At 38.6% G+C, this 72,089-nt stretch overlaps 1 pseudogene; it reads right to left on the bottom strand.

Annotated features, from left to right (window-relative positions):
* Positions 1-41,087: 41,087 nt before the first annotated feature.
* LOC125110084 (uncharacterized) lies at positions 41,088-41,254 on the bottom strand (annotated as a pseudogene).
* Between the last annotated feature and the right edge of the window lie 30,835 nt (positions 41,255-72,089).

The following is a 72,089-nucleotide window of genomic DNA, read 5'->3' as shown; positions in this document are numbered from 1 at the left end:
TAGGCAGAGAGGCAGGCAGAGAGAGAGGAAGGGAAGCGGGCTTCCCGCTGAGCAGTGAGCCCGATGCGGGACTCGATCCCAGGACCCTGGGATCATGACCTGAGCCGAAGGCAGCGGCTTAACCCACTGAGCCACCCAGGCACCCCTTAAAACTTTTTTAAATTAAAGGCAAAGAAATAGAGTGAAAATGGAAAGTGGAAAAAACTTCTCACCACGTATTTAAGCATTACTTACCATCTAAGCCTTCATCATAGAAACGAGTATTGTCCCAGGCTTTGAGAATCACAGACCTAAAGAAAGAAAGAAAAGTGTTATGAGATTCTTCTTATTTTCCTGAATGGGAGGGACAGGGAATGGAAGGAAGCAAACAGTAAGAGAAGAGGAGAAGGGAAGGGAGGGGGAAAGACTATAGTCCTGTTCTCCTTCAAGGTCACATATCTGACAGCCCTTTAGTATCCTGTGAAGTATGGGAGAATTAATTCAATTTAAAAAGAATCATTATAAATCAGTTATCAAGGAGCTTGATTAATATTTGTTGAATGAATTAATGATTTTCCAAAGACTTTACCACATAAATGCTGTCAGTTCTCCAATATATTGAGTTTTCCACAATGATACTAAGCAAAAGCAATTCTTATATTCCCAGGGAAAAATCTTACCTGTAGGCTTTCTCATTTTTTTCTTCCTATTTTGTGAACAGTTTTTTACTTTGTCTCCATGGCACCAAATATTGCTTTAGATATGTAATTTTTGAGAATGTGTTTATCCAATGTTAGGCTTGCTCTAGAGCTGGCAGTCATCACTCTTGCTCTAAGGTGGATCCAGGTGGACTTATCTCCCCTAGCCTTGGGTCTGTGTTCTATTTAATAATCTCCTTTCTCTTAGGCACCTGTGGTGATCCAGGGAACCCACCTGGAAATATATTTTCCTGTTTCTCTTTCCTAAATGACTGTACCATTGTAAACATGCTAACTGGATTTCCCACACCATGGCATGCTTATATGTGTGTGTGTGTGTGTGCGCACACGCGCGCGCACGAGAGAGAGAGAGAGAGAGAGAGAGAGAGAAAGAGAGAGAGAAAGTATATTCTCTCTCACTGTGTGTGTGAGAGAGAGAATGTACATTCAGCATTGGGTGACAGGAATGACCTACAGTGATTAAACAAGTAAAAAGTTTTTGTTTTTGCTTTTGTTTTTGTTTTCCCTGTAAAAAGTATTCAGGGAATAGGCTTTATCTGTCTTCATTTACTTTTCCATTCAGCCATTTTTAGGATGTGGTTTCCAATTTGATCATTATTGCCTCAAGGTTTCAGAAAGGCTGCTTCACCTCCAGCACTGCTTCTGCATTCCTGCCAGGAAGAAGAAGATTCAAGGAAACATCTGTAAGGCAGCTAAGTCTCTTTACCATTAAAGGAGATTTCTCAGAAATTTCACTTATCTCTCTTGACCAAAACTGTGTTATCTGACCACCTTTAATGTAAGGAAAGCTGGGAAACTTTTTTTTTTTTTTCCCCCAGTTGTTCCTATTTATTTTGAACCCGGACACGTTGCTGCTAAGGCAAATTGTTTGCAAAAGTGATGGCAGTTATGTCTCTCCTTTTTCCCCACTCATACAATATGATTTTGAATCTCCTCCCACAAAGAGTTAGAGTGTCTTTCCCCACTCCTTCAGTCTGGGCTTGCCTCAGAAATTGTTTTGGCCAATAGAGCGAAGTAGAAGGGATATTTGTCTTGCTCTCTCACAACTGTACTGATCCACTATGTGCAAAGCCATGGCTATCCTGCTGGATGGTGAGATTCATGCGGCTCTATTACCTCCGTCACCCAGCCAACAGCTAGCCAAGCCTTAGATCTCAGACATATGAATGAAACTCACCAAGACTGGAAGAACCTGTAGCTGAACCAAGCCCATCTCGTTCACTCATTGAACAACGGTGGTTATTTTTAGCCACTGAATCTTGGAATGGATTATAATGCATCAAGAGCTAACTGATACCATTGCCCTAAATAAAATTAAGGTATCTTGGTAAGGGAAAAGCTAAGAAAGGGTAGTAATTAAGCAGCTAGCCACATCTGTCATAAGGTGGACCAGTATTTCCTACCTCTACGATATTCCGGCGGCTCAAAGAAACTGATCTCTTTTAATTTATTTTTCTAAAAATTCAATAAGTATATGCTTGCATCAGCAGCACATATACAAAAATTCAATAAGAAGGATAATTATTTAACTATTATTTTAAAATAAGGCTGAGAGATGTGGGATGCATATTGAGTGGGCACATACCTGATTAGTGGACTGGGGATGAGCATGTGGGGGCCGAGTGCCTCCCTCAGCTTCTTGCTCAGGTGCACTCCGGCAGCCATCATCGTAGTTTGGGCCATCATCAAGTTTAGTTGTTTTCATTTTAAGTCATATATTGTTTAGTTTATGTCCAGGTGAGACTGATGGTTAGGTGGGAGGATAAAGAAATGCTGATGTGGAAAACAAATTAAGAGACACATAAAAATTCCATTAAGATTGTCTTCACTAGATCTGTAGGCTACAATCGTATTATCTATTTCTCAGATAGATTAGGAACTTTCCATGGCACTTCAGGAGCCAATGATAAAAAGGGAAAATAGAGCAATGATTGTTATTTCTAAGTTTGGCATATTATTTACTGAAATAAGGATTAACCATAATTCCACAATGATTTGCAAAGACATACTTCTAATTATGAGTCAGAAGCCTTCTCTCACATTTACTCACTTTGAAACACAACAGGAAAATTATAAAAATAAATTATTTTAGGTTTTATGAGAAATGGAAGAATCCCTAGTAGCTGTTCATAAAAATTAGTATTTTGTGGTATTTACATTGATATGAAATTATGTTTCAAACTATAATTTTATATGTATTCATTACTGAAAAAAACTAATGATATACTCCTTTTTTTGACATATCTTTAATAACTTAAGTCAGCATATCTCTTTCTAAATGAGGATACTTAAAAAATATATCTTTATATGTGGTATATAATCATTTAAATACTTTAGATTTTATTTTTTAAGAGATTTTCTTTATGTATTTGAGACAGAATGAGAGAGAGCATATAAAAATAACATTGTACAGTTCTTAATTTTTTTTGAAGATTTTATTTATTTATTTGACAGAGGGAGAGAGAGAAAGAGAGGGAACACAAGCAGGGGGAGTGGGAGAGGGAGAAGCAGGCTTCCCGCTTCCCGCCGAGCAGGGAGCCCATTGCAGGACTCAATCCCAGGACCCTGGGATCATGACCTGAGCTGAAGGCAGAGGCTTTAACCCACTGAGCCACCCAGGCGCCCCTACAGTTCATATTTCTAAATTGGATTTTGTATCTGTTGCAGGCTTGGCTCTATTTTATTCTTCATTCTGACCCCAAATCTATATTGGGAGTACACATTTTATCTACATCAGGGGCATACAAAATTTATTCATAGGAATATTAAAGGATTAAATTGGTATGCTCACAGAGTCCAGAGCTTCTGATACATGTGCCTTAGAGTCATCTGGTAAGAATTCCAGAAGAACTCAGACGATTAGTACAAAGCTGGACAGGTGTAGGACTGAAGGTGTTTTAGGTGCTGGTCACAATGGACACTTAGGGTTATAGCGAAGATTAGTATGTGAGAAAATATGAGGGAGCCAAGAAGGAATTGTAGGAGGGGTGGTGAATGTTATAACACAAGCTGTAGATAAGATGAGGCACCTTTATTGCAATGACAGTGTTTGGGACATCACATGACACAATCCATGCAAAGCCCTGAGCACAATGCCCAATGTACAGCAAACACTTAGGAAACATTCACTGAAGGTGTCCTGTGAGGTAGGCTTTTTATGCAACTCATGTGCTTTTCAGAACAACCCTACAAGAGAGATGCTACCGTTATCATCATATTATAAATGAGGCAACTGAGAATGGAAAGTTACTTGCCCAAGAACTTACATAACCACTAACCAGAAACTGTCATTTGGCCGCTAGGCTATTTTGCCTTTTTGTTAGCCATTATCTTTAGTTAATGCTGATACTCCATGCTATTAACTCCATGTTAATACTCCATGCTACCAGTACTCCACATTATTACTCTGTACCATCTCCAAATGCTTACTATTATCATTAATAGTAGAATCTTAAGTATGATTGCACCGTTTTAATTTTTCATTAATTAATTAAATTTCATTTTTATTTTTTTAAGGATTTTATTTATCTATTTGACAGATGACAGAAAGAGAGAGGGAATACTAGAAGGGGGAGTGGGAGAGGGAGAAGCAGGCTTTCCGTAGAGAAGGAAGCCTGATATGGGGCTGAATCCTAGGATTCCAGGATCATGACCTGAGCTGAAGGCAGATGCTTAATGACTGGCCACCCAGGCGCCCCAGAATTGCACAGTTTTTAAAGGTCTAGGACCTGCAATTCAGGCTGCCAGGGTTCAGATATTTTTTCCCCCCATACCTTGTGAGTTAAAGCCAGTTGCTAACGCTTTCTCAATTGGTAATACCCTCTAGAAAATGGGTATCACACTTGTATTTTGATCATGAGGGCATATCATAGATGTTCTTTAAAAAGTCTTTCCTGAGGCACCTGGGTGGCTCAGTTGGTTGAATGTCTGCCTTTGGCTCAGGACATGATCCTGGAATCTTAGGATTCCAGGTCCTGGGATTGAGCCCCATGTCAGGCTCTCTGGTTAATGGGGAGCCTGCTTCTCCCTCTCCCTCTGCCTGCCACTCCCCATGCTTGTACATTCTCCCTCTCTCTCAAATAAATAAATAAAGATCTTAAAAAAAAATAGAAAATCGTTCCTTTTGGGCATACAGTAGGATTGCCCCCCCCCCCCATCTGAAGGTAGTTCTGACCTCATGACATGCATTTCACCAAGGAAATGTGAGTGGAAGTGACTAGTATAACTTTGAGGCAAATGTTTTAAGAACCAGTAAACAACTTGCCATGTCCCCTGTTCCTTGCGTTGGCAGTCACCTGAGTCCCTGAGTGACTGTGTTGAGCAGTCTCCTCAAGTAACCCATGATGGGCACATAGCATGAGTGACAAGTAAACTTAGCTGGTTCAAGCACTCAAGATTTTGAATTATTAGTTCTTACAACATAATCTAGCCTATCCTGATCTCGTGGCACATAACTTGGTCAGTTAGTCAGGATTTGTGACGTTATGCTGCAGTAACACCCAACCTCAAAAAGATATTATGTAGCTTCTGCTGTGTGAACATCATGTGTTGATTGAGTGCTCTTCTTTATGCTGTCTCCATTTAGGGACCCAGGCTGACAGAGTAGCTGCTATCTGAAAACTTCTTGGTTGTCATGGCAGAAGGGAAAGAGAACATGTTAAACCATGTGTTGGTTCATCGAGCTTCTGCCTGCCAATAATTCATGGTACTTAAGCTCATATTCTGAGGGCCCACTAATGGCAATGGTGCAGAGGACAGCAATCCTACCTCTACTTTAGAGAACAAGGAGTACTCTATTAGTGAACGACAGTAATCTTACATCATATAAATCTTCCATCTTTTCTCTACATATACATCATTTAACATGTATATTACCCATAATATTGCCAATTTTATTTTATTTGTCTATTTATCTTTGTCAATTTTAAATTTTATGTTTTTAGATGTTAATATGTATCCTGGATATGGAAAGTGATGGTTAAGCAATTGACATATTAGTTCCAGGCTTAAAAATGATATTTGATCAAATCTTCACAGATAGAATTTTCTTTGGGATCCACACAGCTTTTTTTTTTTTTTTTTTTAACTTGTATGGAATATATTCCTTTGGAAAGAAGGACAGATTGTGCCTCTCTCTTCTGGAATACTTAGTTATCAGGACCCTTTTGGAAAATATTAATCAGTGGGCCCCTTTACTTCAGGTTCAAGGGCACTTAAAGGGACCACAATACAACTTCTCTCCAGTTTTCACTTTCTTTAATCCTAGTTTAGCAAAAAAAATGCTCATTGTGGCTATGTTATGATGCAAGTTATAATCATGTGTGTCTTGCCTATCATGTATATCTCTTTACCACTCCGCAAAAGAATGACCGTAAAGATTATTAAATTTGTAAGACAGATTTAATTAAAGGTTGGCTTGATTTCAAATCTAAACCTTATTTCTGTGTGCTCACAGTTATTTGTGGGTGACACGAGTCACACTGGCTACAAATTTGATTTTTTAAAAGACAGAAGACGAAAAATTGAGGGAACGCTCATCTCTGATATCACAGTCATACTTTTTCTCATTTTGATGATGAATCCATCCAGTGTTTGAATGAGCTCCTGTAGGTAGCCATTCATCTGGAACTTTCAATAGTGTGACTGTGATGTCTACACACAGAACTCTAAAGCAGCCGAAGCCCTACTGGCTTGCCTGCATAGAAAATTGAATTCTGCTCCCTAGAAAATAGCAGGGACAGGCAGAATGTGAGGATCAATGAAGATTAATGGCATATTACTTGATGCAAATTAAAACAGACAGAGGAAATGTAGTCTCTTGGGGTTAATCAGGGGCTTATCAGGGTCCAGACTTTTGTTCTAAAACCCAACTCCAGTACTTTGGCTCTAAGATACAATTGCTGTTTCTGCAGCCCCTGTTGGCTGGAAGTCAGATGGGCACATTTATGATGGAGTTTTGTGGCTCTGGAATTAACAAAAGGGAAAAGAATCTGTCATCCCAGTATTTGTCAAGGTGTGATTTTTATCACATGTTACTGACAGGAAAACCTTTGAATATCTCCAAAAAATCTTCTGGCTAGCATTTCACAAACAGTATCGTATGTCTTGTCATTAAATGTGTTTCCTTCCTGGGGCACATGGGTTCCTCAGTCAGTTAAGTATCTGCCTTTGGTTCAGGTCATGATCCCAGGGTCCTGGAACCAAGTCCCGCATTGCATCACGTTCCTTGCTCAGTGGAGAGTTTACTTCTCCCTCTCCCTCTGCCCCTCTCCCCTCTTGTGCTCTCTCTCAAGAGAGCTTTTTCTCTCAAAAAAAAAAAAATACCTAAAAAAAAATGTGTTTTCTCTTTGACTTTGTTGCTGGGAAGCTCAGAATTAAATCTGTGACATGGTTTAAACACTGTTGCAGAGCAGAAAACATTTTGGGGTACTGCCCAGTCTTGGCTTTACACTTTTTAACCTTATAGATGTCTTTTGTTAATTATTTTAAGACTTTTTACAGAAACATGCAGGGAATGAATGAATGCATAACTTCATTCATTGACATTCTTATGGCTAACTACCAATCTTTACAGTGACAGTGATGAGACAAAGACTTACCAGAGGCCCAACTATTTCATAAGCCAGAGGATACATAAACCTTTAGCTATTGGGGAGATTGTTGAACTACAATCTATTTGGATTGACTGGTGGTCAATCTCAGGGCATTAGTTTCTCAAGGAAATAGAAGGAAGTATGGTCAAGCCCTAGCAAGAAAAGAAGAGGCCAGTTGATTTAGGAAAGAAAACCAGGTTGGAATATAAGTGGGAAAATTTTTTTTTTTTTAAAGATTTTATTTATTTATTTGACAGAGAGAAATCACAAGTAGGCAGAGAGGCAGGCAGAGAGAGAGGAGGAAGCAGGCTCCCTGCTGAGCAGAAAGCCCGATGTGGGGCTCAAACCCAGGACCTGGGATCATGACCTGAGCCGAAGGCAGCGGCTTAACCCACTGAGCCACCCAGGCGCCCCTAAGTGGGAAAATTTTTTAAGCATCAGCTTTGAAAGTGGAAGCCAGTGCTTCACTGTGAGGAGAAATGGAGAGTAGTTATCAAAGTAATGAACTCCTTGCATGTCTCGGGTAGCCCACAATTACTGGGGTACTGGTACAGCATTACTATCTTGCTTAGCAAACTCACTGGGACAGAAGGCAGAGGTTGTGTTTTGAGTAGTGGGGTCTGTGGCTCATCTTGTGTAAAATGAGGTGAGGCAGAAAAACAGGCTGTTATCTGCAGCAACTATGGTGGTGGAGTTAAGCTCCTGCGGCCGATGTTCCACTTGCCTATTTATTCCACTGGTGGCCAATGGTGAATCCGTAAAGGGATCCAAAGGCACATTGGAGAGCGTTCCTGAGAGATACAAAATAGGCCAGAGGATATGATTGGGGACCAGTTGCTGGGTACTCTGTAGACAAGGAAAGTATTTTTTTTTTTAAAGATTTTATTTATTCACTTGACAGAGAGAGATCACAAGCAGATGGAGAGGCAGGCAGAGAGAGAGAGGGAAGCAGGATCTCTGCCGAGCAGAGAACCTGATGTGGGACTCGATCCCAGGACCCCGAGATCATGACCCAAGCCGAAGGCAGCGGCTTAACCCACTGAGCCACCCAGGCGCCCAAGGAAAGTATTTTTAATAGACTAATAGGCCATCACTGCAACAAAGAGGGTGTGTGTGTGTTGGTAGAACTCTACACCAACATGGAAGAGTTGTGACTATGGAAGGTGGCCTGGGCTGTGACAGAAGCTCTGTAATGACATCCATGGATGTTTAGGGTTCTGGAGATGGCATAGCAGCTCTTGGTCCAATCACCTATTAAAGTGCTTTACATTATTAACTCGCTTTATTTTCTTAGCGCTATGATAGGGATGCTATTATTATACCCATTTTATAGAAGAAGAAATTAGACATTGAACACTTAGGTAACTTTCCCACAGTCCCTCAACTTCTCAGCCCAGTAACTGGGATTCACACCCAGGCAATGAGACTTCAGGCTTAGCCACCACCCCACCTGAGCTCTGCTGTTCTGAATCCCTGCTTGCTATGTCACTGGTGCCCCATACAGCTGGAATCAGGATGAACTCAGGAGTAGCAGAATAGGTGAATGCACCACCAGTAGTCATGGGCTCTGATCAGCCCCTCCTCCCCTCTCCATCACCTAACACCATGGCCTATTTTTTGAGCTTAACTCGCAAACATGAATGAATTCCCTTTTCTGAAAAACAAATACATTGATAGAGACTGATTGCTTTCACCTTCCAACTAACTTGTTTTTGTGGAATTGGGTCTTTTATTATACCTCCAGGAACAGACTGGGTCTTGGCCTTTTCTCTTAAGTCAACCCTTTTTCTCTGCAGTGATCCTCTTGGCAAAGAGCCTTGCATCTTTTTCCATGCTTCTAAAAAAAATAGTAAATTCCCTTTCATCCTGCTTCCAGGAAAATGGGTCTTGTACTGGTCTTAGAAATGTATGATGCAGGGAAGAGCTCAAGTGATCCTCTGCGGCATGAAGTAAGTCTGTCTCTATCAGTTAAAATAAAATTCAACAAAAAGCTGTACCCACTTCATAGTTAAGCTCGTGGAAATTGGACTCATTAGAGCCCCTAAGTACTGACACCACCACCAATTATCTCATGACTCGTAGAGCCTTGCTTTTGTCACAGATCATGACCAGACAACGGCCTCCTTGGCAGGGGGACAACCCTCTGTAATAACTGGCCATAAAGACCATTAGTGGTGTCACTCCTTCTGTCTCCGATCTGCAGTATCGCTCCAATTACCATTGATAAGATATCAGAATAGAATCTACTACAGGCAGGAATATTGAGTGCTCAGATCTGCTTTTTGACAAGGCTAAGGACAGGAGATGTTAATTTTATCCAATAAGACTTTTTTTTTTTTTTTACTTTAAATTAAACAATCGGGGTACAAGTGTGAGAAGAAAATAATAAAGAAGAAAATAAGATGGCAGTGTCCCCAATTATTGTTTCCCAGATTCTCTCTCTCTCTCTCAAACCACTCTAGATCTATTTCCTTATGTTTATTTTAAACTGTCTTTATCTTCCTTAGAATTCAAGATAGCAATTAACACCTATAACAAAAATTTAAGGGATGCCAGTTACCTAGGAATTCTAATAGTAATTAAAATGTTATCAGGAAAAATTTAAATTCTGGCTGAAGAAAAAGAAAAACAATATCATTAAAAATCTCCAGTGACATTTTAATGCTGGAAACAAAACTCTTCCCAGATCTCATGGGTAATGTTTTGTTCATAGAGAGACCTTTAAAATAAATGTCACATAGGACAGGGAGGGCCCACCTGCTTAGAGGAGACCAAGAAGCTTTTTAAGAGGCTCTGGGCCACAGCGCTGGGCTCACAGAAGGGTGAAGATTTACATACAGCCTGAGCCTGGAGAACTCTATCAGTCAGAGTTCAGCCAGGAAAACAGAACTACTGCAAGTACTATGACCTGAGGGTGTTATTATGGGAATTAGACCTCACACAACTGTGGCAAGAGCTGGTGATGTGCAGATCCAGAAGAGAAATCAGAGAATCAGCTGCTAACTTGTTTGACTGGAGCTCTGGGGTGGGTGATGTCAGAACTTGCAGGAACATTCTGTAACCAAGAGCATCAGGACATCAGAGTGGGATCCCTGAAGGAGGAAGCCAGGCATCGTCTATGGGAAAGCTCTTGCTTCTATGTAGGGCTTACCTACCTCCATGGATCCATAGCCAAGCATGTGTTGGTAACATTGGGCTGCAGTGAGGAAGAGGAGCACAACAAGGGCCTGAAGAGATGGGGACAAGCAGACCTGCCAGATGTATCCTGTTCAACCACTGTCACACCTCGCCTCCATGACCTCTGGAGAATAATGATTTCTGTTTCACTTCTTTCTTCCAAGTCCCATGTACGTTCTTCCTTTGGTTCTCTCTAACTGGGATCCAACAGAGAAGGAATTCTTGGAAACATAGTTCCCAGAGTTAGCCAAGTTGACAAGTGTAGTCCTGCACTATGATTATACAAAAGCTCTTTTACCTCAAGCTGTCTGGCATTTTGCTATTTCAATAAACACTTACTGAGTACTCATCACTATTCTAAGCATTAACATTTCACACACAAAAAAATGGATTTTTTTTTTTTTTACCTTTAAAGGAGCGTATAGTGTAGTTAGCAGAGAAAGATGTGAATGAAAACAAAAATTTAATTGAATTCAATATGATACCTGCAGTATTTCAAACATGAACAAAGTTATTTTAAATGCCAAGGGAGAGATTCTAAGAGAATCAAAGAAGACTCTTCTTGGGTATGAAATAGTAGTTAATATAACCCAGCAATTCAGCTCCTACTGGGGAGAAATTAAAACATGTACACAAAATGATATATAACAACATCAAAAATAATCATTCTAAACTGAAAATAATTCAAAGTCCATCAACTGGTGAATAGATACACAAAATTTTATATATATATATATATATATATATACATATATATATATAATTTTAATTTAAAATTATATATATAAAAATTATATCATTTCATATACATAAAATTATATAATTTTAATTTAAAATTATATATATATAATTAGATAATATAATTATATAAATAATATAAATAAATTATATATAATTATACATTCATATATTTATATATAATTATATACAAATATAAATAAGTTATATATAATTATATAAATAAATATATAATTTTATATGTATAAAATTATATGTAATTATATATATTTATACAAAATTTTATATATATATAGTAGAATACTATGCAGCCATCAAAAAGAACGGACTACAAATAATATAATATGGGTGAACTTCAGAAACATTGTATTAAGTAATAAATGTCAGAAATACTAAAAGCAGATTTGTATTTGCCTGGTTCTGGGTCTGGGAGCATGGATTGACTGCATATAGGAAAGAATTTGAGGATGTTGTACATAACTAAAAGTGTGTAGAAGTATGTAAAGTATGTTCACTAAAACCCATAGAACTATATACTTAACAATGAATGAATTATATGATATGTGAGTTAAACCTCAATAAATCTGTTAGAAACATTGCTGCTTTCTCACTTAATGGGCCATGGCAGTAACCCTAAGGTCATAAATACATCCCCAACACACTTTTTGTGTGTGAATTCTTTGAAAGTCTGGTTTTGATAGTTGGAGACCCACTATATTAGGTGAATGCTAGTGGCTGTAACAGATAAATTCCAACATCTCAGCAACTTGAGAAAGGAGAAATTTATTTTTTATTGCTGTAAGTCCATAAAGGATGTTCCCAGTTGGTACACAGCTCTCTGTCCGATGTTTTTTTCAGGGACCCCACACTTCCCATCTTGTGATTCTTCTATTTCCAATGTAGATTCTCAGATGGTGCTGTTCATTGACATCAAGTCAAGGGAAGATAAAGAGGGATTGGAGGAATGCATGTGGTGGTCGTGGTGGGCACGGGGCTTACAGGCCAGACCTGGGTAGGACAGGTTTTCCTTTTGCTCACTTTCCAGTGGCTAGGACCATCATACAGCCACACCTAAAGGCAGGAAGGTTGGAAGAGCAGTCCAGCTGTGTGTCCAGGACAAAGAGGAAAGAGGTTTGATGAAATGCTTGCTGAGTTCAACCACATCAGCCAGCCATGCTTCCCTTCTCATCTCTTTTCACTTGCCCATTTGAGGTTTGCAACTGACACAGAGAGACACATTTGACAGACTCTAGATTGCTATTTCCAGTGACTGACTGGTTCTGAACAGGGAGTACTTCCTGATACTCCTGGCCATCATCATGGCAATGTTGACCAGACAATACCTTTTTTCCACATCATGGTGCACAGTCCTTATCTTTATCTGGAATAACAGCAGAAATTGAGGAGCAAATTTACATTGATGGCTGAACGGCTCTGTATCATAAAGTAGACTGTGGCTGAAATTATAAACCTCACCCCTCTATAACGCTTGTCTTTTCTTTAGGGACTTGGGATTTAGTGTGTTAAGCCTGGAACTCTAACACCCAGGGGCAATGAGTAAGCTTAGCCTTTGAAAGAGTCTGTTGCCAGGGATGGAGCAGGCTTGATGAGGTCAGAACTGAGCAAAGTCCCTGTCTGAGCAAAGAGATAGTTGCTATTTAGAGAGCAGATCGATGCAACCACATATGTCATCAATATCTCAGCTAATTAGAGTTTTCCACCCAGGGACCACTGGTAGAAGTCAGAAAAACAATGGTGCCCTCTTTGTTGACAGACCCTAACCTACTTCGTGCTCAGCTCTGCTAATTCCCTACCTCATAAAGAAATCATCTAAGAGAGTTTATTAAAGCTTTCAGGATCCTCATAAAATAATCTTCGTATGGCAGGAAAAGGATATTGATGGGTTGTCCATTATGAGCTGTGCGTAGGATCTTGAAAAAGGAGCTGGATGCTTGTTGCCTCTCCATGATGGAAGAGCAGAGGTGCTTAATTACACCAAAGCACTATTATCCCAGCAGCACTTCTGCTATCACCATAAACACTAGAAATCTTTAGGATGAACTAACGGCTCTGACTTGATGGTGGTAATTGAGTGGAAAGGAACATTTAAAACTAGCTCTGCTTGTACATTCGCATTTGTCTTAGGACCTCAAGCGTTCCTGCCTAAAACCTTCCCAGCTGTCCCTCCACACTGGAAATAACATCCTTCCTCAATCCTGTGTGATCTAGCCTCACATTCCTCCCCAACCTCACTGCCCCCGCCCTGAGCCCCTCACTCACCAGATCCCCGCTGCCCCAGTCTTTTCTTTCTCAAACAACACCCAGGGTGCTTTCCCCCAGGGCATTCTGTATTTGTTCTCCTTTAACCTGGTGTCTCTTTCCTGGCAATTAACAAGCCTGGCTTTTCTTTATCTCTTAGTCTTCAGCTGAAATGTTGCCTCCTTGTTCTTCACTATTCAGTATAACAGTAGCCATGCCCCCATGACAGCATCTGTCTTATTTCCTCCACAATCGTTTATCATCATCATGTTTGCTTAATTTCTCTCCTTGCTTATTGTTTAGCTCTTCCAAAGGAATGTTAGTCCCATAAGGGCGGAGATCCTTTCCTGATGTGTTCGCTGTCATTTCCAACACCCAAAGCTGTGTTGGGTGCATAGAAGTATGGAGGGAAAAAAGACATCTCTTCTCTCCCAAATGAGAATAAGGAAAGTATATTTATTCAGAGTCTGTTATAACAAGGGAGTCAGGCTCCATTGCTTTTGGCAGTGATTCAAAGCTGGGCAGAGGAGTGGGAAAGCTTTATCATGGAAAAAAAGCAGGAAGGCATCCCGGATGCCCTCATTGGCATGGGAAGCTGGAAGTGGGCTACTGAGAAGCTGGGCATCCTGTGTGATTGGTTAGCTGCCCACATTTGGCTTTCTCCACTTGGTCCCAAGTTGTAAGTAGGAGCAAAAATTAGAGAAGCTATCAGTTACTGATCATGTCCTGGCTATTTAGGGCTGATTGCTACAGAGGCTGTGGTTTGGCTTCCCGAGCTAGTTGCTGTGGGTTATGGGTTAGAGTTCCAATTTTATATATGGTCTGGTCATCGTCCCTTTGTTTACTCTGTCTCTCAGAAGCCACTCAGTGTGCATTTATTACTTCTGGGCCTTTCCTTGCATCTTCTCAGCTTTGATTTTGCATCTAGCATTCATTTTCTTACTCATTCTCACACCTTCCTTCTTTCCCTCTCTTACCGTTAATTTTTTTTAGAGATTTGACTTATTGATTTATTATTTATTTCGAGCAAGCAGAGGAGAGAGAGAATCTCAAGCAGACTCCCTGAGCCCAGAGCCTGACACGGGGCTCGATCTCACAACACTGAGATCATGTCATGACCTGAGCCAAAACCAAGAGTCGGATGCTCAAGCACCTTTGCCACTCAGGAGCCTCTCCCTTTCTTTTCCAGAAAGGTCTCTCCTGTCCTACCGCCTCATCTCAATGTTAGACTGTTTGTTTATCTCAAATGCCTATTTATTCCTTGGGCTCCAGCAACCACCACACTCACGCTTCCTGCCAAGATCGTCCCATCGTTCTCTGAGTGGGGAGTGTACCCAGGCATTAGCCCATCCCCAGACTGTATATTCCCAGTCCTTCCTCATTGCAAATCCAGGATTTTCTTTTTGATATCTACCTTCTTTTCCATTTCATATCACCCTCTTCTGCAAGGAACTTCTTTATCTTCTTTCTTTGTGGGGACTACACCCAGCTTTGGGTCTTTCCTATAATGTCCAGACCGCACTACCGCATTTAGTCTCTCCTATAATGCCATCCCTTGACTCCATCTCTTGCTTCCGTCTTGGCACTTATGACTGAGAATCTCCGGATTATGAGTAACTCATAGGGCCCACGTGTTTCCTATCCAGGTCCTCTCTTACCATCAAGAATAAAACCATCTCATAAGGGATAGAAATGGAAGTCGGCACACTTCCCACTAAATTTCTTTTAATTTTTGAGATTCTATGACTGATTCTCCATCAGATGTTAGCACAGCAAGAGGTCTTTTTGTCACTCATCAAAGACTTCCTGACTCTGAGATCTTCCTTTTCACAGCTGAGTTGAAGCAAACCTGAGAAAAAGAATCTCTACACTGTGAGAAGGTAAAAGCTTTAAAAAAGAAAAAAGAAAAAAGAAAAGGAGAAAGAGAAAGAAAACCTGTGCAAGGAGACTAAGGGTCCCTCACAGTACTGCCTACCTCCCAGGTTTGAGTGGCTTTTTTTTTTTTTTTTTTTTTTTTTTCGGTGTGGTTGGCCAAACAGCTAGGCTTCGGTTAGTCTTAATTAGCCTGATGAAAACTGTATAGATGCTCCCCTATTTCCTCTTTGGGGTCTGAGAATTTGGAGGACAGGAATGAAGTCTGACATTGTTTGTTTATAGAGCCAAGTTGGGACTGGCTCACCATGGGCACTTAAATACTATTGATAAATAATGCACACAATGAAACTCTGGCTTGGAATTAAATTAAACCTTGAGTTCAAAAACGTTCTGCCTCTGGTTATATCTGTTTCCTATTTAGCAAAATGCAACAGTGAAGTTCAATGTAAGTGACTAGAGGAAAGGGAAACAAGCCCCAGAGAAATAAAGTTTGCACATTCTGAGCTATTGAGAGTCTTTGCCCTAGAAACACAAGTTTTCAGCTTGATACAAGGTTTTTTGGCAGGTGCAACATTTGTCTTCTTCCAGATGATTTGGAAATGCAAGGAAGACTTCATAGAATGGGCTGATTATTGCATTCTAGGCACCGTGTGTGCAATTTTCTAGCTGGCAATTCAAATAGAGAGATGTGTTAGATAAGCCCTGAAGGTGACACGGTGATCCCCACTGTCAATGAGTTTAGAGTTTATTACATGTCAAGTTCCAAGAACCTTAAAGAGACCCCCCATGGCCTGCTTTGACTTGCCTTTTACTACGTTATCCCTCACCACTTCTTCACTTACCATATATGTTCTAGCAATGTCATCACATATAAAATACTACTTCTTGCTTCCCTGTCTTTGTTTATATTGTCATTTCTACTGGGCCTTTTTCTCTGAGTGACTGCTGCTCAGACTTTAGATTCAGCTTGGGTATAGCATCTTCTAGGAAGACCTAGACTAAGTCAGGTGCATCTCTTTGTGTTTCTGTATCATTCTGTGAATGGGACCGATGTGATCCTTAGCTCGTTGTACTGCATTAAAGAATTTCAATCTGAAATGGAACTGGAGGGTATAATATGGAAAGTCTCATGCCTGTGTCCTCAGGAAAACAAAGCTTCAGGACTGAGGGGCTGATGTCTCATAAGTGATAGGCAGCTGGTCAGCCATTACCTCATAACAATCTGGGAAATTTTTGCTTATGGTTTCCAGAGATATGAGCAAGAAATGACCCAGGATGGGTTGGTCTCACAAAATAAGCTGAACTGAACTTAATTTGTATGACTGCAAGGGTTTTATCTTCTTGGGGGAATTTTTAAAGCTCGTCTCCATTCGCTTTTGATTTTAACAACTTTTAACTGAACTCTCCCCTTCTTTATCTTCCCTGCCCAGAAATACGCACTTCCCCAGTCCCTCAAAGGACTTGCCTGTAGCTTGCTGAAATTTGCGTGTCCTGAATTGCAATTCTCTGCTCTTCCCAAATAAACTCATCTTTTTGACACTTTGGAGCTTATCTTTGTTTACCTGTTGTTTTAGGTCAACATTCTCTACTATTATCTGTTATGCTTATCTTCTCTGGCCTGTGAGATACTCAGGGCAAGAACTTTGTGATTTTCATCTTTTGGCATCCAGAACCTGGTGCAGTACTATAGTCATTGGAGACTTAACAAAAATTTGATGAATGAGTGAATGGATTACTGTTTCCGGTGGTTGCTTCTATAAGGATCCACATACCCATGAGGTGTTTTACTTTAATGTCAGAATTGCCTGGGCTAAAACTATATTCAGTGTCAATATGGTTACTCTTGGGAATCCTAAGTCACTGATAGTATTTGAGAAGACAATTAGAATTTTGCTTTTAGACAATCTTGTGGAATATAACATTGATCCAGGTGAGGAAAGACTGGAGTTGGGAGAATCAATGAGAGATGATAGGATTTTTAGGTATCACTGTGACCATAGGATTACGTAAATAAGAGTAGAATAAAAAAGTAGATACATAAAAAATTATAACATTATATATGTAACAAATAATGTAAACATAAGTAGAATATAAAGGGATAAATTATTTTATCTTCATCATCTGTTTATATGTTTTGCTCTCTGTCCTACAGATATTTTGTTTCTTTCTCTATGTAAAGTATAAGTACTTTCAGTGTATTAGGGATACTGTCCCTCTCATATATTAGCAAATATTTCCTAGGTCATCTGCTTTTTAATTTGTTTCTGATTTTAAAATATGCATTCAGGTGTATAAAGTGGAGCGCTTTATGTTTAATACTCATCATGCATGAAACTTTAAGATGAGTTCCTCAATGTCACCTGGTTTGAGTTAAAACTTTTGCTTTAACTCAAGACAAGGGAAACCAGGACAGGCAAGAAAGCTTGTAAGATGCCTGTGATTGTTTGTTATAAGATAGGCATTTTCTCTCATTAGGAAAAGATGGTTCTAACAATCCCTAAGGAGGGCTAAATTTTATGGATTTTTTTCCCCAGTGTATGTTAAACTGATCATATGCATATATTTTACTTCTCTGACCGATTCATGTATTTTTATCAGTAGATTTCCTAATGACAATTCGTCCTTGTATTATTGGGATAAATTCTTTTTCATCAAAAGTGGGGGATTTTAAAAATATAACATGGAATTTAATTGGCTAACATTTTATTTAGATATTCTGCATTAATATTCATTGATAAAATTAGTTAATGAGTATTCTTTTTTTTTTTTTTAAGATTTCATTTATTTATTTGACAGAGAGAGACACAGAGAGAGAGGGAACACAAGCAGGGGGAGCAAGAGAGGGAGAAGCAGGCTTCCCCACAGAGCAGGGAGCCCAATGTGGGCCTGGATCCCAGGATCCTGGGATCATGATCGGAGCCAAAGGTAGACGCTTAACGACTGAGGCACCCAAGCACCCAGTTAATGAGTATTTCTTAAGCTGGTATTACATGGCAACAATTTTTCTGTGGTTAAGTAAACATAAGAAACATGTATTTTGTGTTAGAGAGTCGAAATGAATAATTTTTTTAGACAAGAGTTATGTTGAATGTTTTTGGAACTTGGAGTTTTTCATTGTTGTTAGGGGATATATACTTTTATCCTGTAATAGTTTCATTCAAACTGCAAGTATTAATAGAGGTAGGGCTATAATGACAAAAAGATAGACAAGGTCCTTGCCCCAAGTATTGCAGAATCAATTGGCTAGGGGTTATGGACAAGTAAATAGGCAAATTGGGTCACATTTTAATAAATGTGATACAATAAAATAATACAATAAGGGAGACCAGGATTGTGTAGGAGCACAGAATTTCCCAAATATGTGCAGTATATGTAGGTGTGTGTATTTAGGGATGTCTTGGGAGAGTTAATAGAGCATTCTCAAAAACATTGAAGCTGAAACTTATTCATATCCATGGTTCTAGGACAATCAGGAAGCATGTTTTTGAGATGCATTGCCCTGGGGCGCCTAGGTGGCTCAGTCCTTAAATGTCTGCCTTCAGCTCAGGTCATGATCCGGGGTCCTGGGACAAAGCCCCACATCAGGCTCCCTGCTTGACCGGAAGCCTGCTTTCCCTCTTCCTTTCCCCTTGCTTGTGTTTCTGCTCTCGCTGTCACTCTCTCTGTCAAATAAATAAATAAAATCTTAAAAAAAAAATGCATTGCCCCATAGTGTTGTCTATGTCAGGTTTTGATACAAAAGTTACTTCTGTTCATTGAGAAGGAAGGATCTGTGTGGCTTTTTATTTTTTGGTGCCAATATAAGAAAAAACTATTTCCTTAAGGTATGAATATGTTTGATCACTTTTCTGGTCAATTCTGGCACTTGATATTTAATTGTTAGTTTTCTGAAGACATCTCTATTTATTAGCATACCCATTGCACAATGTTATCTTGTAGGTTTTAGTCTCACTCTATTGTTACAATGTTCTTATAACAAATTCTACTTACTGGCATTTTTTCCTTGTATTTACTAAGAATCCTAGTAAATAGAATAACCACTACGTATTGACAACTTACAGTATGTCAGGCATAGGATGCTAAGTAGACTTGACAATTTATCTTACCATGAAAGTGGTATCATTATTGCCGTTTTTAAGAGAAAGAATCTGAGGATTGGCAAAGTTAAGCAACTTGTACGGCATCACACAGCTTGGTAAGTGATGGAACAAGCATTCACACCTAGAAACGTGAGAACCTAGGGATGGTTCTACTGAATCTCAGAGTTGTAGAATTTCTCTGTACATTTCACTTCCGGCGGAGGTCATGGAAAGGATGTGACTGCCAACCGACCCATAAGCTGTATCGGGGCAATTGGAGGCTCCTCGCCCCCTCCCCGTCCTTGGACTACAGGTTCCACCCGCCATCCCACGGAGGGAGCCATTTTCAAGGACACAGCTTTGAGAGTAAGTTGTTGGGAACATAGGAGCCATGTACGTGACTGAAGCCAGGTAAGACCGCCGTATTACTTTTAAGATTCTGGCGGGCGGATGTGGACATCTATGCGTCCTGAGGCGGCTCTGGACAAGTCTTGAAAGTTAGTTTCCTTGCTTTTTAAGTGGTTACCTACCCACCCATCCGGAGGGTCTGCTCCTTTCTGAGGTCTTTCCTTGCCCTCCGTGTCCTAGGGACAGTTTGGAAATGAATGCGGGTGCGCGCGCAGACCCACACACGCACACACATAATCTAGCTCTAGAATGTATCTATAAATTCTCTATTTCTCTTTTCAAATCCATTAATTGCTCTTTTTAGTTCTTTTACTTCTGTTTTATATCATACTTTCATTTTTTATTAACCATTTCACGTATTTTCCTCGTCCACTTTTAACATCAAATCCATAAAAGGGTTTGACTGTATAACGGAGTGCAAGTTTGTGGTATGTCATATATTTACGTATGAAATAGACTCAGTTTTGTTACACTCTAAACGTTTACTTGAAATGTTTATTTTCTTTGTGACACAGTAATTATTTAGAAGCATACAGAACATTATTAATTTTCAAATAATTGGACTTTTTGCCTCTTAACAACTTCTAGTTTTATTGAGTAATCTTAAGAGGATGTGGTTTGTGCTTTTTCTGTTCTTTTGAATGTGTTGAGCTTGAGTATCTGTTGTTTTTCATTTGGTTATTTAAATATTTGTTGTAGTTGTAGTCTTAGATATGGTCCTGGGTATGGTCAAATTTTTCACTTAATCTAAAAGAAACTTCACTTTCAATGGAGAAATTTAACTTCTTTATATTACTGATAAAAAACAAAAACTTGGCCTCAATTCTTCTTGTGTTGAACTTTCCCTGTTTTCTATTGATTGTCCTTTTTTCTGTGTATAGACTATATTTTATTTATGCTTACATTCAGTGGTTATTTTTAAAGTGTACTTGTGGGTGACTTTAACCTTACCACATTTCTTCTCATCAAAAAGATTGACTCTTTATCTCCATGTGGGGAAAGGAAAATGATAAATGTTTCATTTTTCTTCCTTCCACCCAGCATACAAGTTTTCAAACTTGTTAAAGACGTTACTAATTACCTTTTTGAAAAAAAAAAAAAAAAAAAAAGCATTTGTTCTGATGCTCTGTTTTCTGTTTTAGGAGCACCTATAATTTTTTTACTTGAATCTGTTTTCTCTATATGCCTTCATCCCCCCCCCCCCTCACCCCACATATTTTTGTTTCTATTTGTTTGTTCTCTTCACTCTTTTTTTTTTTTTAAGATTTTATTTATTTATTTGACAGACAGAGATCACAAGTAAGCAGAGAGGCAGGCAGAGAGAGAAGGGGAAGCAGAAAGCCCGATGCAGGGCTCAATCCTAGGACCCTGAGATCATGACCTGAGACAAAGATAGAGGCTTAACCCACTGAGCCACCCAGGCGCCCCTCCTCCTCACTCTTTTTAACTTGATCCATTAAAAGTGCTTTAGTTTTTGTTTTTGCCATGACCATTATATTCTTTTCTATTACTTTCCATTTTACTTGTGTTAATTTTCTCTTTCCATTTGTTTTAAAATTTTATTTCAGCTAGCTTTTTAAAAATCTGTTTTGATCCTCCTTTTTGTACTTATTTTCCTAGCTTTGGTTTATTGATACTTGCCTTTTCTGTGAAAAGAAATGAAAAAAAAATCTAGATCTAGAGCTAGATCTAGATCTATATATATATATATATATATATATATATATATTCTCTAAATTTTACTGTAAATTTTTAAAAAAATTTGCTTCAGATATATACTTTTCTGAAATCTTTTATATCCTGTATGTTAAAGGGAAGAAAGCTTAACTGGTGCTTACAGATGAATTGTTCTTGAATGAAAAGTTCAAGTGTTTATTAATTAAAATGAGACTGTGTTTATGGCCTACCTTCCCTCTCCCATAGAATATAGCCAGGGAATTCTTTTACCCTTTCCAACTTACTCTTTCCCACCCTCCACAACCAACCAGGTTTACTGAAGGTCCTTGTGTTTCCACCCTGTCTTACAAAGCATATCCTTATGTAAGGAAACATTTCAGGACTCAACCATCTTTAAGCCTTCATCTTCCCATGCACTCCCAGTGCATGCTGGGAGTTGTAGTCTCCTAAAGATGTAAATAACCAAGAAGCTGACAGGATCAAAGATGGAGGGAGAACCCCTGGGGTGGTTCAGGAAACGATTTCTTAGCCTGTGGGACATGGCTGCCTATTTTTCTCGGTGGTACAGCTCCATCCAGGATGTAGTGGAAAGGGTAAGAGAAAAATCTATCTTTTTCTTATCTTCTGTCTTCTCAGGGCTTGTTTTGGATTTGTTCTGAGGATTAAGTATGGTGTGTAGTCTGACAAGAAAGTCCCTAACCCAACCCCCTGTCACTGTAGTTAGTAGAAATTCCTCTCCCACCTGGCATCTCATCTTAACTTTCGTTTGCATTGTTACTATCAATTTTTTGCCTTCCCCTTTAACTTGTCTGTATCCTCCGATACGTTTATGAAGGTAGACGTTTATGAAGGTAGAGAGAATGTTTGGCAGAGTCGGTTACTTTGTTACCACTGAACCTAGAAATCATGTGTGTATATATATATTCTAAGGACCAACTTCATAGAGACAAAATTTTAATGAAATGCAAACAGTAGCATTTGGACGGGCTCCTCCTTGGTTACATTTCAACTCTCACTAAATACTGAGGGAGCCAAACCACTGCTCTTTACCATCCTCTGAAAGACCCATGCTTCCACTCTTCCCGCATGCCCAAGGTATCATTCTGCTCCTAGTTTATTTACACTTGTGAATGTCTGGAGATTTGGGTACCAGTCTTGGTGGACAGAAATCTTTTCCTTGGCACCATGGTGAAGCAGTGCTGTGTGGAGGTTGGGCCGAGAGATTCCAGAATCAATGTAGGTTCAGATCCTAGCTCCTTCACACACCGAATGTGTTTCTGCTTCAGTGCTCTGACTATTCTGTGTCTTGTTTCCCCAACTGTAAAATGGGGCCGATAAATAAAGTACCTCTAGTGTATGGCTATTGTGAAGATTTAATATGTTGTAAGTAACCAATATCATAAAATACTGACAGGAGTACCTGTCGCATTGTAAACATTCAACAAATGTTCCCTGCTCTCATTAAGACTACCAGAGTTTTTCCTTGAGTATTTGAGAAATTATACACAACTTAAAAACCTTAAAACCGAAGTCAATAATTTTTGTTTGGAATATCTTCTTCAGATATTGTTCTAATTTCTTCGCATACTTCCAGCAAAGTTGTTGCACAAGGAACTTTAGGTGTTTCTTACCATTTGTTATTTGTAGGGTTGGATTTCCCTCAAGCTCAAGAGACAGTGACGAGCTGTTTAACTTTCCCTTCCTCTCCTCCCTGTCACGCCGTGGGAGTAATGTTACTGACTGTAAAGTTTTCATAAAGTTGCTCACTGTCATTCCTGAGACACCCACGGCAAAGATTAACCCAGCATGACTGTTGCATTGCCAAATACCCGGATGAGATGTAGTCAAAACTTTTAAAATAACTCCCCTCCTCTTCTCCAACCGATGCTTGCATTAGGCAAAGAGGAGTCTAGAGGTTGCTGAGGAGTGAGCAGGAGTTGGAAGCTGCCCTGATATTTGAAAGAGTTTATTGCTCTCTCCTCAGGTTTGTATTTTAGAGCATGGCCGTCCAACCATGTGGCGTTATGGTGTACACAGCTGCTGGAGGCTGACGGGGGTGATGAGGGTGGTGACTCATTCTAGAGCTCTACGATGCAGGTCAACGAGAATGACTTGCCCGAGGGCAGTGAAAAAGAACAAACTGGAGTCCTGCTCTAGCTGTCATTGGGTGGCAAGCATGCTAGACATGATGTTAAATGGACCTGGCATTAGCACTAACCACATCACTTGGTTTTATTGGGACTGTTCTGGTTTCAGCACTGAAAATCACACTCCCTGGGAGCCCTCTCAGTCCTGAGAAAACCAGTGCAGTTGGTCACTGTACCTGGAATTGAGCGATAGCTTTGCATTTATAACAAGCTGTGTGACCTTGACCAGGTCATGGCCTCCTAAGGCTGGATTCCTCTTTTCTAAGGTGAAACTAGCAGTATCTCCCTGGTAATACTGTAAGAAACACAGGCAGTAGTGTCCACTAACATACTTTGTATCTTGTGAGGTCCTATGCCAGTATCAGAAAATGCGGTTATTGAAGAAATTGTTTCTTTGAGCCATAGGGACCTACCAGAGAATTCCAGAATGGGGGTGGTTATACCAAGCTGAAAGCCTATGTTCTGAAGACTTCTCCAAAGCAATGGTGCATGTAACTCCAAAACCGATTGTCTGGGTTGGCAGAAAGATTTGAAGGAAGTTTGAGTGTGGGGGAAAAGTGAGGGGTCACAAAGATCCCTGGCGTAGCATCTCAATGAATTGATTTTTGATATTTCCAATGGACCTACTTTATATTTGCGGTGGCCCTAGACCTAGGGACCTACCCAAACTTTTTCATGTGGCCTAGACTACTCCAGTTTTTCTATCAGAATCTAATATTCCTACATGTAAAATAAAATATCATTTTATACAGACTATGATTTCTCCACTCCTTTTTGGCTGTAAAGCCACATCACATCACACCACTGCATTTCAGATGTTAGCCACTGTGGGAGATGGAAGTGGTCTCCTGTCCTCAATCCCTCTTAGGCCTTTTATGATTATATTCTGTACCTCATCACCTATTTCTTTCCTTTACTTGTGACACTCTCTAATTATCTCCTTTGTACATTTATTTGCTGTTTCCCTCTTTGCCCTTAGAATATTAAGTTCATGAGCAATGTAGTATTTCCCTGTCTTGTTAACCGCCATCTGCCGTGCCCAGCGTGGCAGGGGCCTGGCCAGTATGTGTGGAATGAATGAGTGGACTAGACATCCCTGGTTATCTTCTATTGATCACGAGCACACCAGCTTGATATATTTTGGGTAAAAAAATAAATGATGGAAAAGATTAAATGACCAAAGCATGAATAGAAATAGACAATAGAAATAGAAATAGAAATAGACAATAGAATTAACACAAGCTTTATGTTTGCAATATTTTACTTTCTTTAAAATCAATATTATTGATAACACAGGTAACAAAAATTGTGAACTATACAGTTCTTAGTTACCTTTAATACAAGGTTGGTGCAGACTTTCAGATATGAGGCTCTAGGGTTGGAATTCAGGCAAGAGATGGCTTATTGGAAACTTGAGGTCCCCTGAAATACTTAGTGAACGCTTACTTCAACTGTTACGTAGCATACCTCCAAATTCTTTTTTTTTTTCATATTGCAAGATGTTGACATAGTTTTGGGTTCAAGATGGTAATTAATTCAGAGTAGGGATATGGTGCAGTCTAGCTCTTTGGTGCCAGTAAATTCCCTGCTATGACTCTCCCTTCCTCTCCTCTATCCCAATGCAGCCATGGGATGTTGGCTGACATTAAAATTGGAGAAATGACAGGGCAGCCACCAGCAGGGTAAGGCAGGGAAGAAAGGGTATGTATACCGCTCAGATTAGGCCTGCTCCCTCCTATGATTCACAGCAGGTGTTATCTGCTAAACTCAAACAGCTGATCCTTGATTTAAAGGTAGTTTGTTTATTATTATACTAAACAGAGCCCGTAAATCTCTATTATAGCCTGATGAGAACCAAGGAAAATATTGTATGCTGAAAGCACCAACAGCTTTCATTTTCCTAGTTTCATTCTCTCCCCATAATCTGAACCACCGATAAGAAATATTGACATTTTCAGAGGGACTTATAACCAGAGCAATAAACAACCCCTGTTTTGTTGTGTGTTAAATGTGTTTTGAGTTATCGCTCCAAGTGGAAATCAGGCTCGATTTTGGTAATCTAGCAAGTGTTGTGTTTTGGTGCCGGCTGAGTCTTGTCCTGAAGACCTGCATTCTTTCAGGCTTCTTGAGCGTAGCCAAATCCACCAGGTTCACGTTCTCAGAGAGGACCCTGCTTGCACAAAGAACAGAGGTTGCACAATGCCGCTAGAAGCCCCAGTACCCAGTACAGCTATTTGCACAGCTGTAATCATTATAAATAAATTACTTCATAAATTTCAACAAATGAAATCATGTATTTTATTTTGTCTGCTCTGTCTCTCCATTGTGCTGCTGAGTCGCCAGTGTGTCATTTATTTTGGCTCATTTTTGGGGAAATGAGATTTAAAGAAGAGCTCAATTACAGCATCTGAGAACACTACTCTTCCCTACCCCAACCTTTTTTTTTTTTTTTTTTTTGGTCTCCTGTCTCTCAGAGGAAAAAAAGTAGCTGAAAAAAAAATAGTTAATGGACTGAAATAAGAACAAGTATGTGTTAAGTCACATTTTATAAGAATAGAGGTTTTAGAGTTTTGACAAATACGTTGACTCCTTTTTTTTTTTTTTAAAGATTTTATTTATTGATTTAAGGAGAGAGAGAGACAGTGAGAGAGGGGACACAAGCAGGGGGAGTGGGAGAGAGAGAAGCAGACTCCCAGAACTCCCCCGGGATCTGACCTGAGTTGAAAGCAGATGTTTAACGTACTGAGCCACCTAGGTGCCTCCACAAATAACGTTGACTCTTGAATATGGGTGTGAACTGTGCGGGTCCATTTATATGCAGATTTTTATCAATATATGTACAATACTATAAATGTATTCTTTCTTCCTTCTGATTTTTTACTAACACTTTTCTCTAGCTTATTTTATAAGTGTATAAAAATACAGTATATGATCATAAAACATATGAATTATGTGCTAATCAACTGTTTATGTTATTGGTAAATCTTCTGGTCAACAGTAGCCATTAGTAGTTAAATTTTAGGGGTGTCAAAACTATATGTGGGGTGGTGCCTGTGTGGCTCAGTGGGTTAAGCCTCTGCCTTCAGCTAAGGTCATGATCTCAGGGTCCTAGGATGGAGCTCCGCATCGGGCTCTCTGTTCAGCAGGGAGTCTGCTTCCCCCTCTCTCTCTGCCTGCCTCTCTGCCTACTTGTGATCTCTCTCCCTCTGTCAAATAAATAAATAATTAAATAAAATCTAAAAACAAAACAAAACAATACGTGGGTTTTCAGCTGTGTGGGGGGTCAGCACCTCTTACCTCCTATTGTTCAGGGTCAGGGGTAGTAGGCATATGACCACCAGTAATCACCGTATAGAATGTTTCCATCACCTTCACCATAAAGAGCTTTACACTTTGCAGTCAATCCCGCTCTTGACTATTGCTGTATTTTCTGGCCCTAATAGGTTTGCCTTTCCTGGAATGATCTATAAATGGACTCATACAGTATTTAGCCCTTTGAGTCTGGCTTCTGCTGAGCTTGATGTTTCCAACATTCATCTGTGTTGGTGTATCTGTGTTTTATTCCTTCTCACTGCTGAGTAGTATCAGTGTTTTGCTTCCATTCTCAAGTGAGGGTCATTGGGTTAATTTCAGTTTTGTATTATGAATAAAGTTACTTTAAACATTCTTGTACATATCTTTCTGTGGACATGTTTTCATTACTCTTGGGTAAATACTTGGGAGTGAGATTGCTGGCTCATACAGCAAGTATATGTTTATGAGAAATGTCAGACTCTTTCCAAAGTGTCTGTTCCATGTTCCATTCCCACCAGCAATGGATGAGAGATTCAGTTGCCTCTGCCTTTTTTTCAGAATTTGATGTTGTCAGGCTTCTTTCCTTAAATCCATTCTAATTAGAATGAAGTGCCACCTGTAGTTTTAATTTACGTTTTCCTAATGACTAATGATGCTGAGAACTTTTTGTGCATTTATTGGCCATTTGTATATCTTCTTTGGAGAAATGTCAATTCATATACTTTGCCCAAGTTCCTCAAAAATTTAACCCACTGAGCCACCCAGGTGCCCCTAGTTCCTCAAAAATTTAAACATGGAATCACCATATGCTCTGGCTGTTTTGTTCCTATGTATATATTCAGGAAAATTGAAATCAGAACACAAACAGGTAATTGTACACCAATGTTCATAGTCACTTTATTCACAATAGCTAAGAGATGGAAATAACCCAAATATCCACTGAAAAAAGAATGGATAAACAAAATGCAGTATATAAATACAATGGGATATTATTCAACCTGTAAAAGAGATGCAATTCTGATACATGTTACAGCATAGATGAGCCTTGAAAACTTTATGCTAACTGAAATAAGCCAGACACAAGGATGGATATTATATGATTCCACTTAGCTGAAGTGCCCAGAAGAGGCTAAATCACAGAGATGACAAATACAAGAAGTTACTAGAGATGGGAGAGAGGAGAGAATGAGAGTTACTGTTTAATGGGTACAGAGTTCCTGTTTGGGATGATGAAAAATCCTGGAAATGGATAGTGGTTAGGATTGATAACATTATGAATGTACTGATTACCACTGAATTGTGCTCTTAAAAATGGTTAAAATGGTAAATTTTATAAAAATTTACTACTATAAAAAAGGAATTCTTTGCATTTTATAAATGGGTTGTCTTTTTATTTTTTTTTATTTTTTATTTTTTATTTTTTTAAAGATTTTTATTAATTTATTTGACAGAGAGATCACAAGCAGGCAGAGAGGCAGGCAGAGAGAGAGAGGAGGAAGCAGGCTCCCTGCTGAGCAGAGAGCCCGATGCGGGGCTTGATCCCAGGACTCTGAGATCATGACCTGAGCTGAAGGCAGCGGCTTAACCCACTGAGCCACCCAGGCGCCCCGGGTTGTCTTTTTATTTTTGAGTCACAGGAGTTCTTTATATATTCTGGGTACTAAATCCTTATCAGATAAATGATTCCCAAGTATTTGCTACCGTTCTGCAAAGGTATCTTTTGGTGCACAAAATTTTTTTAATTTTGATGACGCCCACTTTACTTTTTCCTTGATTGCTTGTGCTTTGGGTTTCATAACTACAAAATGAGGCCTCATCCAAGGTCGTGAAGATTTATACTTATGTTTTCCTCTAAGGAGTTTTAGTTCTTACATTTAGATTTATGACTCACTTTGAACGGACTTTTGTTTATAGTGTAGAGTAGACATCCAGATTCATGTTTTGCATATGGCCATCCAGTGGTTTCAGCACCATTTGTTGGAAAGGCAGTTCTTTCCCTATTTAATTTCCTTAATAACCTGGTTCACTGTCCTTGACCATAAGAGTGTGGAATTATTTTTAGACCTGCAATTCAGTTCTTTTGACCTATTTGTATACCCATATGCCAATATCCATAATCTTGATTACTGTAGCTGTGTAGCAGGTGTTAAAGTCGGAAAGAGTGAGTCTTCCAACCTTGTTTTTTTCTGTATGGTTTCGGCTATTCTGCATCCATTGCATTTCTGTATGACTGTTAAGATCAGGTTGTCAATTTCTGTAAAAATGGCAGTTGGAATTTAGATATGGATTGATTGAATTTATATATCAATACAGAGTATTGCAATCTTAACAACATCAAGTCTTCCAATTTCTGAATGTGGATGTTATTCCCTTTATTTGGGCATTCTTTTATTTTTTTTAGTGATGATTTATAGTTTTGGTGAACAAATCTTATACCTCACTGATTAACTTTATTCCTCAGTATTTTATTCTTTTTATGTTATTTTGAATGGAATTGTTTTCTGAATTTTATTTTTGGAGTGTTCATAGTGTATAGAAATATAACTGATTGTGTATATAAATCCTGTATCCTATCCTACAAACTTATTAAATTTACCTATTTGCTATAATTATGTATTTCTGAATTACTTAGGGTTTTATATACATAAAGTCATGTCACCCACAAATAGAAGTTTTATTTCTTCCTTTCCAATAATGCCTTTTGATTTTTTTCCTAGCCCAGGCTAGTGCATCCAGTATAATATTGAATAGAAGTGGTGAGATCTTAGGGGAAAGCATTCACTTCTATCACCATTAAGTATGACACTGGCTGTAGATTTTTTGTAAATGTCCTTTATCAGGTTGAGAAAGTTCCCCTCTATTCCTAGTAAATTGAATGTTTTTATCGTGAAAGTGTGTTGGATTTTGTCAGTCTTTATCTCGTGTCTGTTTTGTGTAGTTTTTATCCTTTATTCTATTAATATGGTTTATTACATTGATTGTATTTTTGTATATTGAACCAGTCTTACATTCCTAAGATAAATCCCAATTTATCCTGGTATATAATTCTTTTTATGTGTTGCTGCATTCAGTTTGTTAGTATTTTGTTGAGGATTTTTATGTCTATTATTATAAGGAATATTGTTCTATAATTGTTTTTTGTGAGAGGTCTTTGTCCATTTTGGTATAGAAGTAATACTGGTTTCATGGAATGAGGTAGGAAGTGCTTCTGTTTTTAGAAGAGTTTGTGATGGATTGATGTTAATTCTTATTTAAAAGTTTGGTAGATCAAAAACCTCCCAAAAAACAAGAGCCCAGGACCTGATAGATTCCCTGGGGAATTCTACCAAACTTTGAAAGAAGAAATAACACCTATTCTCCTGAAGCTGTTTCAAAAAATTGAAGCAGAAGGAAAACTTCCAGACTCTTTCTATGAAGCCAGCATTACCCTGATCCCCAAACCAGGCAAAGACCCTACCAAAAAGGAGAATTTCAGACCAATATCACTGATGAATATGGATGCTAAGATTCTCAACAAGATCCTAGCAAACAGGATCCAACAGCACGTTAAAAAGATTATCCACCATGACCAGGTGGGATTCATTCCTGGGCTACAAGGATGGTTCAACATTCACAAATCAATCAATGTGATAGAACAAATTAATATGAGAAGAGAGAAGAAACACATGGTCCTCTCAATTGATGCAGAAAAAGCATTTGACAAAATCCAGCATCCGTTCCTGATTAAAACGCTTCAAAGTATAGGGATAGAGAGAACATTCCTGAACTTCATAAAATCTATCTATGAAAGACCCACAGCAAATATCATCCTCAATGGGAAAAAGCTCACAGCCTTCCCGTTGAGATCAGGAACACGACAAGGATGCCCACTCTCACCGCTCTTGTCCAACATAGTATTAGAAGTCCTAGCAATAGCAATCAGACAACAAAGAGAAATAGAAGGTATCCATATTGGCAATGAAGAAGTCAAACTCTCTCTCTTCGCAGATGACATGATTCTTTATATGGAAACCCCAAAAGACTCCACCCCCAAACTACTAGAACTCATACAGCAATTCAGTAACATGGCAGGATACAAAGTCAATGTACAGAAATCAGTGGCTTTCTTATACACTAACAATGAAAATACAGAAAGGGAAATTAGAGAATCAATTCCATTTACTATAGCACCAAGAACCATAAGATACCTGGGAATAAACCTAACCAAAGAGGTAAAGGATCTGTACTTGAGGAACTACAGAACACTCATGAAAGACATTGAAGAAGACACAAAAAGATCGAAGACCATTCCATGCTCTTGGATCAGAAAAATAAACATTGTTAAAATGTCTATACTGCCTAGAGCAATCTATACTTTTAATGCCATTCTGATCAAAATTCCACCGGTATTTTTCAAAGAGCTGGAGCAAATAATCCAGAAATTTGTATGGAACCAGAAGAGACCCTGAATCATTAAGGAAATGTTGAAAAACAAAAATAAAACTGGGGGCATCACGTTACCTGATTTCAAGCTTTACTACAAAGCTGTGATCACCAAGACAGCATGGTACTGGCATAAAAACAGACACATAGACCAGTGGAACAGAGTAGAGAGCCCAGATATGGACCCTCAACTCTACGGTCAAATAATCTTCGACAAAACAGGAAAAAATATACAGTGGAAAAAAGACAGTCTCTTCAATAAATGGTGCTGGGAAACCTGGACAGCTATATATAGAAGGATGAAACTCGACCATACTCTTACACCGTACACAAAGAAAAACTCAAAATGGATAAAAGACCTCAACGTGAGACAGGAATCCATCAGAATCCTACAGGAGAACATAGGCAGTAACCTCTTCGATATCAGCCACAGCAACTTCTTTCAAGATATGTCTCCAAAGGCAAAGGAAACAAAAGCGAAAATAAACTTTTGGGACTTCCTCAAAATCAATAGCTTCTGCACAGCAAAGGAAACAGTCAACAAAACAAAGAGGCAACTCACGGAATGGGAGAAGATATTTGCAAATGACAGTACAGACAAAAGGTTGATATCCAGGATCTATAAAGAACTCCTCAAACTCAACACACACACAAAACAGACAATCAGATAAAAAAAATGGGCAGACACTTCTCCAATGAAGACATACAAATGGCTATCAGACACATAAAAAAATGTTCATCATCACTAGCCATCAGGGAGATTCAAATTAAAACCACATTGAGATATCACCTTACACCAGTTAGAATGGCTAAAATTAGCAAGACAGGAAACAACATGTGTTGGAGGGGATGCGGAGAAAGGGGAACCCTCTTACACTGTTGGTGGGAATGCAAGTTGGTGCAGCCACTTTGGAGAACAGTGTGGAGATTCCTCAAGAAATTAAAAATAGAGCTTCCCTATGACCCTGCCATTGTACTACTGGGTATTTACCCCAAAGATACAGATGTAGTGAAAAGAAGGGCCATCTGTACCCCAATGTTTATAGCAGCAATGGCCACGGTCGCCAAACTGTGGAAAGAACCAAGATGCCCTTCAATGGACGAATGGATAAGGAAGATGTGGTCCATATATACTATGGAGTATTATGCCTCCATCAGAAAGGATGAATACCCAACTTTTGTATCAACATGGACGGGACTGGAGGAGATTATGCTGAGTGAAATAAGTCAAGCAGAGAGAGTCAATTATCATATGGTTTCACTTATTTGTGGAGCATAACAAATAACATGGATGACAAGGAGAGTTAGAGAGGAGAAGGGAGTTGAGGGAAATTGGAAGGGGAGGTGAACCATGAGAGACTATGGACTCTGAAAAACCTTCTGAGGGGTTTGAAGGGGCGGGGGGTGGGAGGTTGGGGGAACCAGGTGGTGGGTATTAGAGAGGGCATGGATTGCATGGAGCACTGGGTGTGGTGCAAAAACAAGGAATACTGTTATGCTGAAAATAAAAAGAAAAATAATCTGGAAAGAAAAGAAAAGTTTGGTAGAATTTATCATTGAAGCACTCAGGTCTTGAGCTTTTTCTTTGTGGATTTTCTTTATTACTAATGAAAATTTTAACTTGGTACAGACCTAGTCATACTTTCTATTTTCTCTTGAGCCGGTTTTAGAAATTTGTTTCTTTTTAGGAATTTGTTTATTTTATTTGGTTATCTAATTTGTTGGCATAGAATTGTCCTTAGTATTTTCTTTTATAGTTTTTATTTCTGTAAGTTGGTAGTAATGCCTCATCCTTCATTCCTGATTTTAGTCATTTTTATCTTTTCTTTTATTCTTTTAATTAACTAACTAGATTTAAATAGTCTGGCTAACTGTTACCAATTTTGTTGATCTTTTAGAAGGACCAACTTTTTGGCATCTTTGATTTTCTTTGTTTTTCTAATTTCTATTTCATTTATTTCTACTCATTATCTATACTATTTCCTTTTCTCTACTTCTCTACTAAAATACTATTTACTTTTCTCTACTAGTTTTGGATTTGGTTTACTCTTCTTTTTTTCTAGTTTCTTAGGATGTAAGTTTAGGCTGTTGATCGGAGATCATTCTTTTTAATGTTTGCATTTAAAAATACAAATTTCCCTCTGAGCTCTTTTGCTGCATCTTACAAGTTTTGATATGTTGTGTTTTTGTTTTCATCCATCTTGAAGTATTTTCTAATTTCCTTTGAGATTTCTCCTTTGACATATTGTTTACTTAGGAGTGCATTCTCTAACTTATGCATAATTGGGAATTTCCTGAATTTCCTTCTGTATTGATTTTAATTTATTTTCACTGTGGATGGATGATTTCAATCCTTTTAAATTAATTGAGACTTGGTGTATAGCCTAACATATGGTTTAGACTGAAGAATGTTCCACGTGCATTTGAGAAGAGTATTTGTTCTGCAGTTGTTGGGTGAAGGATTCTATAGTTGTTCACTAGGGCTAGTTAGTTTATTACACTGCTCCAGTCTTCTGTTTCCTTGTTGATCTTCTGTATAGTTTTTCTATCCATTATCAAAAGTGGCATTTTGAAATATTCAACTTTTATTGTTGAATTCTCTATTATTCCTTTAATTCTGTCAGTTTTTACCTAATGTATCTTGGGACTTTGTTGTTAGGTGCCCGTTATTGCTTCAAATATTTTTTCTGCCTTTTTCTCTCTTTTATTTTGGGCCTTTCAATATACATGTGTTGATATACTCAACAGTTTATACAGGTCTCTGAGGCTCTACTCATTTCTTCATCTTCTTCTTCCCCTCCTATTCTTCAGACAGAATCATTTCCTTAGCCTATCTTTAAGTGCCTTGATTCCACCCCCACCCCGCTAAAATCTTCTGGTAAAGCCCTTTGGATAAATTTTTTAATTTTCTTATAGCTTTCAACTCCACATTTCTTATTTGGGGTTTATGTAATTATTATGTCTTTATTGATATTCTTTAGTTAGTGAGCCAACTTTCTCAGACTCTAGTTTTTTTTACATGTTTTCCTGGAACTCTTTCAATGTATTTAAAATAGTTGGTTTAAAATAACTGTCTAGTAAGTCCATCTTCTGGATTTCCCCAGGGTTTTTTTGTTTTGTTTTGTTTTGTTTTAAGATTTTACTTATTTATTTGAGAGAGAGAGAGAGAGAGCATGAACACATTGAGGCAGAGGGAGAAGCAGGCTCCCTGCTGAGCAGAGAGCCAGATGCAGGGCTTGATCCCAGGACACTGCGATCATGATCTGCACCACTTAACTGACTGAACCACCCCTCTCAGAGAGTTTCTGTTGATTGCTTATTTTTATTGTCCACAAGCCATACTTTCTTCTTTCTTTGCATGTCTCTTAATTTTTTTTTGGGGGGGGGGGACACTAGATACTTTAAATAACATGTAATAACTTTGGAAATTATACTCTGCCCCTCCCCAGTGTTTGTTGTCATTGCTGCTTATTGTAGTTATTCTTTGTTTGTTTAGTGACTTTTCTGAACTAATTCTGTGAAGTTTGTGTTTTTTTCTTGTGTGTGTCCACTGAAGGCTCTACTGAGTTAGCTTAGTGGTTAGCTAATATTTCAACATAGATTTCATTAAATGCCTGGAACAAATAAGTCTTTGGTCTTTGCTTAGTGGCATACCTTGAACACCCATCCAGGTAATGGATAACTCTCCCTTAGCTTTTACTTCCTGCTTGTACAAAGTCTCCAGATCTGTCAGAGTAGGCATATAGCCTTATGCATGCATGTGACTTTCTACTTTCATAGGAATGTGATGGAGCTTTCCAAAGTCCCCATGGACTTCTTCATCCCCATATTTTCTTTTTAAGCTTTCTTGTTAGTCTATTGTTTGCCTTAATTGTATCTATCATCTCAGGCAGTCACAACTTTATGACTGTAGCTTTTTATTGTTTTTGGTAAATGCCCCACGAGGAGAGGCTTTATGCACAGTTAGCTCCGACTTAGATCAAATAAAAACAAGCTTTTCAAGTGGGCTCTTCCAGGGACCCAACAGACAGGCTAAATAATGACAGAATAATGTGAGTGAGGCTTTGAGAGAGCTTCAGCTTTGTTCTGTGCCTTCCACATGGAATGTTGCCTATTATTTTCAAGGGTACTGCTGAGTTGGAGTGGGGAGCCACAAATCTCATGTTCTTACTGAGATTCAAATGTATTACCCAACCAGACACTCCCCATATTGTTGAGAGCCTTGGGTTAATTGCTGGAGTTCTAAAAAAGTTGATTCTGATAATTTTTATGTTTTCTCCTTTTTTTAATAGTATGTTTTTATTAAAATATTTTTATTTAAGGATAATTAACATACAGTGTTATATTAGTTTCAGGTGTACAATATAATGATCCAACAATTTGTATATTAACCAGTGCTCATCAAGATAAGTGTACTCTTAATCCCTTTCTCCTGTTTCACCTATCCCTCCTCTCACCTCTCCTCTGGTACCTATGAGTTTGTTCTCAATAGTTAAGACTCTGGTTTTTTGTTTGTCTCTTTTTTTCTTTGTTTGTTTTGTTAAATTCCACATATAAGTGAAATCATGTGGTATTTGTCTTTCTCTGACTGACTTATCTCATTTAGCATTACATCCTCTAGATCCATCCATGTTGTTGCAAATAGCAAGATTTCATTCTTTTTTGTGGCTGAATAATATTCCATTCATCTCTCTCTCTCTCTCTCTCTCTCAGCTTCTTTATGCATTCATCCATTCACCTATGGGTGGACACTTTGGTTGCTTCCATATCTTGGAATATTGTAAATAATGCTGCAATACATAGGGGTGCATATATCTTTCTGAATTAGTTTTTATTTTCTTTGGGTCAGTTTTTTCAAAGAAGACATACAGATGGCCAACAGACACATCGAAAGATGTTCAACATTTGTTCCATCGTCAGGGAAAAGCAAATAAAAACAACAGTGAGATATCATCTCACACCTGTCAGAATGGCTAAAATAAAAACACAAGAAATAACAATTGTTGGTGAGGATGTAGAGAAAAAGAAACCCTTGCGCACAGTTGGTGGGAATACAAACTGGTGCAGCCACTGTGGAAATGCAAACTGGAATGCAAACTGGTGCAGCCACTGTGGAAAATGGTGTGGAGGAGAGTCCTCCAAAAATTAAAAATAGAAATACCACATGATCCAGTAATTTTGTAAGTTTTCATTTCATGTAAAGGGGGTAAAATTTTAGAAGTCCTTACTCTGCCATTTTTGCTTACATCTAAGATTTTATGTATGTGTGTTATTCTTAGATGCTAAAATATGTGTGATGAGTACCATATCCTTTTCTCAAATGTAGTCAAGGTTGGGATTTGCTTTTGAGTACTAGGCAGTATTAAAAGGAGACCCCATTTTACCCACTGGCCAAGTATGGAATTGGAAAATCTATGAGGTGAATAATTAATTGTTATTTCATAGGTCTCTGGCCCAATCCTCTTGTAGTACATGAGCCTCCCCAAGTAATTCATGCTTCATAATAAGTCCTTCTTTCCTTGATCACTAGATTAAATTAAATTAGGTGAAGCTTATAGGTCTCAAAAATAAAGCTTCCTAATTCCACTTGATAATGATGCAACCATTTGAATTTAGGTAGAAATGCAAAGGTGAGACCTAGGAGTGTGACTGGAATTCATCAGTTACTTTTAGAAGATGGGAGGATTACTCTTACCTAGGTGGGGCACTATCTACTCATTAAGACTGAGAACTCGGTTGGCTCCTGAAAGACAGTTCCAGGTCATTTCTTCAGGAAGGACAAGACTTATAGTCACTACACCTGCTGAGACCTTTTGGTTAAAGTTCTTTTCCATTTCCAAATTCTGAAGAATTCAGTTCCGTTCTGTTATTTCCATCTTCTCACCTTAGATCTCACCTTAGATCCTTCTTGTTTCTTTCTCCATTCCATGCTTGACCCACTGTGGTGAGAAACTGTCTCCCTTTCTTTGACTCTGTGGTGAAGGGCCTTCCTTTTCTTCTGTGCCAGGTCTAGGCGAGATGGGATGTAGCATGGAAGCTTGTTTTTTTTTTTTAAAGATTTTATTTATTTATTTGACAGAGAGAGATCACAAGCAGGCAGAGAGGCAGGCAGAGAGAGGAGGAAGCAGGCTCCCTGCTGAGCAGAGAGCCCGATGCGGGGCTCGATCCCAGGACCCTGAGATCATGACCTGAGCCGAAGGCAGAGGCTTAACCCACTGAGCCACCCAGGCGCCCCTGTTTTTTTTTTTAAAAGATCTTATTTATTTGACAGAGAGAGAGATCACAAGTAGAGGAAGAGAGAGAGAGGAGGAGGAGGCAGGTTCCCTGCCTAGCAAGAGCCTGATGTGAGACTCAATCCCAGAACCCTGAGATTAGGACCTGAGCCGAAGGCACAGGCTTAACCCACTGAGCCACCCAGGCAGCCCTGGAAACTTGTTTTTAATCATAATTTTAAGTCTGTATTTTTGTGTAAGGTCCTATCAATTTGGAGAAAGGAAAAAACCTGCTTCTGGTTCCACTTACATAACGAGGATTTTATCCCTAAGTCAGATTGTCTTAGCAAGGATGAGTTATTTCACGATGATCAGCAAATACATAAAAATCATGCAAGCATTGGGGTCTCTACTCTAGAGATAAGTGGAGCTAAGCATAATACACATGGGCTAATAGCTCTATGTCTGACTTGGCCCACATTTGTGAAATGATGACTCTTCGTATCTGGTAGGTCAATTGACTGAGTTTAAACTCTGATTAACCCAGACATGGATAAATTACATTCATCTTGAATCCAGATGGCAAATGTGCTTATGACTTCTGGTACTTGACTGCACTGCCATTCTCGTAAAGTTGTATACAGCTGTTAACTAAATACTGTTGTGTTGCGTCTGTGGGAGAGAGGCGAAATATGGGAAATGTGAAGAATTTATTTGGAGTGTAAGTTGTTTGTATGCCATTGCTCATATTTAGCCCACAAGACACTATAGCCATGATGTATTTGGTCCAGTAATTGTCCCCATCTCAAAAATTAAATCACATCAGTGCATAATGTTTATGAATTATTATTTCACTCTTGGTAACTTTGCATTGCAGAATGCTCTGACTTAAGAGCCAGGTCAAAACATGGTTTATATGGCAGACTCAGCTCAGCTGGGCAGTGCACACACCATTCAGTCATTTATTTAGGTAAGCGAATGTTTATTAAAAGCCTTCTGTGTGCCAATAACTCTGCCCACTGCTGAAAGATAGCAGCAAGGATAGTGCTCTTTGAAGAAACAAAGCTTCACCTTGACTTTGGATCAGAAGCTGTTAGAGGAACCATCAGTGCAAATTTGGTAAAAGCAGTTGCTGTCAGAGAAACAAACTAAACTGCTTTCTTTTGAACCAGAATGTTTATATATTATATAGAGCTGCTTTGCCCAGTATGGTACCCACTGACCATATTTAGTGTTTTAAATTTAAGTGAATTAAAATCGAATACATTTTATTTTTTATTATTAATTATCTATTTGTTTTAAGTAGGCTCCATGCCCAGTGTGGAGTCCAATGCGGGGCTTCAACTCAGGACCATGAGATCAAGATTTGAGCTAAGATCAACAGTCGATCACTTAACTGACTGAGCCACCCAGGTGCCCCATAAAGTTGAATATATTTTAAATTTTCATTTGTCAGTCATCCTAGCCTTATTTTCAGTATTTAATAGTCCCATGTGTCCAGCTGTTACTGCCCTGGACAGCACAAGTATAGAACATCTTTATCATCACAGAAAAATCTGTTCAGCAGTTCCGATATAGAAGATGGAATAAAAAAAAAAAAAAAACAACCCGGGTGAGTTCATTTACAACTTAATGATTAATATCAGGCACAATTTATGAGTTTACACTATTTCCTATAACAGACACATTTATGAGGACAAGAAATTTTCTAAAGCAGGTTTTACAAGCTTTGAAGTTACAAAATGACAGACTTGGCAGTTACTTTAAAGAGTTGTTACCTCATGTGTTTTCATTTTCTTTATGTTGAATGTTAGAAAAAATAGCGTGAGCCAACACAAAACTAATAGTAAGGATGATGTCAGGGATTTCTGACTCTTCACCAAAATCCATTCTCCTCTTTTTTTTTTTTCTTCAACAGTGTAGGTGGCTGACCACCTGGACTCCAGTGTCCACCCCCACATACAGCTTGGTGTGGTGACTTGGTTCTTACCAGTGGAATGAGAACCGAAGTGACATCCATTCTGAACAGAGTCTTTAAATGGGCTGGTGTGCTTCCTTCATACGCTTATTTACTTTGCTGCAGAGCAGCTTCTGTACCATAGATCCCAATATGCAGAAGAGACCACCCACTTAGTAGGGCATGGTGGAAGAACATGAGAAGCAGACTGAGTCTTTAAGACTGTGTAGAGTCAAGTGACCCAATAACCAGAAAGTCCAACTGATATATAAGGAGAAAAGAACTTCCATCTTACTTGACGCACTGCATTTTGAGGTCTGTTTGTCACAGCAGCGATTATTACCCTAGCATACCTAAGAGCAGGCATTATTTTAATTTTGATCAGTACTATTTTTTTCAGACTTAGATGCCAGAAACAGCCACGTTATCATGAAAAAATAAATGTATAGCCCTTTCCCAGAAGAAACCCCTCTTTTATCTATGATGGAATTGCTTCCTGTCTTTAAAGGGCTCTTGTTTTAGGTTGGATTCCCTAGAAACAGAGCCTGTGATGGGGATTCCCTTGCATTTATTGCAGGAGGACTCTCGTGAGAAACGTGCAAAGCAGTGAGGGGAGCAAAATGAGGAAGGGGAAAGAGCCAAGAAAAGACATGGCTTCAGCTGAGTACTAGCTTCCACTTAATCCCCTGCTTAATTCCTCTAGAGTATGAATCTCACCACAGAGTTGTTTCTGCCTGAGGGTTTGGAAGCTCCCTATTATTCAGTCTTTCCCTGGTGGACCCTCCCAGGCATTTTCAGGAGGACAGTATTTTACTGAATGAAGGAAATCCTGAGGGGAGCTGTGGATTACTTCCAACCAACACTCTCATAGCTGGGGTATGGGTGCAGCAGCCAGTAAAGGCATCTTTGCTGCCACCACTGGTGTTACAGTTTATCTTTAAGTTTGTGAATGTATGATCTATGGTTACCTATTAGTTGAAACAGATGGGAAGATTCTCTTCCCACAGGGAAACCCATATATTTTTAGGACTCTAAATATGGTCCCTCGCTTGGTAGAGCAAATTTTTTCATAGGGAGATAGGCAGAGTTAAGTTTTGGATAAATACAGAAGTTGGGACAGTGGTCTGCATATGAAGGTGTGGGGAACCAAGAGAAGGAAGGAACAGTTCTCCTCAGGGGAGCCACAGAAGCCCATCCCTGGATATGAGCAAGTCTGTGAGAAAAATAGTTTGTGGTGCTATAGAACCTGAACTCTAGAGCCAGATGGCCTCTGCTTGAATCAACTTTCTGTCACTAACATGCTGTGTGACACTGAGCAAGTAACTTGACCTGTCTGCCTTGGTTTCTCCCTCTGTAAAATAAGGTTGATGATAGATACTAATAACTATAGGTTGTTGAGTGAATTAATACTCAAGTATACAAAGGTCTCAGAATGTTTCCCCGAAACAGTGAGTGGTATTAGGGTAACTCTGTTGGGGAAGCTAGGTCTTGAAATGAGAAGCTACGTGTGCCAGGATTATTCTGAAAGACTGAGAGATTCTTCAGGCACAGAATAGGAGAAGGCAATGGTTAAAAAAGCCCTTGGCCTTTGGAAGCAGTTATTATAGGACTGAATCCCTACTCTACTACTGCATGACCTTGAGCAAATTATTTAAATTTTTTATGTCTTGGTTTCCTCATATTTACACTTGATCTTAGCCAAAAGGCCGAGAAGCGATTTCCTCATATTTATTTATTTTTTTTTTAAGATTTTTTTTATTTATTTATTTGACAGAGAGAGATCACAAGTAGACAGAGAGGCAGGCAGAGAGAGAGAGAGAGAGAGAGGGAAGCAGGCTCCCTGCTGAGCAGAGAGCCCGATGCGGGCCTCGATCCCAGGACCCTGAGATCATGACCTGAGCCGAAGGCAGCGGCTTAACCCACTGAGCCACCCAGGCGCCCAGATTTCCTCATATTTAAATTTGGAATAATGGCAGCAACTTTTCTCAGAGAAGTATAGTGAAAGTTAGATGAAATAATAATTGTAATATTCTTAAACAGCACCTAATACATAATACACACCTTAATTAAAAGTTGTTCTTATTCTACAAGGAAAGGCAGGGGGACTCTTGCAGAGTTCATTGCTTAGGGCAGGTTCATTGCTTATTATACAAGGGTTTATGAGATGAGTGTGATATCATAAAGTTAAACAGAAATTGAATGGGAAAATCCCACTGTACAAAGCGAAGGTCCTTTGACTTGGTCGTGTGGGCACCATAAACCCATTGAATGCCAAATATGTTTTCTCAAGCTTCTTTCAGAGTAAGGAAGCAGTACTAGTTAGCTATTGGTGCATAACAAGTGATCCCATAATTTAGTGTCTTAAGACAACAACTCTTCATTTAACTCAGGATTGTGTAGGTTATCAATTTGGACTGAGAGATTCTTCAGGTCTCAGGTAGGTTTTTTTGTGATTCTGCATTTGTTTTCTGGTTAGATAGTCAGCTCTGGTTTGGGGGTTGGCCAGGTGTTGATTCGGGGCACCTTGGTTCTCCCCCACATGGCCTCTCCTTGACAGACCTTGTTCTCATGTCAGAGGCAGTGTGTTCTCATGTCATAGAAGGAGTGCATAATAGCTCTAAAGGCTTAGACTCTCAACTGTGCAACATCACTGGTGATGAATTTTCCTGGTTAATCATAAGGTGGAGCCCAGGGTCAGAGTATTTGGGCTTGCCAAGTTATAGGAAAATGAGCATGGATACAGGAAAGTCATTAATTGGGACCAATAGTGAAAGCAATCTAGCACATTCTCCAAGGATCACCTCTTCAATTCATGAGCATAGGCAGAGGCAGCAGCTATAGCACTGCAGTCCTCTTCGAGGTCTACAAAGTGATGTTTGTAAGATCCTGAGAAGGGATAGCTTTAAACATTCCACAAAGATAAGTCACCTTGGTCTTGCCATCTCTCTTTTTGTTTTTTTTTTTTTTTTTTTTTTTGTTTTTTTAATAATTTTTTTATTTTTTCAGCATAACAATATTCATTATTTTTGCACCACACCCAGTGCTCCATGCAATCCGTGCCCTCTACAATACCCACCACCTGGTGCCCCCAACCTCCCACCCCCCACCACTTCAAAATTCTCAGATCGTTTTTCAGAGTCCATAGTCTCTCATGGTTCACCTCCCCTTCCAATTTCCCTCAACTCCCTTCTCCTTTCCATCTCCCCTTGTCCTCCATGCTCTTTTTGTGCCCTAGCTGCTCTATTCTATACATTTTAAAGGTTGGCAGTTGTTGGCAAGAGGAGATCAGGTTGGGAAGACACTTGCATCATGGAGAGTAGAGAGACCTCACAAACATATGATGCAAAAAGAGGCACATGATATTGAGGCCAAGAGAATCCATTGTTGAAAAGATATGGACATTTTAATGTATAAAGGCAGAACTTTTAAAAATATTTTTTAAAATTTTATTTTTTTATTTTTTAAAAGATTTTATTTATTTATTTGAGAGAGAGAGAACACAAGAAGGGTAGGGTCAGAGGGAGAAGCAGGCTCTCTGCTGAGCAGAGAGCCCAAATCAGCACTAGATCCCAGAACTCCAGGACCATGACCTGAGCTGAAAGCAGTCATAAAAGCAGAACTTTTGAAAAAATATTTAGTTGTTTCTACTCTGCTTTTATCTCTTTATTTTGAAAGTTAGAGAATTAATAAAATCTCCCAATTTATAGAACTAAAGACATAAAGAAGACAATATTGACTAAATGTCAGAAAAGTGCAGTTACAATATTTGAACTGTGTATTAATCCACATATGTCTGGTATAATTTATACACATTGTTAATTTTCATGTAACCTCTTGAGTAGATATAGGAAATATATATTTTATTGAGGACTGCTACTGTGTGAGAAAAGAATCACTGAAGATCACAGATTAATAAAAAAGGATTAATGGCTATGTTGTATGATACTGAATCAGGGAACCCAATTAAGCTTTGCACCCAGGTCATCTAAGCCTTGCCTGGATCCCTTGAGTCACTCACCTAAACTCTTTGAATGACAGTTTGTGCACTTCTTATGTGGAGCTGTTTCTATCACCAGATTGCTGCTTTTAGCACATTGCCCAGAGTTTCCTCTGCCCGCAGCAGGAAGTCATTCCTCCATCATTAAATCATTCAAAATCATTTAGTTTAATTTTCTCTTTAAAGGCAAGGAAACATGTAAAATTTACAGAAAAACAGGTGTAATACTTTTTCTTTTGAATATCCAGCTTTCTTCTGTATATTGAACAGAAATGGGCCATGTTTCTGTTTGGGTTCCCTGAGAAGCAGGCCCTGACATAAGGATTTGAATGCAAGCAGTTGATCTAGGAAGGGAGCCCAGGAAACTTTTGTGGGGAAGTGAGGCAAGGAAGGGAAAGCAGCTAATAGGTGGTGTGATATTATGCTGGTTACCCCTGTGGGCACCAGGGGCTTCTTGCCTTTGGGGAAGACTGGGACACAGAATAGACCATATGCCTGAAAGATGTCTTGCCTGAGAGGTGAGGGAGCTGGGGCATTTATACACCCACTGCCATCAGTCTGTGACTGAGGGCTGCTCCCAGGAGGCAGGTGGCTCCTGCCACCAGAGAAGGTCTTCCGGTAAAGATATGCAAGTGATGTGCATGAAATGATTAAGTTCTGAGGCAATATGGATCATGACTTAATATGGAATCTGAGTTCTGAGGAATATGGATCGTGACTTAAAGTGTCTGTCCCAGACAAAATCCTGGTTCTTTTGTTTTTTTAACTAACTTCTCAAATCCTTTCATGGAATATAAAACAGCATATAAAGCAGATTTAAAAAAAGCAAACAAACAACAGAGCGATTTCTGTGGTGGTGAGCAGGTGCTTGGTTCTGGTGTTCTCTCTCTCATCCTGTGTCTCTGAAAACCAACCCAGAGCCACCTCTGAGGAGTGCAAGGGCTCCTCAGACAATAGTTTGAAAACACATGATTGAGATCTTTAAGGAAATTTCCAGTTCTGGCTCTTTGGTTGATATCTTTGCACTGAACCGCCTTCTGCTAATACTTTCTCTGCCTCCTCTCCTCCTTAAGACAAAACCAACACAACAAGATTTTCCAACTGGATATTGTGGTGATAACAGCCAAAAAGAAAAAAGAAAAAAGAAAAAAAAAAAGGACTCAACGGGGGAAAACACAACAAAATGTAAAAGCAGAGCTCATTGGATGGCTATTTAAAACTCCCAGAAACTACAGAAAATAGGGTAGCCATAGTAACACATCCAGGCATATCTTCTCCTGGGAGTGACTGCAAGCTGGAGGAGGAGGGATGGGGATGTGGAGGGCAAGGGCCTGATGGGCAGGGGGCTCTCCTGGCACAGATTCACCATTGAGACTGGAAAGGAACAGCCTTAACAGAAGCTGTGAATCTCCTCAACGAACATATAGGTTTATCTATATTTTTGGCAACTTCCCTTTGGAATCAAAAGTTGGCTTCTTTAGAGATAACGTAATGAAAGCATATTAAAAAAAAATCTTTGATGAAACTCACACTATGGGGGGAAAAAACACCACAACCCAGAAGACCAAATGGAAAGTGTGAGCGGTAGTTGTGATTATGGCTTTTCAAGCAGTTCCTCAGACACTGCCCTGGGTTTGGGCTCTTATTGTGTGGTGGTCCCATTAAGTGACTAAAACTGCAAAGAAGCCCATGGGCTGTTGTAGTCAAAGTTACTGGGGCCTTCCCAGTGCCCCTCTGTTCAGCCCTTCCACTAGCTTCTGGGAATATTGGAAACAAATAACTCACAGCTGCCTCCTGTTCACAGAACTGCCCTTGGCCAACAAGCCCCACCTCTCCAGGAAATGCCTGGGAAGCCATGACTTCCCTGCAGCCCCAAACCAATGACTGATGGATGCTGGGGGATAAAATCTTGGCTCCTTGCCGCAATTTAAGACATAACTGTGCTACCCTTCAAGCTTCCCCATGGGATCAGCCTTAAGCCAGCCAGCCACCAGAGACCTTTTATTTCTTTGCCCACCTTCTTCTGCTCTACCTGTTTCTCTCATTTCCTTGAAGGTTTCTTCTGAGATGGCTCCATCAGTCTATCACTTGCAAGACCTCCAACTGAGGCTTTGCTTCTAGGGAATCTAACCTAAGACATATTCTAGTATTTGGAGGGAAAATGTACAAGGGGGCCCCCAACTTTGAGGGATTGACATCCATCCTCTACCCTCCAACCAGTATGAGTCCCCTTTCATTGGATCTCCAAGATTTGTGGTGAATGAGAGCTCTTAGATACCAATGTCTAAAAGCTGTTGGACCAGAAGACCTCTAAAGCTGGCTTTAGCTCAACAGTTCTGGGAGAGCTTTTTCTGCTGCTCACTAAGAGTGCTCTAGTTTTACTAGGATTTGACAATGAATGGGGAAAGACCACATATTAAAGAAAACATGGTTGGCTGGAGGAAGTCCCGGGCATCACTCAGAAATTATTCAGGCTGTTTCTTTAGGAGAAGCCATATTGTCATCCTTTAGTTTCTCACAATCTGCCATTTTGTGGCCGCTTCCCTGAAAAACCCACACTTGTGATACTAGAGTGGGCACTCTTGCACTAGCTAGATCTTTTACTGGACATGGGCATCCATCTTCCAGTTGTCCTCAGCCAACGAGAGCCACCTCGCCTGAAGATGCTGAAGAGTTTATCCCTTAGTCTCCATAATACACCAACTATAGGTCAAGTGCTTCCAGGTGAGACCACTTTGATGTAAGTTACATAGCAGAGCTCCAAGTAGGGTCACCTGAGACCACATTGTGGCCTCCTTTCCTGCTCCATCCTGCTTCCTTTTCTCCCTTGCTGGATTCTCTCGACAGCATGTCCTCAACAAATCATTTGCAAAACGACTCCTAGGTAAGGCTTTGCTGCTGGTGAATTTGACATCCTAATAATTCAGATGGCTCAGGGCCACGGAGAATGAGATTTGGCTGGGGATTAAGCACCAACTGATAAAATTGAGGTCCATAGAAAACTATTTGGAAGGCTTGACTTAGAAAAGCTTGTGTTTTTTTCCCTTTTCAGATTTCCTGAGTATCTCTTCAATGAAAGAAAACAGAGGACAGAAGGTTTCTGTTTGTTTTCTCATTCAAGAAATTGGAGGGTTTTAGTTTCGTTTCATTTTGTTTTCCACACCTCTATCCTCAGTGTTTATAAACGGGTGCTCAAATACTTGTTGAATGTATTTTAACAGATATTGCAATATACCTTGTTGATGGACTTTTCTGGGTGCATTTGGAATACAATAAAGACATAAGAAATGGCAGGCTTAAGGGACTAGATAGAAGATTAACCTAGTTTTAGGTTTATTAACTTTGCTTCTTTTCAACAAAGTGGAACGAGTCTTATTAAATACTAATTACCTTCTCCATTCTTTTGCATCCTGATTGTTTTGTTCTTTTAGAGAGTATGTTTTTTGTAGAGAAAATAACTTTTTTCAGAATCCTGTATTCAAATACCTATCCTGTCTGGGCTCTAAGCTACAATTCTTATGAACTGCACTATTACTCAACTCTAAATGCCATTTTAAAAGCCAGTTTTGACATTTATTTAAACCATCTGAGGTCTCCAGTCCTCTGGGAAGACAGTGTCTGATGCTGAATGACTAATACGAAATTTTGTAGCCTTTGAATGGTTTATGGAGCAAGATGTGATATCAGGATCTTTGAAACATTCGATGCAGTTAAATCTGGCAACATCTTTGCCCGTTTCTTTCTTCATCAAGAACCAAGTACACATATATCTTGATGGATAGAGAGAGAAATGAGAGGAATTTGGAGAAATTCGGCCCCATTAACTCCCCTCCCCAGAGTATGGAATTTCCTTCCCACCACTTAAGTTATAAGCCTTGGCTGGTAAGGGAGTACAGAGCTGGGACTGGGATTAGGAATCTAACTGAAGTGCAAAATTTAAGTGGGTGCCAAAAAACTCAGTACATGATATTTTAATGCTGTATTTTCTAAAATAAATATTTGTTTATTTATTTGAGAGAGAATGTGAGCACCTATGAGTGGGAGGGGGCAGAGGGAGAGGGAGAGAATCCCCAAGTTGCTCCCGCACCCAAGCATGGAGCCTAACTCAAGGCTGCATCCCAGGAACCTGAGATCATGACCGGAGCCAAAATCAAGACAGAGGCTTAACTGACTGAGCCAGGTGCCCCAATGCAGTATTTTTTATTGTGGCAAAATTTTAACGTCATTACCATTTTTAAGTCTACAGTTCAGTAGTTAAATGTACTGTCATTGCTCTGAAACATCTAAATTTTTTTCCTCTTGCACAATCTGAAACCCTTTACCCACTGAAAAACAGCTCCCCTTTTCCCCCTCCCCCTGGTCCTGGTCCTGGTCCTTGGTAACCAAAATTCTACTTTCTGTTTTTTGTGAATTTGACTACTTTAGGTACCTCAGATAAGTAGAATAATGCAGTATTTGTAATTTTGGGACTAGGTTATTTCACTTAGCACAATGTGTTCACAGTTCCTCCATGTCCTAGAATGTGACAAGATTTCGTCCTTTCCGTACGGCTGAATAATATTCCATCGCATGCATTTATCACATGTTGGTCTTTATCCATTCGTCCCTTGATAGACATCTCGGTGGTTTCTACCTCTTGGCTATTGTGAATAGCGATGCTACGAGCATGGGTGTGCAGATATCTTGGTGAAAGCCCGTTTTCTTTTGGCTGTATAGCCAGAAGTGTAATTGCTGGATCATAGGGTAATTCTATTTTTAATTTTTTGAGCAAACTTCATATTTTTGTTTGTAGAGATTTTATAATTCCTCTTATGTACAGGGTTCCAATTTCTCCACATCCTTACCAGCACTTTTTGTTTGTTGTTGTTTTGGTTGTTGTTTTTTGTTGCGTTTGTTTTGTTTTTGGACAATAGCAATCCTAATGGGAGTGAGGAGATACCGCATTAAGGTTAGATTTACTTTTCCATGTGTCTATCATTTTTTGAGAAATGCCCATTTTTCTTTGCCCATTTTATAAATCAGGTTATTTGATTTATTTTCTTGTTTGGTTTTTAGAGTTCTTTTTATATTTTTGTATGTTAATCCCTCATCCAATCTAGGATATGTAAGTATTTTCTGTCATGCCGTATGTTGCCTTTTCATCTTGTGTATTTTGATGCACAAAAGTTTTTAAGTTTGATGTAGTCCCATTTACCTATTTTTGCTTTTTTGTTGCCTTTTATTTTGGTGTCATATCCAAGAAATAATGCCAAGTCTAATGTCATAAAGCTTTTCCCAGGTGTTTTCTTCTAGAAGTTTTATAGTTTTAGGTCTTATGTTTAGGTATTTAATCTGTTTTGAGCTCATTTCTATACATATTGAAAGATAAGGGTCCAACTTCATCTCATGCAAGGGACATCTTGTTTTCCCCACACCCTTTGTGAAGGCTATCATTTTTCCCTTGAATGGTCTTGACACTTTGTCAAAGATCATTTGACTATATACGTGAGGGTTTATTTCTAGACTCTCTATTGTATTCCATTGGTCAGTGTGTCTTTACACTAGCCCCGCACTATTTTGATTACTGCAGCTTTATGTATAATATATTTTGAAATCAGGAAATGTGAGTTTCTCAACTTTGTTCTTCTTTTTCACAGTTGTTTTGGCTATTTGGCATCCCTTCAAACTCCATAGGAGTTTCAGGATGAATGTTTCAATTTCCGCAAAAAATGCCATTGGAATTTTGATAAGAATTGCATTGAATCCGTGGATCACTTTGGATAGTATGGCCATCCTAACAATGTTATGCTTTGCAGTCTGTAAACACAGGATGTGTTTCCTTTTATCTGTATCTTGTGTATTTGCTTTCATCAGTTTTGTAGTTTTCAGTGTAGTTTTCTTTGGTCAGGTACATTATTATGTATTTTATAGTACTATCTGAGGCTGTTGTAAATGGAATTGTTTCTTAATTTCCCTTGCAGATTGGTCATTCGTTGTTCATGTATAGAGACACAACTGATTTTTGTGTATCAGTTTTGCCTCCAGCAACTTTGCTGAATATGATGACTAGTTTTAACAGTTTTCTTATTTTTGTATGTAAAATCCTTAGGGTTTTCTGCATATAAAATCATGTTGTCTGTGAACAAAGTGATTTTACTTCTTCCTATCTGATTTGGTTGAATTTTATTTCTTTTTCTTGTGCAATTGCTCTGGCTAGAACTTCCAATACTATGTTGAATGGAAGTAGTAAAAGTGGGCTTCCTTACCTTGTTCTTAATTTTAGAGGAAAAGCTTTCTGTCTTTCATCACGGAGTATGATGCTAGCTATGGGCTTTTATGGCTGTTCTTCTCTGTACCTCAACCCCTGCAAACTATTTATGTGCTGAGTTTTAAGAATTCTTAGTATTTTCTTGCAATCCTTTTTTACGCCTGTGGCATTGGTTGTAATGTTCCCTCTTTCATTTCTGACCTTAGTAATTTGAATCTTCTCTTCCTCTTTCTTAAACTAATTAAGGGCTTGTTAATTTTCTCAGTATTTTCAAAAAACCAACTTTTAGTTTCATTGATGTTTTTCTGTTGTTTTTCTCTTTCCTATTTCATTACTCTCTGCTCTAATCTTTATTATTTCCTTCCTTTTCCTAGATTTGGGTTAATTTGTTTTATTTTCTAGTTTCTTCAGGTGTGAAGTTATGTTGTTGATTTGAGATCTTTTTTTCCTTTTTAATATGGGCATTTACTGCTATAAACTTCCTTCTTGGCACTACTTCTGCAACATCCCATAAGTTTTGCTCTACTGTGTTTTCATTTTTATTTACCTCAGGATATTTTCTAATTTCTCTTGTGACTTCTTCTTTGACCCATTTTTTAAAGAGTGTTTTTTAATTTCCACATATTTATGGATTTTCCAGTTTTCCTTGCACAGTTGATTGTTGGTTTCATTCCATTGAGATCAGAAAAGACACTTTATATGATTTTTAATCTTCTTAAATTTGTTTAGACTAGCTTTTTAGCATACTATATGATCTGTCTGGAAAATGTTCCATGTGCGCTTGAGAAATAAATATATATATATATATATGCATATATATATATATATGCATATATATATATATATTCTGTTATTTTGGGGTTGAGTGTTCTGTATGTGTCTGTTAGGTACAACTAATATACAGTGTTATTCATGTCCTCTATTTCCTTATTGATCTTCCATCTCATTCTGTTCATTATCAAAAGTAGAATGTTGAAATTTCCTACTATTATTTTGTTGCTATCTATTTTCCACTTCAATTTGACCAAAGTTTGCTTCATATATTTAGGAGCTCTGAAATTTGGTTCATAAATACTTATAATTGTTAATCTTCTTGGGGAATTAGCCTTTTATCTTTATATAATATTTGTCTCTTTTAATAATTTTTTATCTAAAATCTATTATATTAGAAGAGCCACTCTTGTTCTGTTTTGGTTACCATTTGCATGTAGTATCTTTTTCCAACATTTCTCTTCCAGTCTATGTGTTTCCTTATCAGAAGTGAGTCTCTTGTATATATCCTGTAGTTCAGTCCTGTTTTTTTAACCCATTCTGACAACCTATATATTTTGATTAATTACTAGAAGTAATTTCCGCTAAGGAAGGACTTACTATTACCATTTTATTAATTCTTTTCTGAATATCCTGTAGATTTTTTTTGTCTCTTTTCCTCTCTTCCTGCCTTTTTTTGGTGTTTTCTTGATATTCTGTAGTGGTATGTTTTGATTCCTTGACCATTTCATTTTATGTAAATTCTGCAGATATTCTTTTGTAGTTACCACTGCAATTACATAAAATATCTTAGAGCATTCTATTTTAAACTGATATTTGAACTTAACTTCACTAACATATTAAAATTCTAGTCCTTTATAGCTCTACCCCCCATATATACCATACATAAGTCTTTATATATGATATACCTATAACACAGATTTATAGTTTTGAGATGTTTTTGTCATTTAAATTGTATGTGCCAGGGGCGTCTGGGTGGCTCAGTGGGTTAAAGCCTCTGCTTTCGGCTCGGGTCATGATCTCAGGGTCCTGGGATCGAGCCCCACATCGGGCTCTCTGCTCAGCAGGAAGCCTGCTTCCTCCTCTCTCTCTCTGCCTGCCTCTCTACCTACTTGTGATCTCTGTCTGTCAAATAAATAAATAAAATCTTAAAAAAAAATAAATTGTATGTGCCAAAATTACAGTAGTACAGGGTACTCTATTGTTCACATATTTACCTTTACTGGAGAACCTTATATTTTAGTATGGTTTTGTGTTGCTTTGTAATTGAGTACTCACAGAGTAATTCATATATTGTATTAACTTGGTGTCTCTGTGGGAACAAAAGGACCTGCACCTTCCTGGTATGCCATCCTGCTAATGTCTGAATCACCTTCATCTTTGCTTGCATTTAAACCTTACTTTGCTATAAGAGTCAAAGAATGAACAATATATTTACTTTGAAATTTTAATTCTAGTATAGTTAACATATCATGTTATATTAGTTTCAGGTGTAAAATATAGGGACTCAATAATTCTATACATTACTCAGTGCTCATCATATACATCCCCCCACCTACCTCCACTCTGGTAACCATCAGTTTGTTATCTGTAGTTAAGATTCTGATTTTTTGTTTGTCTCTTTTTTGTCTGTTTTGTTAAATTCCACATTTGAGTGAAATTGTATGGTATTTGCCTTTCTCTGACTTATTTCACTTAACGTTATACTCTCTGGCTCTTTTCATATTGTTGCAAATGGCAAGATGTCACTATTTTTTATGGCTGAGTAATATTCCATTGTATATATATATACATCACATCTTTAATCATTCATCTGTGGATACACATGTGGAAAAGAATGAATAATATTTTAAACATTAAAATTAGTGCAGAAAATCATTAAAATTTTACATAACAATAGCCTCACAGTGTTCATTTTATTTTTAAGATAAAATTCTGAGAACATGGACAAATTACAGGGCATGAATGTTCAATGCAAGGGGGGAAAGTTATGTCGTACTTAGTTGTCACTATTTGAGTCTCACAGATGAAGCTGGTCACAACTACTTGAAACCAGAACAGATGTAATCATCACATTCAAATCAAGTGTGATGGGGGCTAGGGTGCAAAGTTAGAGAGGGTAGAGAAAAAAAGATGCATTTACTGAAATACCCCAGGTACACCTTGTCTTGCTTAATATGTGCAGACAGCCTATGATAGGAGATAAGCAAGAATGAAGGGACGTCTTAAACAAAAACGTTAGAGAGCCAAGGTATGCAATGTGTTCCTGAATTTAATGGAGATTTTTTTTTTTTTTGGTCTTTGTACTTTTTCATTCCAAAGGGAGAATGCAAATTTTGAAATCAAAAGCATCTTTTCTTTTGCAAAAGGCATCTACCATTTTGCAAGACAGTTTGGAGACAGGTGGTAACTAAAGATTTAAAGAACAAAATTTCAACTCTGTGTAAAAGCTATTGTGTGTTTAAATTGTCCCTAAACGGGGAGATAAGGCTGAATTTTCTGACTCTAATCCTCCTCCAGCCCTTAGACCTTTAGGCCTCCTCTCTCTTCAGATGTCTTTGTGTGTACCTGTACAGTATTCATATATTGTTGTTAACTTGGTGTCTCTGTGGGAGAGGAAGGGCGTAATTTCCTAATGTACCAACCTGCTGAGGTCTGAATCACCTTCATCTTTGCTCAGATCTGCTCTCAGAAAGATTCTGCCTTCGTAAGAATGTAAGCCAGTTGTGCTCCTCTGCCTGGGGCCTTGCATTTAAACCTTATTTTGCTGTGGGAGTGAAAGGACGAACAGCTTTTTTCTCTGACAAATGGATTTCAGGCCTCTCTGAGAAGGTTGTGACTATTGAGCAAGAGGGAAGGTCGGAGATGTCACACGACCAGCTCTGCTCCTGTAAAAGCTGCCCCGGGGAGCACTGATGAAGCAGAAAGGACTACTTATATGAGACAATATTGGATATTGAGATGATAACGTCATAAATTGGGATAAGGAACCTCTATAGAGAGGAAATGCGGTCATTCTTTTTTTTTTTTTTAATTTATTTCCAGTGTTCCAGAATTCATTGTTTATGCACCACACCCAATGCTCCATGCAATATGTGCCCTCCATAATAGTCACCACCAGGCTCACCCAAGCCCCCACCTCCCTCCCCTTCAAAACCCTCAGTTTGTTTCTCAGAGTTCACAGTCTCTCATGGTTCATCTCCCCCTCTGATTTCCCCCAATTCACTTTTCCTTTCCTTCTCCTAATGTCCTCTGTGTTATTCCTTATACTCCACAAGTAAGTGAGACCATATGATAATTGACTTTCTCTGCTTGACTTATTTCACTCAGCATAATCTCCTCCAGTCCCGTCCATGTTGATACAAAAGTTGGGTATTCATCCTTTCTGATGGAGGCATAATACTCCATAGTGTATATGGACCACATCTTCCTTATCCATTCATTCATTTAAGGGCATCTTGGTTCTTTCCACAGTTTGGCAACTGTGGTCATTGCTGCTATGAACATTGGGGTACAGATGGCCTTTTTTTTTTTCACTACATCTGTATCTTTGGGGTAAATACCCAGTAGTGCAATTGAAATGTGGTCATTCTATACTGCTTCTGAGCTTTGTTTTCTAAATAGCCTGGGGAAAACAAGCAATGGGTGTTTTCCAAGAACCTCCTGGATAGTTCAGTAGGAATGGAGGCTTGCAAAACTGACAGTTTCTTAAGGAGAGTGAATTGTTCTCCCTGGAATAAGATGGATGCCTCAAAAAATATTTTATGGACATACCCATTCATTCTTTTTAATTAACACTTACTTACTGAGCTTATAATGTCATATATATATATATATTCCAGGCCCTTGGTTTCCAGAAGAAAACAAAACTTTGGACATATCTATGTTATCTGGGGTTACAGAAGGAAGACTTGCAGGTTTAGAATGCGTTCTTCAATTTAAATTGTAGAGAATATGAAAAATGTCTGACAGGAGTGAAGCTTAGTATGTTAGGTTCTAAACACTGTTTTATCTGCATGTATCAGTTGGAAATTTTGCTTAACTGGCAATTGATTTTCCAAATAATGATGATTAAGTACCACCAGAACAAAAGTGCCCTCTGAATCATCAAAGAACATTAGATTCTGCTTAACACAGAACCTGTGCTAGATGTACTTCTTAATTATTTGGTGAAAATCTGTGCATCTCAATCAATCAGGCAATGGAATTAACTAGAGAAATTTGTTCCTTGGCCTAGTGGGATAATACTGAGTTTACTGTAATATGATTTCTCAAAGCCAACAAGTCTGTGAAAATGTCTAGGAGGGAGTAAGAGGCAAATATATTTTAACTACTCATAGATTGATATCAAAGCCAATTGTATGGAAAACTGAGACCAAAAAAAAGAAGAAAAAATAGCAAACTGGTCCCTAGTAGTTCAAAGCACTTATGCTATCCAGTAGGAGGTTTCAAAATTGCAGATAACAAAGGCTCTGAACTGCTACTAGGCATAGCCTCTACCTGGGTTTTATTTCTTCTGGTGAATAAACAGAGATAATTCTTCAAAACACCCTCAGCTTGAAAGAAGAGAGTTTGGAGGAAGGGAACAAACAGATTGACATTGCTCTAGGCTGTCCAGAAATAACCAAATGGAATATTTAGCTCATTGGGTGGCAAGCCAATCAATGTTTGTTTTTTAGTTCAAAGTCCTAAAATTTAGAAAACAAAGTCCTAAAAGTGTGCTGTGGGAGATGGGCCAGCTTCGGACATACAAACAGAAGGTATTGGGGTTCAAATGGCCATGGAAAATGTGCACATTGCTTTTTTGTCCCATAATCGCTGCATATGGCTCATAAGTCTGGGAAATGATACTGTGTGGTATATCATTATATAGAGAAAGAATTCCAAATGACTGAGTCATTGGGACAGGTTTCTTCATAAATAGAGTAAAGAGAACACTTGAGATATAACAATGAGTTTTAGGCCGATGCACTTGGGGTAGAGGAATTTGATAACCACATGGAAGAAAACATTACTGAAAGAAGCCACTTTAAAAGAAAAAATTTTTTTTGATTTATTTTTTCTCACCATAGCACATACCCTCCCCAGTGTCCATCACCCAGAGCTCCATCCCTCCCCCTCAGTTTGTTTCCTGAGATTAAGAGTCTCTTATGGTTTGTCTCCCTATCTGGTTTCATCTTGTTTCATTTTCCCCTCTCTTCCCCTATGATCCTCTGTCTTGTTTCTCCAATTCCTCATATCAGAGAGATCATATGATAATTGTCTTTCTCTGATTTCTTTTGCTTAGCATAATACCCTCTAGTTCCATCCACGTTGTTGCGAATGGCAAGATTTCAGTTTTTTGATGGCTGCATAGTATTCCATTGTGTGTGTGTGTGTGTGTGTGTGTGTGTGTGTGTGTGTGTATGTGTGTGTGTGTATATACCACATCTTCTTTATCCATTCATTTGTTGATGGACATCTAGGCTCTTTCCATAGTTTGGCTATTGTGGACGTTGCTGCTATAGACATTGGGGTGCACCTGCCCCTTTGGATCACTACATTTGTATCTTTAGGGTAAATACCTAGTAGTGCAATTGCTGGGTCATAGGTAACTCTATTTTCAACTTTTTGAGGAACCCCATACTGTTTTCCAGAGTGGCTGCACCAGCTTGCATTCCCACCAACAGTGTAGGAGGGTTCCCAAAAGAAGCCACTTTTAGGGGCGCCTGGGTGGCTCAGTGGGTTAAAACCTCTGCCTTAGGCTCTGGTCATGATCCCAGGGTCCTGGGATCAAGCCCCGCATCGGGCTCTCTCCTCTGTGGGAAGCCTGCTTCCTCCTCTCTCTCTGCCTGCCTCTCTGCCTATTTGTAATCTCTGTCAGTCCAATAAATAAATAAATAAATCTTAAAAAAAAAAAAAAAGAAGCCACTTTTAATCAGAACAGTAAAGAGGGCTTTCAGGGCAGAAAGTCTAGAGTGGTCAAAGAAAAATAAAGGGGCAGGGGAGAAAGAGGAGCAGGCCACCTACCCCACAGTAGAAACACACAACTAAAAAACAAAACAAAACAAAAAAAAAAACACTCTTGGTGTCTGGTCCAGTGTATAAGGAACTTGGAAATGAAAACTCCATCCTAATAATACGTTAAAATCTGACCAAGCAGAAAATCAGCAACTCTTCTTTGATCTATTAGAAAACTGAGGTCACAGGGCAAACTACTCCCTGCCCCCTGCCCCCCCAAAAACTGGAGAGACAATTAGGTAGATACAGAAAATCACAACTTACCAGACCATTAACCCATGAAAATATCCTCTGCAAGAACCGGGGTTGGGTAGAAAAACCAAAACTATAACTGATGAATTGCTAGAAGCTAAGTGTGGACCAGTCTATGAATTAGAAACTCCTGGGGGATCCAATCATAGCGGGGTGAGTTTTATCTCCAGGAGCCCTACCACGTTTCCACAATGAAGATGAAAGGAAAACACCCTGTGCTTCTGACAAGGGGAGGGGAGAAGTAGCTATTTTGAAATATGCCAGCACATTCTGTTCTTTTTAACAAGGACTGCTCTCAGGAGGAACTATTTTTATCAGATCCCCTATTTGATGAAAGTAGCCTGGATTGCACAGAGCATAGCGAATGGCTGTCCTGGAGGGTTCCCTGATTAGTGATTTTCATGGTTAATATTTTCCTGCAGCATAGCTTAACATTCCTCTGGCTAATATGTGTGCCAGTTCTAATTGTTTGTACATGACAGTCCAGAGTTTTGTTTTTGGAAAGACTGTGAAACTAAAAACAAGCTCGAAGGAAAGAAAACATGATCAGTTTGCTTGTATACATTGAACAATAGGGAGGCGTGTCCTCCATGTATCTGCCAACTGTGAGAGCCTAGCCTATTGCTATCCCATAGAACTTACAGCAAGGATGGGAATGTTCTGTGTCTGCACTGTCCCATCAGATAGCTACTAACCACCTGTGCTATTCAGCGCTCGAAAGGTGGTTAGTGCAACTAAGAAACTGAAGTTTAATTTTATGTAATCTTAATTTAACTGTGTGTGGGTAGTGGCTACCTTTTGGACAGCACAAGTATGGTCCATACTCTATTTGCATACATATTCTGGACTTAGGAGAAACAAAGAATTCTTGGAACCTAAAGAGTGTATTTCAGCAGCACTTCCAACTGTTAACATTTATTATTTAAAATTAAATATTTATAACATGATTCTTTTCTGGGCATGGCCTATCTCTTGGATTTCTTGAGACTGTAGGGTGGAGGAAAATTTGATTAGTAATTTTATGCTTCAAAGGATAATTTAGCAAAAAAGATTTAGCAAACATTAGTAAAAATAATGATTATTAGAATATATATTCTATTATATTAAGACATCATCTATACAAAATGTCTTGATTTAAAGATTGACCTCAAAGCAAACACCAAGGTAAGCATTTGATTGGAAGGGCCTTATTTTGTATGTGAATGCAGAAGCCCAGATGAGAAGCAGAGAAGTGAGAAAGGGAAGAAAGAAAGCCCATAAAGAGCATATTATATTTCTGTGGGCAACTGGAGCTAATCTTGCTGAGACCTTCTGGGACAATATACAAGGTATACTTTGTAATTGTTCACCCAGAGTTAAGGAACCAGGAGTGTTTTTTCACCTACTCCCATTCCTGATTGATCGAGGGTTGGTCCAGGGGAGGGTTCTAAACATCCCAGAGCTTCCATTTCCTTTAACTGGAGTTGGTCCTATCCCAGAAAAAACAAAAAACAAAGACAAACAAACAAACAAACAACAAAAAACCTTAGTGAGAGAGACATAGAGGCTTGAGTGGGAAGGTTCCTGCATGGTCAAGTCCTCTCCTCCAGAGCTGTACTTGACCTCCCGGGTGGCCTAAGAGGATACCATTAGTGCACCAGACTAGCTACTTAAACGTTCAAGAAGATCATAAAACTTTTCCTTGGTCCCCTTGCAGAGTCTGGTCTATATTATGCACAAATATTTAACCAGAATTGGAGCAAAGCATGAGGTGAAAAGCTTCGTTTCCCAAATTATTTCAAGGTCTCAATGTCCATTTAGCCTTGTAAGTTCCTATTCTTCTCCCAGCAGGGGTGCAGTGTCTGCAGGCTGCCCTGGGATTTCTCTGGTCACCTCAGCTCCCCTGGCCTCTGCCCTTCCTGAATGGCCCATGCTCATTCTCCCTTGGCCATCAAAATACCTGTTTTCTGATCTCATTATTTTGGGATTCTGATCTTTGATGTGAGAAAAGTCATGATTTTATTAAAGTCATCCATAGACAATCAGCCAATTATATGCTTCAAAAAGATGAACTTTAACTCAAACAATCCAACCACAGAAAAATTTGTAAGTGGTAGGATTTCATCCACTGGGACACTGTGGATAGTAGAGACACTGATGGGGGCCTGGAATAGACATCGTTTCTTTGCTACCCATTACCCATCTCTCTCTGCCTTGTCCTCCATGTTAACAGAATCAAGATTTCTTCAGATACAAGCAGAGATTAGCAGGATCTTAGGAAAGACGGTTTCCTACCCCAGCTTCCAGAGATAAATCATGATTGGCCTAGACTTGTGCTTGTCTGGTATGTAGCCACCAATCTTAGAGCTCTTGAAATGTGACAAGTCCAAATTGAGATGTGCCACAAGTGTAAAATACACACTGAATTTCAAATATTTAATTAAAAAATATAAAATAGCTTATTATTTTAGTAATAAAAATATATTACTAATATTGATTTTACCTCTTTTACTTTTTAAATATGGCTTCTAGGCAATTAAAAATTATATATACAAAAGTTATATATGTGGCTGACATGATGTTTCTGTAGAATAGTGTTGATCTAAATGAATTATGATTATCTCCCATGGCCAGTAAATGATCTAAGGGTGGCGATATGACTCAACTCTATCAATAAGATCTAAAAGTTAAGTGTATAGTGTGTAGCTCCTGGGAAATTGTTTGCTTTCCTGATACAAGAAATAGTCTCGGCTAGCATGTCCTTTGCTCTTTTAATTCTCTTTTCTTCCTTTTAAGGAGTCCATCCCATTTACAATTGCACCCAAAACTATAAGATACCTAGGAATAAACCTAACCAAAGAGACTAAGAATCTATACTCAGAAAACTATAAAGTACTCATGAAAGAAATTGAGGAAGACACAAAGAAATGGAAAAATGTTCCATGCTCCTGGATTGGAAGAATAAATATTGTGAAAATGTCTATGCTACCTAAAGCAATCTACACATTTAATGCAATTCCTATCAAAGTACCATCCATTTTTTTCAAAGAAATGGAACAAATCATCCTAAAATTTATATGGAACCAGAAAAGACCTCGAATAGCCAAAGGAATATTGAAAAAGAAAGCCAAAGTTGGTGGCATCACAATTCCGGACCTTTTTTCTGGAACACAAGTGAGATGCCTGGTAGTCTGGCAGCTCTATTGTGAGTATGAGACAACAAATAAGCCACCACATTTAAGGAATAAATGTAAGTAATTCAGTATGAAAGATGTTAAATTTTGGATGATATTGTGGATTATCTTAGATCATGATTCTCCTGACTTCTTAGTAAGGTACTATTTGTCTAACTCAGTGTTCAAGGTTTTGGTTTGCAGATAAGTGTTCTCCGAAGGGCAGAGAGCTAATCTGACATTCTCTAGTTACACTCATCATCCTTCAGTTCCCAGCCTGACTTTGAATGTGGATTTAAGAAGGCATTTGAAGGAGTCTTAATCTTATAAAATGGTCTTAATTCACCACTAGGGAGGCAGTTTACTGATTACCTCCACTCAAGCGTATTACTTTCCTTTTCTGAGAACAATTGATTCTGCATTTGTGTTTACATGGTGTATTAAAAAAATACAAGGATGAGGCTAGTCCTGAAACAGTTCATAGTAGAAACTAACAGTTTATTCTCCTGTCCAAATCTACCTTCACAGGAGTAGTACATCCCTCTCCCAGATGCTACAAGCAGAAGTTTTTAATAGCTTAAAGCTGCCCTCTTCTTCAGAGAACTTGCTCCAACCCATGAGAGTGACCGCACCCAGAAATATCTAGGAGAGTCTTTGCTCTCCTCCTGGGGGTGGCCCACAGCTAAAGACTAAAAAGAGGATCAGAAGGTTAGCTCTCTTGCCTCAAGGAGGACCAACTCTGTGGTACTGTGGATGTTCCAGAACTCCTATAAGATCATACTGCCATGGGGCTGGAGTACAGCTAAGACCACGTTGTTGCTGGGTTCCTTCCCCTTTCCCTCATTCTTTTTCTCCAGGCTTTACTCATTAAGCCACATGCATAATGACCCGCATCTCAAGCTCTTCTTCTAGGGAATGTTGACTTAAGATACACTTTAAAGGAAATTAGCACTGTTCTAGTTTCTTAATCTGCAGAGAAAAGTTACAAGACTTATTAATGACATCACATCAGTATTTTTAATAGTACTCTGAATAGTTGGCAGTTCTTGAAATGAATTGGTAAAACAGATGTTTTCTCCTGGAGAATTCATAAAGCTAATCCTTATACAGGGAGGAAGCTATTCATTGTGTGAAAATAAGACATGTGCCACATCTGATAGTTGTGCTGAATCTCCCTTCCACTTAAACATTCAGACCACTAGGAAATAGAATACCCAAACTAAATAAATATCTTTGCCCTAAGACGAATTTTACTACTACCCCAATGAATAGAATTGAGGAGCCATAGATGGAAAAGTGGTTTGGGATTGTCATAAAATTGATTGTAGGCTCAACAGGGGCATGAACTAGCAGGAAAAGTTCTCTGTAATATAAGCCAGGTGCCCAAAGGAAATTAATATGTAGATATTGAAAGTATAACCAGACCACTAATACTGAGTCAGACAAGAATTCTGGTGGCAGAGTGACTGGGTAAAAGATTCTAATTAGGAAACGAGAAGAAAGGAAATGAATATGCTCCCCTAAGGATCAACTGAAGGATGAAGTCTCCATTTATTTGCATTGGGTATTGTAGTAAAGGTGGTTTTGTTCCATTAGCCAGGGGAGAACTATGGATATGAGTTGAGTTTAAATGCATTTCTGTGTGGTATTTCCTGTACTCTCTCTTCTTTACATTGTCTAAGTTCTTGGGGCCATAGCTATGTAAGAAAATTGGTTATAGAACTTAAAATTTGTTAAGTTCTTTTGAAAAAATAAATTGCATCTGGAATAAGACAATTTAATGGCTTTTGTCATTAATATTGTGAACATTCATCATTATAATATTATCATTAATATTAAATGAATCTATATGTTATCTTGTGACTAAAAAGGATGTATTATCCACAGTATTTCACTGATTTATTTTCACACACACATCTTGTGGCCATTTTCATTTACCCAGTGAATATTTTAAAGCTCTTACTCTACCTAAGACTCAGTGCTAGACTTTGGTGAGATCTTATGATCTGGTAAGGGAACAAATGTGAAAATAGAACTCCAAATCAGGATGCGAAGGGAGGTGTGTTAAAAGATGAACACAACATCCATGGGGGTTTGGAAGAGAAAAGTACTATCTTCAACAACAGAGACCACTGGAGGGAAAGGTGGCAGATATCTGAAATTGTAATCAGCATCATCGTAGATATTATTAAATAATTCCACATTTTAAGTAGGGACAAACAGGGCTATGATTTCATGAGTTAATCTCTTTATAAACTGAGATCACTTTTCTAGTAATTTTAAGCATGAGGACCTTTTCGCAAACACTTTAAGAATCCAAGGCTTTCATTCCAGGAAACTTCTAAGAATTTTAGAAAATGACTTACTAAATGGAAAGCTCTCTTCAAAAATCTCTGGAGACAAAGTCCAAGGGAAGAGTAATTTTGATAATATCCATCTATTAAAAGAATGTTTTTTCCAGCATCTTTTGAAAATGAAGAATCTCATTTTGAGAAGTTAAGGTTTTCAGGGTCACAGGTTTTTAAATGTCATCAAAAATGAAAAGAGAGAAAGAGGAAAAAAAAATGTAAAATCACACCTCAGCTCCAGATCTCTGAAACATGGAGGGAGGAAAGGAGAGGAGAGAGAGAGAGAGAGACCAACCAGATTTGCCAATAGTTACTAAGAAAACACAGATTTACTAATGAGTTTAAAGATGAGCTTGTGCTCATACATGTTTGACCATCTTTTCAAATTGGAAAAGGAAGACTTTCAGTAGCTTGAGAGAGAAAACAGGCAGATATTGGAGAAAAGAGAAAATATAAGAAATACCAGAATATTTACTTGTACTTTATGCTGTTTGAGTTTTGAAATAGATTACCAGAGTTTCTTTCTTGGTTGTGCATATATGCTAAAACAGGAAAGAGTAGAAACTGGTCTTAGAACTCACTGGCTACATGTCATTTATTTATTCATCACCTGTCTATTGGCTATCTATCATGCCAGGCACTGTGTGAGGAATCAGGAGTACAGGAGATAAACCAGATATAGTAGTCACACTTTTGGAATCTGGTTAGGTTATAGAGAAACAAATATAGTTCTCTCATCAGTGTTAATAAAACTACCACAGCATATGTTTTATATATTCCGCTAAGCACCTTACATGCATTTATGAAGAATGTGGAATCTTACCATCCTCATATGTGAATAAATCAGAGCCCAAAGAAGTTAAATAACTTGCCTATAATCCCTCTGCTGAGGTTCAGTACTAAATCATCTTACTATTTGTGTATTTTTAAAAAGCTGTGCTATTTTAAAGATCTGTTATTCTTTTTTTAAAAATTTTTTTAAATTTTTTGCAAGAGAAGTGAAAAACTGCCTAGAGTAGTGGGGAAGAAAGAGAATTTGTCAAGGCTCCCCAGCGTTGGTAATTTTCGATGAGACTTAAAAGGATAAATGGACGGGGGCCATGAGAGGACATACAGAAGCACAGAACCTGAGCAAATGGCAGCTCAGATGGACCACTGAATAACCTGGGGAGAGAGATGAGAGACAAGGCTAGAAAGGCAAGCAAGATCTCAATGGGCCTGATGCATCTTGTTAGGTGAAGTCATTCGGGAAGGTGGTTTCTCAGGACAAGTTCCACAGAAGCATAACCTGAGACAAGGATGCAGGTGTAAATGATTTTTTAAGGAATAATTCCCAGGAGAAACTGGGTGGGTAAAGGACAGAGGAGTGAAAGAAGCCAAGCAAGGTACCATAGGAATTAGGAGCAGTAATAGAATATTTTGGTTGCTTTAATCATGGAAATATTTATAATAAAGATGGCAGCTCACTGAAAACTTTCAGGATTGATCAGGATTTGATAAACATGGTAGAATGAGGGTGCTCCATGGAGATAAGATAAAATAATGCCTGAGATAAGATAGAGTCAAAGACAGGATATGAGATAAAACCTAGAAGAGTGGCAAGACATTGGTAACAATGTTTTGGAAGACCAAATTTTCGGCATCTGCTTATTGGCTTTATTCCAAGGAAAAGCAAGCTTGTTCTTCCTTCCTTCCTTCCTTCCTACCTTCCTACCTTCCTTCCTTCCTTCCTTCCTTCGTTTTTGCTTTTGTTTTTTTTTTGTTTTTTGTTTTTAATGACAGATGGTAGTTTTCCATGGGAAAGTTAGGGTTCTACCCTCACACAGAAACTGGAAGATAGGGGTTCTATCTTTTTCAATGATTACATTTCAAAGAGTTGGTTCCCAGATCCTTAAGAAAGTCATTCTTGGGTTGGAAAACTGTAGAAAGGTTTTTACAAATATTCACAGGGACAGAGAAAGGAGGTACAATTACCAGTTATGAAAAGTAAATGCCCCCAGCAAAGTGAGGTCAGTGGACTAGAGTCAGGCAGTCACCTGTCCAAAGTTCAGTCAAGCTGAGGGGAACATTAAGGCCTTCTTGGTGAAGACAATCCTTTAGAGTTTTTATGTACTTTATCACTTCCACCTTCAGCATGGGAATTAAAACTTAAGTTCATGAGTTGGCCAGCCAGTAACTTTTTATTTAATAATATTTCTGGTTGGTGGAATTTTAAGCCTGTAATGAGTTACTACTTTAAACACTAAACAGGGCCCTAGTGACTAAAATGCTTACTTCCTGGCCACAGAGGCCTAAAGAAAAAGTTTTACATGAATCAAGAGATGGGCATTTAACAATTTTTAGAGAAAATGGCATTGATCAAAACAGTGAGCTGAAGGAAAGAAGATATGCATTCTTAATTTCTATAACATATTTTTATGTTTAGCTTTTAATGTATCTATTCATTTCTTTCTCAGAATAGCATATTTCTTGGAGCATACTTTTATTTGGATCGGGTGGTACAGATGGTGGAGGGAAGTGTGAGTCCCTTGGGCTGCTGTGAAAATGAGACTGTTGGGGTTGGAATATAAAATGAAGAGGAAAGACCTATGTGGGAGGTAAAGGAAAAAAGGAGGAGGAAAAATAATAATGATGATGAGACCCGAAGAGTGAAAGAGAATGAATCCTTAAAGAATAGAGTGGATGTCAATGTCTGTATCTGTATTTATATCTGTATCTATCTACCTATCTACCTATCTGTATGTATATGTATCTCTATCCAAGCCTCCCTACCACCACTTCTTTTGGGAAACTCAGTACCCTCCCCTTCCTTTGGATAACTCTTCTTCCCCTGGTTTCCCATCAAGTGGTCCTGGGGAGAGGGGCAAATATAAGATCTAAATCTCCTGGAAGAGTTAGATGTCCTACTCAAGATAAGAGTGATGGTTAAATGATATAGATCAAGATACGTGGAACTCGATAGGTTGACCAGCTGTTCTGGGTTGCCCATGACTAAGGGGTTTCTTAGGATTTTCAGTACTAAAACCAAGATGGCCCCAAAGAAAGTGAGAGAGTTGGTTACCTTAGAGACGAGGGTTTTTGTAATTCACAACCAAAACTGCCCTTACTAATAAGACAGGCAACTGTTGTGATCAGCTTCCAAATGAAGATTACCTAATAAGGAATTTAGTAGAGATTTTTGCCTTAATACATCACTGTCAAACCAATTCCTTAAGATATGATTTGGGGTGCTAACTGAAGAATTATAATTTTACAAAATATGAAGGGGATGTGTCCAGTAGTCTATATTAAAACAAAATAAAGTTTTGTGGAGATTCTTCTATTTAGAGAAAGCCATATCACACACTAAGTATGTTATGTCCTCACCTCTCTATCTAAACTTTGCAGGTAGGTACATGTAAAGAACTATTTGGAAAGTCTCACAGTAAATTATAAAGAAACATCTTAAAGGGATTAATTGCATATACATTAGTGTTGTGTACCACCCAAATCTATATTCAGACAGTAACCTTCCTCTAAAGCCTAAGTCTTGCTTTGGGTTCTCCAAAAAGCTGAGCTTGAGACAAGGATATCAGTGCAGGAAGATTGTTTGGAAGTGAACCCAGGAAGCACAGGTAGGGGGCATAGGGAACATGAAAGGGAGAGGAGAAACGCTAATGCAAATGGAGCTGGTCAGTCCTGTAAGGAATGGGCTCAATCTCACTGAGATTCTTAGGAAAAATGTAGAAATTGCCTCCAGACTTGTTCCATAGGTGGATGGGGACTCTGTAGTATTTATCCCATGGCTCCTTCCAACTGCTGGCTGAGAGCTGTGCTTTGGGATTTTGCAGTTTGGCAGTCTTTCATAGCTGGGGTGCTGGAGGTCACTGCCCACCTTCTACACACGGAAGTGGGGAGGAGTCAGGTTGGTTGAGGTGATGGCGTACAACACACCAGAAGCTTTGGCCTCAGCATCCTGACATTGCTGCCTATAAATATTCCCTCAGTCACCCTAGAGAAATCTACCTTAAGCTGAGGAAGGCCCTTAAAGATGGTGTAGGGTCAGTAGGCTTATTTACTGATGATCAGTAAAGACTGAGACAGGTAAAGGAGTGATTCACAACTGTACACGCATTCTTGGTTGAGAGGTATTAGATTCTGAGATTCCTGAAGTCCATTCCAGGACACATATGTCCACACCAAATGTGCGAGTGAGATGTGAGACCATTGGAAATATGATTTAGATGAGAGTGTGAGAAGGAAGCAAAATTACTATCCTCTTATGCCTTAAAAATTACTTCTTTTCAAAAGTATGTCCTTTTCCTTTTCTGCCTTTAAAAAAATATTCAGCATTATCTAAGAGGTATAATTTGCACATAAAATTATAAAATATTTGAAGTATACATCATGGTGATTTGGTATATATAGGCAGTGTGAAAGGATTCCCCCTCATCTAGTTAATTAACACGTCCATCACCTCACATCTTTATCTTCTTTCATTTTCTCTTCTTCTTTTTGGCAAGGAGAAGAAACTTCTACTGTCTTAGCAAACTTCAGTCACACAACACAGTATCATCAACTACTATAGTCACCATATTTTCCATTAAATCCTCAGACCTTATTGATCCTGTAGCAGAAAGTATCTGCCCTTTTATCAACCCCTCCTTATTTCTCTCAGCCCCAAACCCTGGCAACCACTTTTTTATGGTTTCTACCAGTTTTAATTTTTTCTTGAATTGATCTTAACAGAGCATTTCTTTGTAGAAAAATAAAACAACATGTTATCTGGAGCTAGACCTCATATGTTTGGATACTGGTTATTGTTCCTATTCACTAAGAAATTTCAGGCAAAGCAAGTGCTTAAACTCAGTTTCTTCATCTGTGGAATGGGTATAGGATTTTCCATCTCTCAAGGATTCTGCTGTGGTGGACATAAAATCCATTCAGTAAAGATCTGTGTGAGTCAGAGCTACTGATGTCAGCTGTCAATATCACTAAAGGTACTAGTAAAATACTCCCCAAGCGGGACTTATTTGGAAGTTCTATGAAATTGTGAGACTGCATGATTGTTTTCCCCGGGCACATATATAGTTCAGAAGAAGACCATGGATATGGTGAAATGTGCAATAAAGCTAAGGGGCAACAATTGGAAATCCACAGAAATTGTTTGCCAATAGAATGATAGGTTGATCGACTGTTCTATTTATTGACTGGAATTCAGCACATGGAAATTGTATGAGCAAATTAATGCAGACTAACCCAGGGAAGGGGACCCTTGGTTTTTCATTAAGATGTCTGAAACAGTATTTTGGGTTATGTTTGCCGATTCAGAGCACTCAGTAGAGCCCAGTGGTTTTGCTGTGAGTATTTGTGTATGATATTATGGTTGGTTAACTGCACAGCAGACCACAGAGAATAAGGAAGAACTCCTGTGGCTTTGTTGAAAGCTGTATTTCCTGGAACCCCTGAGAGTGGCTTTGATAATCAGCTTTGACGTTACGCTTGAAAGGAAATCAGCACTGTTCTTGTTTGGCCCATCATTTTTCTTTTTTCTTTATTCTTTCTGGTTAAAAATGCTCTATCAAGTCTTGTGGAAAAATATTTTTTTACCTCAGGGCAGGCAGATTTCAAGGAAGGGCAGAAAAAAGACCTCAGTTAGATGCAGTCCCATCAAACTCAGACCTTCTAGGGGATAATCCAAAAGTCACATTTCAAAAATTATAGCTTTTGTTCAGCAGTCTGTGGGCACCTCCCCTGATCAAAGCCCCTTTTCTACATTCTCTGTAGAGTTCCCAGAAATGGTTCTCAAACATTAGCATATGTACAAGTCAAGAAGAATATTTTGACAAAAGTGGAGATTTCTGGGAGGTGATGGTGGTAGGGAGCATGCCTTCTGTTTCCCTCCTGGAGATTCAACTGGGGACTGACCTTGAAGGATGCCATTTTTTTCTCTTGGCAAAGTTTACCCTAGTGGAGCATTAACATCTTTTGAATCCCATCTTTGACTTGTCGTTCTGTCCCTGTACTTGTATTATTATTTAATCTACACATAGACAATGTGAATGCGATAATTTAGGGCTCTTGCTAAGACCTGGAAGATCAGCAGTAAAGACCACATGCTACTGGCATGTCCACCAATATGGATGAACCTCACAGATTATTAGTTGAGTGGAAAGAACACAGTTACAGAAGAACTCAGAAGAACAGTTACATGATTCCATTGAGATGAAGTTCAAGAACAGGTGAAATTAATCGATGGTGAAGGAATGCATAAGAGTGGCTACCGCTGGCTGGGTGACTGTGTAAGCAGAAAGTTAAGGGTCCCCAGAAAAAGGGAGAAATCATTTCAGGCCCCCAGCTATTTTCTGTGATCTTTGCCTTACCTACTTCACTTGCCCCTAGCACACTTTTTTACAGAACTTCCCAGGAGGTGTCAGAATGACAAAGAAATGCAAAAACCTCCGTGGTTAATAAGGATTTTAAGGGAACAAAGGGAATGCAAATACTATCAGTCTCTACCAACGCCAGAAAATAGCCAAACAGTATCAGAGACAATAAATCAGTGGAAAAACTCCCAGTGCTATTTTGAAAGTAAGCAAGGCCCTGCATTCATTACCTGAGATAAGGAGCCAAGATCCATCTAGCTTATCCCCATTCTCAGCTCTTGGAGCATATCCATCCATAACCCTTCCTCCGCCTGAAGCTTACCTCTGCCTCATTATAATGTTATGATAAAACTCCCGTTTCTGAATATTCATCATAACCCTAAATACAATAAACACACTCATCCCTGCTCAGAGAGTCCTGGCTTTGGAGGTTATGCCCCAAGATCTCCTCATTGACTGCAAATAAAATTTCCTTAATGTGACAACTCCACCTGGTACAATCTCTGACTCAACCAAGGAGTGGAGTCATGGTAGTTGGGTTATAACTGTACACTGGAAAGGAGTTTGGGGAGCCTTATAGGGTGTTGGAAATTATATCCTGATTTGGATGATGGCCATGTTGGCTACATGTGTCCCAAGAAATCAAGGTACTATATACTTAAGAATTCCACCTTACATATTTTGTTGTGTATATGGTATTTCCCAATTGAATTACACACACACACACACACACACACACACACACACACACACTCTGAGGGACCCCAGTTAAGTGAAGAGTAAACAGCTATGACCTTCTCATGCTACCTTGAAGGTCTTCCCTGTTGAGCTGAATTTACAAATAGGCAGAATAGGTTGTGACTAACACCTTTTGTTCACCCACATCACCCACAGGCTGACTGATGCCTAAAATTATACTTTTATTGCAAAGTTCCAATATTTCTCAAAGTGTGCCACATATCTGGAAAAAGTAATTGTGTGTCATTAACATTTGATCGTAACATCGTAACATAAGAAGAGGTTTTAGAATTCACTCAGTTTCGTGGTTCTCAGATCTGGTTGTGTATCAGAATTGCCTGGGAAGCTTCGAAATATGGACCTGTTGGTTGTATTTTAGATCTATTGAGTCAGAACCTCTGAGAGTAGGGTGCCCAGGGGAATGTGTGTGTGTGTGTGTGTGTGTGTGTGTGTGTGTGTGTACACACATATATGACATTGTAATTGGAATTAGTCCAAATGATCTCCCATGTGGGATTTTCTCCGCATATGACAATGATACAACCTCCAAATTTCCCTGTATATAGATTATGATGTTTCCAGAGATCCTTCCCATGGAACATGTCATCTGAGTCTTAAATCTAGGGGTAGATAAAAGTGGTATCATTTCTCTTTTGCTGATGAGGAGATGGACGCTCAGTGAAATTAAGTGACTTCCCCTTATCAGTAAGAGTAGTCAGGTCTTCTATTCCAGACCTCCTCTTACTCTCCCTTTGTGAACAGGAAGCCCTGCGCAACCTCTTCTTGAATATTTTCTTTCTTTTTTTTTTAAATAAACTTATTTTACAAGAGTTTTAGATTTACAGAAAAATGTGAAATTAGTATAAAGTTCCTATATAGTCCACACCCAGTTCCTCCTACTATTAACATTTTACATTGATATATTTATCATAATTGATGAACCAATATCGTTACATCACTATTAACTAAAGACCATACTTTTTTTCAGATTTCCTTAGCTTTTGCCTAATGTCATTTTTCTGTTTCAGGATAACCCCTCCATGTCTCCTTAGGCTTTTCTTGGTTATAACAGTTTTTCAGATTTTCCTTGTTTTTGATGACCTTGACAATTTTAAGGAATACTGTTCTGGCATTTTGTAAAATGTCCTACAGTTGGGATTTATCTGATGTGTTTATTATGGTTAGACTTAGGTATTATGCTTTTGGGAGGCAGACCATAGAGGTAAAGTGCCATTCTTACCACATCACATTGAGGGTAGATACTATCAATATGAATTATCACTGTTGATGTTGACCTTGATTATTTGGCTTGAAGTTTCTGCACTGTAAATTTATGCTTTTTTCCCCATTCTGTACTCTGCTCTTTGGAAGAAAGTCACTATTTGCAGCTCTGTTCTTCACCTCATTAACGACAGGGTAACTACATGGATTATTTTAAATACTTCTTTACTAGATAACAAGTTTTTGTTTTGGACACTCCTGCCCATTTATTTATGTGGTTGTTTATTTGTATCCATGTGAGTATTTATTTATTTAAACTCATGGATATTTATTTGATACTTTGGGTTATAATCCAGTGCTACTTTATTTATTGCTCAAAGTATTCCCACTTTGGCCACTATGAACTCTTTCAGTTGGTTCCTGTGTCTCTTTGACATACCCATATGTCTGCATGTATGTGCGTATGTGTGTGTAAGAGAGAACACTTTCTTATTTTCTGGCACTACAAGATGCTTCAGGGCTCTTCTTGTTGATTTCCTGACTCAGTCTTAACATCAGCCATTTCTCTAAGGAGCCCTGATTCCTATTATTGGAGAAGAGTATTAGAAATCAAGAGCTGACTGCTGAATGGGCCTGTGATATTCTAGGTTAGTTCAAACTCTCAAGCTATTTATAATAGCAAATCTACTTTTTAAAAAATTCTACAGGATTTCCTCATATTCAAAACACTAAGAAAATGAAATAAGACATGCAAAGCACAAATCCACATTTTTTAATTTGAGTAAACCCAAAATTACATTTCAAAAACTGAGTAAACATTACAGAAAAATTGCTAATAGTTTCTAAATGCTCACTCTCAAGTTTTATACTTCCCTTACCACTGTCTGGTAACAAATAGTTTGTCAATCAACATTAGTCTTTGGATAGCACTATTTGGTAGTTGCACTTTGGTCCATCACTGGTGGACTCAGTCTTTGGAGCAGGTATTTCTTCCCCTATAACTTTCAACCAACAGGTTCAAGTTCTGATTTCTGGAGCAGTAAGATGCTTTTACATTAAATGCTCCTGATACTTAAAGACAGTTGTCATGTCTCCCAAAGACCCAACAAATCCTTCTCAGTTTTTTCTGTTGACGTTCCTAAAATGGATTTCCATTGTATTTCCCTTATTCTGGGCCTGTTCATCTCAATAAACTCTAGTTCATTTATATTTTCTTAAAACAGCATTATGAGTTGAACATAAAACCTTAAATGTAGAAGTGTATGCCTTCCTTGCAAGAACTCTCAGCTTCTCTTCCCCCCAACCTTCTCAGGTTGGAGACCACTCCCTAGAGTGAGATACAAAGGATATATAAATATAAATATAAATATAAATATAAATATAAATATAAATATAAATATAAATATAAAGGATATAATAAATATTTGCTATATCCTTTATATTTATAATGGATATTTACTAT

Source organism: Lutra lutra, chromosome 9 (genome assembly GCF_902655055.1).
Source record: "Lutra lutra chromosome 9, mLutLut1.2, whole genome shotgun sequence".
In the NCBI taxonomy this organism is placed as follows: Eukaryota; Metazoa; Chordata; class Mammalia; order Carnivora; family Mustelidae; genus Lutra; species Lutra lutra.
The sequence above is the reverse complement of the archived record's forward strand: the minus strand, read 5'-3'. Positions and strand labels throughout refer to the sequence as shown.